The sequence below is a fragment of the Numida meleagris genome, chromosome Z, assembly GCF_002078875.1.
Source record: "Numida meleagris isolate 19003 breed g44 Domestic line chromosome Z, NumMel1.0, whole genome shotgun sequence".
Classification (NCBI taxonomy): Eukaryota; Metazoa; Chordata; class Aves; order Galliformes; family Numididae; genus Numida; species Numida meleagris.
The window spans coordinates 41,104,815-41,176,903 of NC_034438.1; positions in this window are offsets into that span (position 1 = coordinate 41,104,815).

Sequence of the window (72,089 nt, forward strand, 5' to 3'; positions counted from 1 at the left end):
TATGCCACAGCAGAAGGGTTCTCTGATGTTTTCTATTTTTATGTGTCTTTGTTCGTCTTTTTTTTTCCCCAGTAGTTACTTCCATGTGTATGATAGCAATCAATAGCTCACCCAGAGCTGTAATAACTGGTGACCATAGGAATATGGGCTGCTGTGGGATCTGTCAAGGAAAGAAGAATGTGTCCTCCTTACTGTACCACACGGTCTTCCTGATTCACAGTGAAATGAACAGCCAAAGATCAGGGAGATATAACCTTGGTAACACTTGCTGATCCAGTTTATTCTATCTTCCTCTGCATTCAGACTTCATATTTTCCTTAATTCTTCATGTTTTTTTCACACGCTGAGTGGTAATTTCTCCTATCCCAACAAAGTTGGCTTTCCATCTTATGGAACCTTGCTATGGCAAGGTTTATTACATTTCTCTAGTTATTTGCTCCTGTTAGTATTTTCTTTCTACTAACTTCTTATCTTTTATTTTTGAATTATCAGACTGTTTCAGTTTTTCATTTATTTCTTACTTGTGTTACTAGTCATTGAATGGTAACATTCAAAAATTATAAAATAGTAATATTTTGTCTTTTAGAAAATCCCACAGTAGCAAGTCTTGACATTTGGACATCATATTACATGAGAATTGGGACAGTTCCGGCAGATGTTCCGTCAGCCCATAATCCACTCAGTTTTTGTAATACCAAACTTTATATGAAGCCACTGTTAACATTTTAGGGCAAAACAGACATACCAAGAAGCAATTTAGTAGGCAGTGATGTTCTCTGGTAAGAAAAAATTCCTGTGCTAAATCCTGGCATTATCAATGTGTATGAGAATTTTGCTACTGATCTGAATGATGCTGGGATTTACTCTGCTGGGTGTGAAATCTGTTGCTGAGTGCTTTTCTTCGTGTTTTTTTGAAGGACTGGAGCAGAGCTGTGGGCTGGAGGTGGGAAGAGAGGTTGCTGAGATCAAGCATAGTAAGAATTCTAATGATAAACTTCTTGACTGCAACTTCCAGTACATTTGAGTGTTCATGAGTGTGATTTCAAATTTTGGTGAGCAAGAGATGCAGGATGCATGCAGAACTATGCTACATTTGTACCCTTCTCTGAAGACCATTTATCCCAAGGGGTAGTATTCACAATTCTGTGAGCAGTATGAATATTTTCTTTTTTGTGATAGATACCCTCAATGAGTGAATAATTTGCGCAGTTCTATGAGGACTGCTCCTGAAGTAATGCCTCCTACTTTATTATTTTGGCTCGCAATGTCAGAGGCAGATGTTGGTGGTATGGCAGTAGAGGTTGAACCTTCCCACCAATATTCTGTCATGTTTTGTGCCATGTGACAGATGGCAGCAGAGGGGCAGTCTGACACAATGGCATCTGACGTGGATGTCCATATGAAGCAAAGGTGTGTCACTGAATTCCCCCATGCAGAAAAAAATGGCACACACTGACATTCATCGATGCTTACTGGATGTTTATAGAGACCAGTCAGTGGGTGTGAGCCCAGTGTGGCAGTGGATGGTGTGTTTCAGCTGTGACAACAGCAACATGAAAGACAAGCCAGGTTCCGGATGGCAATGCACAGCTGCCACAATATGAAATGAAGAATATCTCAATCAGCTGATCTGTGCAAATTTACAGATTGTGACCAGTGAACTATGCATGGAGCTGAATATGGTAGCAGCATTGAGATAGCGCAGTTTGCACCACGTGGGTCTCATCAATGCTCACAAAGAAACAGAAAGTACGTCGTATGCCAATTTGGCAGGACCTATAGAATCAATACAAGGCTGAAGGTGACAGTTTCCTGGATTGTGTCTTTACTGGTGATGAAGTATGGTGTCACCATTATGAGTCAGATTCAAAACGGCAGCCCATGGAGTGGCAACATGTGAATTCCTCATCACAGCATAAGTTCAAGACACAGGTCTCAGAGGGTAAAGTGATGTGCACTGTCTTTTGGGGTAGGGAAGGGTTGATCCTTCTGGATTTCTGGGAACATGACAAATCATCAGCTCTGACCACTACTTCATGATGCTGACTAAGGTGAAGACTCAAACTTTGAGAGTCAGATCAGAGAAGAAGATAACATTTCTCTTGCAATATGGTAATGCCAGACGCCATACCAATTTGAAGATGGTGAAGCACATCCAATCTTGGCTGGACTGCCCTACCACATAAACCATATAGTTCGGATTTGGTGCCCTCTGACTTCCATCTGTCCGGGTCATTGAAAGGTGGACTGCATGGGCAGCACTTTGCTAGCAACAATGCTGTCATAGCATTGAGGCCCTATCTGGAGCACTGTGTCCAGGTGTGGGGCACCCAGTACAAGAAAGATGCAGAGCCCTTGGAACGGGTCCAGACGAGGGCCACCAAGATGATCAGAGGGCTGGAGCACTTCTCCTTTGAAGAAGGCTTGAGGGAACTGGGCTTGTTTACCTTGCAGAAGAGAAGGCTCCAATTAGGGAGACCTCACTGTGGCCTTTCAGTACTTGAAGGGAGCCTATAAACAGGAGGGGGAATGACTGTTTACAAGGGTGGACAGCAATAGGACAAGGGGGAATGGTTTTAAACTAAGACAGGGGAGCTTTAGGTTAGATTTTAGGAGGAAGTTTTTCACTCAGAGGGTGGTGATGCACTGGAACAGGTTGCCCAAGGAGGTTGTAGATGCCCCATCCCTGGAGGCATTCAAGGCCAGGCTGGATGTGGCTCTGGGCAGCCTGGTCTAGCAGTTGGTGACCCTGCACACAGCAAGGGGCTTGAAACTAGATGATCTTTGAGGCCCTTTTCAACCCAGGCCATTCTATGATTCTATGATTCTATGATATGGCAGTTGTGAAACAATGGGTCAGCTCCTCTGGTGAAGATTTTTACAAGCATGGCATGCAGGATCTTATTCATTGCTAGCAAAAAATGCATAGCTAATGGTGGTGATTATGTTCAAAAATAGTGTTCTATAGCTGAGAATTTTTTCCACGAAATAGTGTTATTGTGCTCTATATCCCTGTTGTACTTTTCAGTGAAATAAATAGAGGCATTACTTTCAGAGCAATCTACATATATAATATGTATCATCTTTATTTAATGAGGAGGTGATTTTGTATGTGTGTTCCTCATATCTGGTAAATTATCCTTTTTGATTTAGCTCTTTCAAACTCCCTCATATTTTACAAAATATGAGTGATGGAAATTGCCTGTGTAAAAGACTTGGACTTCCCTGGAGTAATTTGGGAATATTATATGTTGGGTTGGTTATTGAAGTGTCTGCTGCATGCATGTGTGTTCATACAGTAGGTTAATTTGATAACTGGATTGTCAGGAAATTTGCACAGGAAGAGTGAAAATTGAAACCAGATATATACAATCTAGCAGATACTTCAGACACAATATCAGAGATATTCAATTTGATGCTCTTATTGCAACACCCTGCTGAGCTCAACAAATTTAGATATGGGTACAAACACGTAAAAGAGCACGAAATTTCAGTTCAGCTTAAAGGAAGTCTCATAAAGAAAAAAGGGAAGCTAATAGTGCAAAAAGGTGACCCCAGCATTTAGAAACTAGTTGAGAATTTAGTTCCCATTCAAGCACTAATGACACTGGATAAGATAGATAACGTGCAATTTTTAAAATCTTTAATTTTAAATTTTTTGTCCTGCTGTTAAATATTTGTTTTAAGACAGCTTTTCCTACCATATTCCCCCTTGGTCACAACTTTGTGAAGGAGAGAACTGGTTATCCTGTCAGGTCCCATTCAAGGGTCAAATGTGGCTGTGCCTTAAGAGTCCAGCCATGTGGGGCCACCTGAGAGGGAGTGACTCTACAGAACACAGGCAGAGACACAGACTCTCCAGAGGCCTGGAGAAAAAAAGTCCAGAGATGATATCACAGGTATGACTTTTTCAGGACAGTCAGCTAACAGGAGAAATGATGGTTAAAATGATGAAATGATGAGTATTGTACCAGTTAAACACATTAAATTGGTGAATTTGAGACAGGAAATTGAAGAATTTGAGATAAAAGGAAGATGCTGGAAAGGAAAAAAGTAAATTTGATGAATATGCCAATCACATTTTTCATACAGGCCACTCCAGCTAATATCCAGAAAGATATTATTCATTTCCCACAAGTACATCAGGTTACAAGACAATCAAAATATCTTTCCTGAATCTACAAAAATTCTCAGATGTAAAAAATCACACGCCCATTTTACTAGACCTACAGATATCTTACATTTCTGTTTAGTCAGTTGAAACCTTCAGATATGTGTGTACATGAAAGCTTGTGGGAACCTGGAATTTTTGGCTGAGCATTATATCTATCAAGTGTCTTTTACAATGTGTTAAATGTTGTAAAAAATACCCAGCTGTGAACTCTATAGTAACACATAGTTCTTCATCTGTAGTTTTAGAGTAAGTCTTCCTATTGACTATTCCTATTGGTCAAGCCCAGGGTGACCTCTTCCAATATTCTGATATGTTCTCAGTGTCCTCTAAAAGGCTGAACATTAAAAATGCACAAGGATAATTTTTCACAAATCTTTCTTGTCCTAAACAAAAACGTATTTGTTGTCCATGTTATTTATCATTACTCATACAAAGATCAGAAAAGTCTTGACATAGTGTTAAAAATATAGATGTGAGTTTGCAATGGAAAGCATTTTATGAAATCTATTCACTCTGATCCAATTTCCTATGTCTGTTGTCCTCCCATTAACAATTAGCAGCTTCCTGTGCCCAGAGAAGAATCTTTGTTGGCTTACAGAAGGTCTGTTCCAAGTTCTTTCAGGTCTTCCACCACAGTATCCAAATATTTGGAATCTGCTTCTGCAGGATAAGTTGAGCATAATCATAAGTCTTTATTTTCTCACTTTTAAGGCCACATGATAATAGGGGAGTCTGTATGGGAGTTGGACTTTTAGGTAAATAATAAGAAATCACCCTTACTTTAAGGATTTTAGTATAATAATCTTTGTCACTGTATATCTTCCTTTGTTATTCACAAATTCATTGATCAAATTATATTTCTTCTTTAATATAGACCCTATCATCCATTCCTTTCAGCTCAAGAATTCTGCTCTCAAAGAGAGCTTATATTCAAAAGATTTTTCCATAAGAAGTACAATAAAAATGACTATCAGTGAAATAGGCACAAATACGCATTTAAATATGAAAACATCTACAGTGCGAGTTGTTTTGCTGTAAAATAGTTTTTCTCTTGGGTTCCATGATATTTTTCAAGACTGCATCTTTCTGCACTGCAGTTGTACAAAATACATCCTACAGAAACAAAAGTCTTTCTGAATGTTGCCAATCAGTCTAGTGCAGAACAAAATGCAGGACTGTGCTTATACCACTGACACAACTAAGTGAATCTGTTGGATAAAATCAGCTTGTTGTTTCTTTTAAATGTGCTGTTTCCTGTTGATTTCCTTTCTTGAAGGCAAAAAATCAAAAAGGAACTCAGTATCTTACAGCCTATAGCACCAGATCCTTCAGACCATCAGTATAATTAAGTAGAAAGCAGGTACTTCCAATAAACTTGAAAGTAGTTTGTTCTGAAGATTACAAGTCTGGCTGATAAAGGAAAACTGGTAAGTTCTGTGAGGCTAGACATTCTTTACTATAGTTTTATGCAAGCACAGTGTGTCAGTGTTGCATCTCTTCAATGAACAAATACTTTCTCTTGCTAAGCTCATGGTCTCCAGTTACAAATATTTGTAAGTTCAGGCCCTAGGTGCATGAAGAGGAATCAAGTCACGGTGGATAAAGTCCATAATGACTCATAGGCTGGAGAAATCATAAACATCAGGGGAGATATTACAGAAAGATAAAGAGTGTTGTCAAACTTGTCAATCAAATAGAGTCAAATGAAAATTCTACATACAACAATTAAAAATGTAAGTTTGTATGTACATGACAGAAGCCTATATTCTGGGAAACAGTTATTCTGTGGAGAACTCTGAGGACACTGTAGATAACCTTACAGCAAAACTTCTTTTATTCAAGGATTGGGTATCTGCTTAAAGAGTTTACCTCTACTCATGAATCACTGGGCTTCATACAGGGATTATTGAGTGAAATTTTAGGACAGGAAAAGTAGGTCTAATCGGAGAGTGACTAGTCCCTTCAGACTCTAAAAATTTATGATTCTATAAATAAATGAATGCTCTAGCTTCAAAATAATGTATTTATTTAGAGGAGGCGCAATATGAATATTATTAATTCTTCTAGGAGTCTCCAGCCATGATGTAAACAAAATCACTGCAGTAGACAAAAAGAGTCTTTCCTAACAAAAGCAAACAAACATACAAACAAAAAAATATTCATGCCTCTTGTCTTTTAAGACCACTTTTACTGCAGGCACCATTTTATTCTGCAGTAGCCAAACAGCCAAAGATTAAGCCTTATTCTACAAACTTGAATCGCTCAATTTATTTTAAAAGTCATTTAATCTTTTAATAAATATTAAGTATATTCAGGTTTAACATGGAGAAATCATAATATTTCAGCATTGTGCTCTCCCCTGGATGCACTCAATTGAAAGACTGTAACCAAATATTAAAGAAAAACCCATCACTTTCCTGAAGTCAAATCAAATTGTTTTGTGTTGAAGCAGCACATAATCAAATTGCCATTTATTTCACTGCAGAGTCTATTCTGAATTGATTGGCCAATTAAGCTATCACTTGCTTTTTTTGGCACAAATAACTTACTTTGACTCATCTTGTTTGCTGCTTAGTTCTCAAGACTGCACGAGATGCTGCACATCCGACTCCAGCCTGGATCAAAAAAACTGATGCTTGTCTTAATGGCAAAGCAGAAGCCTTTGAAGTATCTGAGTACAGCTCAGAAGATGACATCCATTCCTTGCTGCATCCTTTGATCACTGGGAGACAACATGTTTGAAAAAAGAATGGACAGTACTCTGAGTGCACTTTCCCAGGATCCCTTGTCTCTTGCCAATCTGCGCACCGCATCCCTGGTTCCACATTGATCAGTCAGTATTCTCCTTCACACATTTTAATTGCTTGCTTTGGAGGGCAGGACCTTGCCAAAAAGTCAATGAGCTTGAGGTTGTTTTTGAGCACTGGTGGTCCTGACAACGTGTGCTTTTAAACAAGACAGCAGCAGTCTGTAGCCACTGTTAAGCCAGAATGGGGATATTTATGGTTTTTAACTTTCTGTACAAGCTAGACTCTCTGCACTGCTAAAGACCAGAATAGTCCAGGTCAAATTCCACTTAAATATCCCTTCTGGTCCTTTCCATTAGCTGAGAGTCTCTGAAGGCATAAGAGCAGCCCATGGGTGAAACCAGACACAAGGATGTAGATGGCTTTCTGATGCAAGTCTGAATAACCATCAGTACTTTATGCTCACTCTGCATTGCTAAGTAGTTAAGTACAAACGCTCAGATAAATGAGACTGCAGGGATTTCTAGGGCTGTATTTTGGACAAGTGGCTTTAATTTTATTTCTTCAGCAAGCAGGTAGAATCATCTTACTTTAGATATATATTTTAGCTGAATTTTATCTCTGTTCCTTTTAAAAATGTAATGTCATACATAGCAATGAGTGGCTATATGGAACCTCTGTAAGGTCAATCTACAGAAAAAAAAACCAAGTAATTGCTTAAATTATAAAATATCAGTGTAATTGTTCCTTCATGTGGATAGCCATAATTGCTGCATTTTAGAAAGGCTGCAGAGTTGTCTGGTTCTCCGAGGTTTTGGCAAGCCAGCCTTTAACAGCCAAAAAGTCACTGAGAGGATGGTACAGAAAAAAACAGCATTATCTAGAAATTAAAGGTAGTTTAACAGTGTATTTTTCTTGGAAAGTGCTCTATCCTCTGGGAAAAAAGAAAAAAAAAGCGACAAAAACAACAAAATAGCCAAGCCAGATGGCTGTAAAATAGGGTTGGAGAAAGCAAATGAGTTTATTTGCACCTTCTTGCTGCTAGAAAACTAGAAAAGCTCTTGATTTGAATTCTTAGTTTGAATTCTGTCCTTCAGCCAAAGCATTATCTTGCAGCAAGGCAGTGGAAAAGGTGGATGTTGTTGCTTGCAGTAATCAGAAGTCAGAGAAAATTTTGTTGCAGCTGGGAGGATGGTAAATGAGCAGCATTAGTTCACCCAGGAATACTGTTTAACAAGTCTTATCAGCCAGTGGACTGATCTAAGATCTTTCGTCCTGATCCATCTAACTGTCATTTAACTGAGATAGCTGATTAGGAAAACATATCTGTTGTGCTCCTGTAAAATTAGAGGAGAGAGATACTTTTGAAATGTACCCTTTTGCAATTCAGCCAAAGATGTGATTTTATGCTCTGAGAGTATGGTATTTCCCTGAGTGTGAAGGTATCTTCAGGCACCACTAATTTAGGGAGTTCAGATTGGTGCTGACACGGGGTAGGAGTAATCTTGACCTTATATCCTGTATCATGCACACTTTGTATCTAGCTGTTAAGGAGCTGTTTTGCCTCCTGACACTGGGTCATTTAACTTCTTCAGTTTCTAAAACTGAAAAATGTTGTTCTAGGATACTGTAAGCACAGAAAATGCCAAAGAAAAGAGAGTTACAGGTAGATATGCCCTCACAACTGCACTAAATTATGAGTTAGCTTTAAAGTAATGATTGCATTTATTTTACGAAGTCTGTTTCTGTTTAAAACAGTGTTGCTTTTTTCTTAAACCACGCCCATTTAAAACAGAAATATTTTGTTGCCATAGCAATGTTTTTCCCTTTGTAATTCTGTTATTTCAGGTTCATTGCAAACTAGACTGCATAGCCAGAATTCAGAGATGGATTCAGCTCATCTCCTTCATCCTTGGGACAGCATATGGTTTATGTCTACAGCGTATATGAGAGCTGATATTCATTCTTGGTGTTATCTAGTGTCATTTGAAGTGACACAAACTGTGGTGAATGTAATAAAATGTCAAATAATACAATTAAATGCATTTGTCACTACTCAAGTTAGTTTTCAAATTTCTAGCTTTTCCTTTCAGCACAGGTCAAAAGTCAAGCAAAAAGAATTCCTTCCCCATGCTATTGTATTGATAAGTAGTCAGTACAGTAAAAATGAAGTGTGTAACATTATGACTCTCTCCATTAACCTACAGAATTTCTGTGACGGCTCTCTGAGAGCATTCCCTGCTATCTATCATCTCTAGACCTGTTTATGTGATTCTTTCCAATGGAAGACCTGATTAAAGATCTGTGCAAAACTTTTTGTATCAGACAACCGTCTTATGCTGAATATATTTTTTATGCTCAATGGCATGGGACTAGTGTTTAAACAGCAGGTCCAAGACAAGCTTATACTTCCATTACCCAGAAAAGAAAGGCTGAGAATTCAGTGAACTAACATACAATCAGCAATGGGTAAGAGTAGAACTAACTGCAGTTATACTGCTTGCAATCATGTTCCATTCTGCAGTGAATAATAGGAGTTGTTTTTAATCAAATGCATTTTCTGCACTTGTATATTCCTACCCAAGGGCGCCTCTTTAATATAACGTGATTTGCAGTGCTGTGAGAAACCTGAAACATAGCATCACTGTCATAATAGGAGATTAAATGCACTAAGAGCTTTCTCCTCAGGGGAACAGGAGAGTGCAGCACACCACTGACAGGCTGACTTGTTTTTCAGACCTCAGGAGCTCCCCTACCCCCTTCTTGCTTCCAGGCTCCCCTTAAATATCCCTCTATGAAACACGCTGTCAAAGGCAGCAGCAGGGCTATTTCTACCTGGACTGGATGTCTGTATTTGAATTTGTTATGGTTTTGTGATTTTTGTTGTCGGTATTCCACATCATTACATCATGTAAGGTACGGGCAGTTAAAGAGTTAATTCCCTGGTTACTGCAAACTACCTTTTTTGGTGTGGCCCTCTGAGGGGGAGGGGAGGAGGTGCACTCCCCGGGGGTCTTTGCGTTGGAGGGGAGGGGGTGAAGCCGCGTGGGAGACGCGGGGGTCTGCTCCTTCCTGCCCAGCGGAGAAAGCACGTGGTCCTCCTGCAGTTTACTGTGTAAGATTTTCAGCCTGTAAACTCTCTAATATAATTCTACTAGCCTCATTTTGATATATTTAGTAAAGTTGGTTGTTCCTCCTCAGATTGGTGCCGCTGGTTTTTTTTTTGTGTGTGTGTTAGATCCGCCTACGAGTCCCTTGCTTTTTTTTTTTTCCCCTCTTCCCTTTGTTTTCCCAGGGTGCGGCTCCGCGGCTTCTCTGCCGCTTTTAGCCGCCAGACCGCCTGGGGGCTGGCCCCTACTCGCTGGCAATTTTTTTTTCTTTCCTTCGTCTTTTCTCGTTTTTTTTTCTTTCGGGCCTGTCCCCCTTGTCACGGACGCAGACCCTTAGATAATACCGTGACAGAATTGTAGACCACAACCAAAAATATTGCTTGAGGCCTTGCAATGTTTACCTCAGCCACTGTTTTCCCTATTTCGGCTTCAGAAGGAGAAAAATCTCTGATAATAACCTTATAAACAACTCAGGCTTTAAATAAGTCATGGAACCAGGCTGGCATAACACTGAGCAGAAATTAGCTTTGTCAACACTGTGGTGCTCAGTTCAGCTCAGGATTAGATTAGAAGGACTGTTTTTATTGCTGGCCACTTAAATCTCTTTGTTCTTTCTGTCACACCATGCATTGAGCTACTCTGTTTAAACTATCAATTAACTGTAATTGTTGGATACAATAAATTATGTTCACTGAAGCAGTGCTCTCCCTGCCATCACAGTCTTGATATTTAACAAAATCTGTAGGGGGGGGAAGGAATTGCAAAGTCCCTACACCCTGGACTCATGGCTGCTGAACTCAAGGAAAAGGATGGGTTTGCAGGACTTAGCTCTCCCAAACTGATCCAAAAAAAGAAACCATGGGAGAACTTGCAGGAAAATATACTTGGTGTGGCCAAAACATGGGACTTTCAGTACTGAGTATATAACGCCCATGTTAAAATATTGTCTCTTCTTGAATCAAAGTCATCTTTGAACAACTAAAATCTGTAAAATAATGGCAGCAGCTTGTCTCTGTAGCTGTGCTCTGGAACATCATTACCATCATGCCTAAGTGACAGCCTCCGCACCCAGTATCCACACAGAAATCAAAGGACTCCTTGTTGGAAATAGCATGACATACTACACCTTCTGCTAGGGCTCTGCAGTCAAAGGTTGCACCAACTTCACAACCTCCATGAATTCAGAGAAGAGCTCAGCCCCATAATTATAAATGGATGCTCCATGAGATCTTCAAATCTCCTACTCATGAACTGAGATTTCATCTCAACCTACTGTTTCCTCTCCATCAAAACCAGGTTTATTTGTTTTCTGTTACCTCATGGACACACACCCATTTCTTATGCAGAATAAGTCTAAAACTTTTATTTTATGTGAGGAATCTATTAAAAGATGATGACTTCTAAGCATGAGTAAACGGTCTGGTTTTGAAAACCCTTCAAATATAAATCACATGCTTGAATTGCATCTTCTCTTTTTACGTGCATGGTGTTTGACTGCAAGTTACAGGTTCTGGCAGAAGCACACTCCCCAAGGGAAGCAAAGGCTTAGCAAACCAAATATTTCCTTGGATTGCTTGTAAATAGTTAAGTATTGCCGAAGAGTTATTTTCAGAAAAAAAAAATGCAGTTGTACAGATTATTAGTATACTCTTAATGAAAACATCATCATGAAAATCAGTGTTATATGCACGATGTACTCTTATTCTGTGTTAACTAAGTCAAATTTCTTTTACAATATACCTTCATTTTCTCACATGTGGGCAAACGGAGAAGGATGGAATTTGGCTATATTCTACCCTGGAAGATGTACATACAATAGCTGCAGTAATCATGCACACTCAACATAAGAACATAATTTGACTTACAGGACAGAAACATTGATTGATTAATTAAAGCTCTTCTGAAATGAGAGAGCAGGAGAGAGAAAATTATTTGATCGGAGCAAGGATGAAGGACAATAACTCTGCAGGTAGTCAAACAACCCCCAAAGACTGGGTACTGAAGAATGGTGCTTCTACAAAGAAAAGCAGGAGCAGATTATATCTTATTCTTGATTATGTCTAAGAAAATGAAAGTGAAAATGCAAATAAAGTATTCCCTAGTGAAACATAGACTCCAGTACAAACATTTTTGGAAGGCAAGCAATAAGATTTTCTCATGCAGGAAGAATTCTCTAGACCTTTTTGTAGTCTCCCTGAAGTCCAGGAGAATGAGTGCAGACTGCTGCCCTTTTGCTTTTGACACAGCCCTTGCAAAAGAGCAGCAAAAATTTCAGTTCAACGGGGTGCTAATTGGTGTGGAAATAAAAAATGTGGCCATTCTCTGACACGGCTTTCTGAGCATCCTTTACAAAACTGATTTGTAAGCATGTATTTTATTTCCAGCCACCACTAAGACAGAGAGGGAGCAAATGTCTGTTGGCTGCTGTGGGTATCTTTGACAAAGCCTGCTGAGACACATGTGCTTTCAAAGACAATTCAGTGTACCTTATACTCCTTGGTGCACACAGCAATACATGGGAGCAGCTGACCCTGCACTCTGCATGGGAATGTGTTGCTCACAGAACCAACCAAATGAGAGCACCTTGATGTATCTCAGAGGGGCCTCAGAAACTGTGCTTGTTTGGGTTACCTGTGTTAACATGCATGAGATTCCAGTCCTGGTGGCTAACTGTCCCTATCTGTGGGAGAGGTCTGTGATCCAAATATTTTGGGGACCTCATATAGAGCAAAAGGCCTACCACTTCTTTCTCTTTTCAGTTTGTTCTTTCACCTCTCTGCTAAATTGATTGTTATTTGAGTGTCTTGTATTATTGTCCACAGGTACTATCCCACTGTTACAGAAATAGCATTCCCACACAAAGAAATTATTATTTCGTTTCCTTCGCATATATAGAAGTTCAGCTTTAAGTCATAAGACACTAGATAGCAGATGAGTACCATGAGCAGATGAGAAGAGCTGAAGGCTCTGGCAAGTCAACTCTGTTGATTACAATAAGCCATGGTTACCCTATGCCAGCTGTTTGCTTAGTCCTTGTCATATGTTTTGCAGAGGTCATGATGGAGAGGAGTTTTAAGGAGGCATCTGTCAGAGGGCAGCAAGGGATTGAGAGGTGTCCCCCTGGGGAGTATACTCCATAAATGAAAGATCTCGGAGAAGATGCAGGAATGCTCCTGTTGATGGCTGTCTTGTGCTCAGCTTCTTCTTAGCATATCAAGGCAGTTTAAGGCATTTTAAAATTGTTTTTTTTGAGAAACAAGAGAACTTTACATGTTAAAGTCCTCATTAAAGAACAACTTTATTTGGCTTTTTTTTCCTGCAGAAACTCCCTGAGTAATTAAATATGCACACACAGGTGTTTACACGTGCCTCCCCTCATCAAGCAATAAGAAAGACAAGAATACATGGACAGTTAAAGCACAAAAGTCAAGAAATGTATCTGTGAAGTGCACACAGGCTTGTTCCCTTGAAAACACATACTGTGCCCTGTGGTAAGAGCAGCCCTCAGAAAACAGACATATCTCCTAAAGGTCATATTACTTTCAGATGTGTTTAACTTCTAACCAAGTAACTAAACCTTTTGAAACTCTTCAGTGTTACTACAAACTTGCCCTCGGTGTTTCGCTGCACAATGTGTACCCATTTCCCTTGTAGTGGAATATGACTGAGATTTTAAGTGCTTGCTTATGAGTTGCGCAAAAGGAGCCTGAGGTCTAATGAATCAACATTAAGCAGTAGTTTCAACATGAATGCTAGAAACTGGAGAAATCCCTCTTAGGTATTTATGTGGTTTAAAGACTAAGTGAACTCCATGTTTCCATTTAGCAAATCTGTGGTCAACTTGATCACTTTAATATGGCAGCTGAGGTGGCAGCATGAGGAAGTAAAGAGATTTGTTGGAAAACCGTCAACTTAAATGTATCAGACCACAGAAAGTTTCCAAATTCCCCAAAGGCCAGTTTTTCTTTTTTGTGGCCAGGCAGGTCTTTTTTTTTAGTTTTTTTTTGTAACATGTCTAGCTTAAATGGTAAATAATAAGTGATAATAACAACCAGCTGGTTCCCATAGAATAGAAAGTGACTGCCAGAGCATCTGCCATTCTGCTTTCTCTCACTTCCCTTGTCAGAGCTTCACAGTGCCTGTTTAACAGCCCTATCATTACTATAAATATTAAACCCCAAATTGTCACAAGGAGCTCTGGAGAGCAAAGAGTTGATTTCTGGGGATATGATTTTCCAACCAAGCTGCCACCAGAACTATAGAGAGTGCTCCTCTGCCAGTAGTGGCGGGGGGGGGGGGGGTGGAGCATGCTCTACCTCTCAGTTGAAAACTGGCCCAAGCTTTGAGGGAGAATCTTCTGGAAGGTGGAAAAGATGGTAGTGGTCTTTATTGCTTTTACTAGCATTGCATTTGGGGATTGCTTTCCCAGTAAAACGCCACCATCTTCTCAGATGTGCAGAATTTAGGCATGCCATTTTCACTCTCTTTCCTGGCAACTCCTTAAAGCATGTGTACTGCTAAAAATACGAGGACAGATGATAATTTTGCTACAGGCCTTTTCCTGCATAGCTGACACTGACTGAGCTTTACAGCTAGCTGAGACATAGCAGCTTTTATTTCCTAGGTAGCAAATTTGTGTGATTTGCCCCATGCTCTGTTCTTAACACTGTTGCATGTGTGTGTTTTTTTTTCCCAAGAATTTTCCAACTGCTTAAAGAAAATCATCACTACGCTTGTCATCACTGCAGGACTCCTTTAGCTCCTCTGGGAGGAAGGGGGCCTGGGAACAGACACAGGAGACCCAAGCTGCCTGGGCTGGTGTGGGAACAGGTGTGGAAGGTGAGCAAGCAAGTGCAGAAGATGGAAAGGCTCCTTGTGGCAGTGGAGGGAGCAGGAATGCAGCCCTGTTTCTGGAATCACACTGGAACGTAGTAGGAGGGGGAGCGAAAGAACAGAAGGGGCTGCAGCACGGAGGGTTAGGATGTCCCACAAGGCTTCCACTGAGAGCAGAGCCAAGAGCCTTCCTTACTTAACAATAAGAACTTACTTATACTTACCTCCCCGGAGTGTTGTGAGGCTTAATTAGTGAATGTTTGCAAAGTGCTTCGCAGATGTGAAGAGCAATATAAGCACTAAGTGTTATTAACTGGTAGAAGAATGCCAGATGAGAAGTCCCTACAGTCTGCTGGAGATAAATTATCCAGCGAGTTCCCCAAAATTAGGCGGCAAAATAGAGAATTCTTCCTGAGAAATACCAGAAGCCCACTTGCACAGCCTGCGGGCCTTTCACCCCACCAAGGCCACAGATCCCTAATTGTTGCTGCTACCCCAGACTTCCCACAAGCACACACCCCAAGAGAAACCAGAAGGGCAGGTCTCAGAGCTGTCCTCCTCCCACTGAACAGGCTGAAGGCACCTGAACCAAGCGTCACCTGCCCTCTGCCAGCCCGAAGACAGGGTTCATGACTGTAGCTTGAGTTATCACCCAGTACCTTTCACACGCTTCTTTTTCCTGTGAGATTCACAGGAGAACTGCCTCCCAGCCCGCCTAGGGCCCACTTTCCTGGAAGTCTTGTGCTACACTCCTGCGCACTGTGGGGCTTGGTGTTCATGGTACAGCAGAAGTTGGAGAGGACATGAAGCTATGGATCCTGCAACCACGATGCAACCTGCAACCTGTCACATGGTCACACCTTTCAAAGGGGAAGCTTTAAGAAGTAGAACTTTAGAAAATGCTGGTAATTGCAGTGCAGGTTGGATGACAGTCCAAACGAACTGCAGACACTTGTTAGTTCACCTATTCCAAAATGACAAGCTTTACCTTCTGCCTACCTTCTCTCTCTGAGAATGCAAGTGCCCTAAGTACCAGTAAAAGGAGCTGAGCCCATATCTGGCAGGATGCTGGGGTTTTTCAGGGGTACCTGGCAGAAGCAGCCTGGGAGGCTCCACAGGAACAGAGGTGGTGGAGAAACGCTGAATTTTTTCCAAGCTTGCCTGCTTGTGGTATATCTTGCCAAGTGGAAAAACTGCTGGGGTTTGCAATCCCACATTTGCTGGACAACTGCAATTGGCAAAACAGAACAATACATTTTTGTGTGACTTACAGAGTGATTGCTATGCTTTTATGCTAATACACAAGCTGAATACTATGCACGCAGCTGACAAGCTGGAAATCTTCAGCTCACAAACAACAACAAACAAAACAACAAAAATTCTTCAGATACAGTTCTCCAGACACTGCAGAGACTAGAAGTCGTATGATGCATTGCTGTTTAGTTTTCCACTTAGTTTCCAGAACAATGAGAATTGCTTGCACAATACCTGGTTACAATTATTTTTTTTTAATATTACTATTACTCCTGCATTTTCCTCATTTTATTTCCTCTGCCCATATTCTTGCTTTTCAGATGGATTGTCCAGTTGACTATATACAATATTATCTCACACCTTTACAATAGAAGGGAAGTAGATTTTTTGGCATTTGAAAAATACGATGATGTAAAAATAAGACTTCTGAATACTTAAGATTACTTTTCTCATCTTGAAGTCATCACAAGCAAAGTATGTATATGTCAGTTCTGGTGTAGCAGTGCAGCTAACCACAGAGGTAACACAGGGACTCACACCAAGACTGCTGGTTTCAGCGTGTGCCACAGCCACCCTGGCAGACACATGTGGGCTCTGGACTTCCTCCTCCCTCAGCCCTTGGTGTCAGCATCCTCCTGAGGCTAACCACCTGAAGCCTAGGAAGAGATCAAGGGTTGAGTTTTGCCTCCAACCAAGGTGTCTGAACCCTTCTTTTCTTTTGGCTCAAAGCTTGCTTTCTGAGGTATGTTTTGTGATAAGACTCTAACTTACTTACCAAGGAGGCAAATGGTGGGTGTCGCCGTGTGGCCATCAACATCACCATGTGAACATTCGAAAGCATTTCCTTCAGGGCTGTTTGCCCCAGGAAGAGAGTGCTCAGGAGTGTTTACTGGCGGAAGATCTGGCCTGTGACCAAGTAGCACCAGCTTGGTATGTGAGACTGGGGAATGCTACCATCGTATCCTGTGAAAAACAGGGTGGGCACCTCCCTGCTCCCTCTTATCTGCTGGCAAGGCCCGGAAGATGGGTTTTCTGCTGGGATCCCAAAGCCGGAAGCTGCCACTCCAGAGAGAGTTGACTCAACCACTAGCTGTCACTCCAAAGAGAGCTGACTCGACCAATTTGGACTTATAAATAAGTTCGTACTGCTGTTGGAGGTTGTCGTCGACCAAAGGGGTTGGTCAACCAAAGCGGTTGGCAACCGAACAACAAGCCCTGATGACCCATCACCCAAGAAGATCATCGTCGGTGTTACAAACAACGCTGGACCCCTGGTGGTGACTATCTCTCTTGCTTTCTACAAAGACTCCTTGCTTTTTTATCTCTTTTCTATCGCCCACCTTCCCTTCCCCATCTCCCTAAGCTACTAGGATTTGTAATAAACTGGTCGGGCTAACATTTGACCCGTTGTGTCTTAATCTCGCCGTCGGGTATACATATATTAAAAGAACCCCTTCTCCCTCCGGTAAATTGGAGCGAGACACAAGGGAGCAACAGAAATATATCTATATATAGATACAGATAGATAGATACCAGCACTCCTTACCTGGCTTCTCTCTAGGCGTGTGTAAAACTAGCATACAGCCAACCTGCTAAGGAAAGCCCCCCAACACTGCAGGTGAACATGCATGTATGAGGGATCTCAGCCTACCACTGCTCTGTTGTTGCATCACTGTACTCTGCACTGAGCATCCAACTCCACCAAGTACCTAGAAATTATGAATAAAATAAAGGCAGGACTTGCAAGGCTTTCCTAAAACTATCCTTTCCACTTCAAAGTTTCTAATACTCATATGCATTGAGAAAATACCATGGGTTTTTACCATATTGTTGGGAATTTCATAATAAAAGATTTGCTTGCTTTGTTTGAATAATTGGCCAGAAACAGAAGGAACAATCCAATAATCACAAACTGGAATCAAAATTTGAAGGAATTTCAGCCATGAGACTATTAAAATCTAGACATGTAATGTTTCATGCTTTTCTTTGCTGTAACAGACACACACATAATAGATACACAACAGTGGGCTACAGATTCCAACAGCGGAATATTTTTCCCTGCCAACAAATACTAACAGAAGCATCCTCTCTCCTTCCCACAGAATCTTTATTAGCAGTGAAGGCAAAGCTGCTTAATACAGACCCAGGAAACGGCATGTACATTATCTTTCAGGGTAAATTTTATATTTCAAATAGCTATCCACAGTTCCTTTGAAAGCCTGTTTGTTTTAATAGGTCACCACAAGCTAAACAGCTGCCACATTTCCTGTCAAAGACAAAGTTGGCTCTTTAGAATCATAGAATCACCAAGGTGGAAAACAAACATCCAAGATCATCTAGTCCAATTCCATCTCACTATAGATCAACTTTGATGAAGGCTCTTTTTTGACCAAAATAAATATAACCAACATGTAAATATTTTCCATGATACTTTAAGATCATCAGTTACTAACAAGGCTTGTGGTTAGAAACCTTTTTATAATGCATTTATTCAAGGTTCATCCTTTCTAAAGAGTGGTGAATTGTTAATTTGTTTTCTATGCCATACTTTGTGCAGCTAAATAATTAATTACATTGATATTCTATCAATGTATCTTTCTTTAATGGTTAAACATGTGTTAATAATTCAAATATCTATGGGTGACCTCTTTGCACTCATGTGATATCCAAAAGCCCCAGCGCTCTTTGAAGGCAGTCTGTCATTATCATGTATAGAACAAGTTAAAAGCTTTCTGTTCCTTCCTTTTTCTCTCCCCTTCCACTGGTATGTCTCTTTACAGGACAGGTCCTATGTGCCAGCCACAACCTAGGACCACAACCTGGGGTTAGTTTTAAGTGGAACAGCAAAGATCAAGGATTTTGAGCTACCGATGCAATTGTGATACTTAAACACAGAGTAATCAAGTGGGCAGGCAGACGCAAGCTGCACTGCATAAACCTCTTTATATTCAGCTGGTGAAGCTTTTTAGTTGTGATTAAATTCATCAACACAGTCCAAAAACCTCAGAATTGGATGCTTGCCCAATTCATGGGTTATGCAGCTATGAGTTATTAGCGTCCAGCAGACTAATGATGTTGCCAAGCCCCAAAAGAAGCTGATTGCTCTAAAATACCATGCATTAAAAATGCAATTATACAGTCTCTTCTCTAAGACTTCTGCATGCACTGCTTGCAGCAACAACAATGACGTTTTCAGGCAAATCATAGCAGAGCTCAGAAATTGTAAATGCAGAGGTCTTCTCTTACATCTGTGAGGAACTAATGGGCAGAACTTTCACTTGGGAATAAGTATTTTCCTGACAAGTTTTCTGCATTTCACAGGTGAAGTACAGGACTAAATTCCAAAATCTTACAGTGGAAGAGTACAGCAGAGAACACAATTTGCAAGGGCTAACTCTTCCTTGTTAAAGCTGAGATGACGTATGACAAGAATTGTTTATCAACCAATGACTACTCGTGTACTGCTGTGGTGGTTTCTCCATAGGACATCTTGTTGATTTAATGTTAGTGATTCACACATTTTGAAAAGAGAAGGTGGTTTCATAGGCAAAGGCTTGGGACAAATTCTGGGAATTCTTCAAGTGTGATCTTGGCCAGCAAAGCTCGACAGCAGTGTTTCCATCTTTTTTTTCCTTGTCATCTCCTGTGTGAAATAACAGCAGTGACTGGCTTAGCATGCACACAGGCAACTGAGTGGCAGCTGGACTGACTTAGCTCTGCTGTGTAGGGAATTAAATAGATGTGTGGAGAAGTAAGCAGAAAGTATGTTCTTAACTAACATGTCTCACCATCTCAAAATCTGCCACATATCTGAAGAACATTGTTTTCTTTCTCCTGAAATACCTCTTACTAAAAGCAAGAGGAGTTGAATAATCTATAAGGTGATTTAAGAACATTTTTTATATTCATTACATCGATACATTTCTCTGGAGGAAGATGAAGTACAGCCTTTTATACAGGGCTCATACTATTGTACACCATTTACTGTACCACACAGCGGCTATATGTTTCTACACACTGCTATACTTTCTATTCCGTCTCTGAGAACTTTGGGCTGCTATTCAGAAACCAGATCAGGAAAACATGCACGATATGTTTGAATGCTATGAAGACAGCATCTCACCCTTGTGCTTCAGCAACCTTGTCTTGCAACTAAGTGCTTAAGATATGTTTGAATACCAGGGCCCCTGTTCCTGAAGCAATCCACAGAGAGCATCCAAAAGAATTTGGCTCATTCTGAAGGGACTTTGGTGAGTACCAGCATGTTTTACTTGTTGGGATATACTCTGTGCAAACCAAGGCTTTGAAATAGCAAGTCAATTTCAGTCAGGGTGAGAAGACCTGCTCAACAGAAAGCTAGACTCACTACAGTAGAAATTCAGGATGAACAGAGGCAAACACAAACCCCATATGTTTTAGTTCTGTTTTTTTCAAGGCAGTCCACACACCTGCTAGCCCAAGACAATGACCATGCGCTCAGCTGTCAGTCAGCTCCTCACTTCTCTGCAACAGAAATCATTCCAGGAATTCCAGGGCTTTGTTTTTCTAAAATAACCGCAGTCTGTGTCAGAGACAAGGGGAGACCTTTTCCAGCGGCATATCATGGGCAACTATTTTAGTAACACACACCATGCTGTGTGGTCAGATGACTTGAGGAAACCACCCTGGTTTTCAGTACCAAGGGAAACTCATATATCTCTGAATCTGCACATGTTGGAGGAATCTATTCCAAAACAAAGCATAATTCAAAGTTCTCTGTTTTGAATGTTTATTATTTTATCTGTGCCTGCTTTTAATATTTACATCTATCCCCATGGCAGAAAAAAAAAAAAAAAACAAACACTTTTTTAAAAAGCTCAATTCTAACACTATGAGAAATGTTACAAAAGGAAACAAAGCCACACACAACAACACTGGAGGTCAACATGAAAACAAAACCAGGCCACTTTCATGCAAAGCTCCGGCCCAACAGCGCAAGCCCTCCCAAAGCGTAGCTGACATTAAAGAAGATTCGTGCCCAGAAGGACAGCAGGAGCCTTTCGTTAGAAATGAGAGAACTCTCTCACCCCTTGCTGAACTTCCCATAACACTGGCCATGAATGACATATCTTCAGCTGAGTTTTTAATTTCTTTTTATCTTTGTAAAACCACTCAGAAAAGCTGGCTGTAGATTAGGTCTCTGGAGTTAGAATCCAATGGACAGATCTCTATCCCTTTATGTTCCACATTACAGTTATCCCACCACTGAAACAGCCTTCAAACATACTCATCAAAGCCAAGATTATTTTACATTATCTTAAGAAATACGAATACGTACTTGTTGGTTATTCCTGATAGCAGTCAATATGCAACCTGATCTTGCAAAGCCAAAGGGAGCTGTAGCCCTTAGCTAGCAGAGATATTTACATAGCTGTTTCAACATAAAAATAATCATATTTTTTTCATTTTACTCATTTTAATTTTTACAATTTTGCACGTCTAGATAGTCAGTATTATTCCCCTGGTCACTCCTGTGTGGACACTGGTGTCACTCTTTGTCACAAATAAACCACCTGAGAGTCTGAAAAATGAATTAGCCAGCTGGAATCTCTGCACAAGGTAGTGAAAGAGCCAAGATTTTAACAAAGCATTTCCTGACCCTCACATCCTTGTATCTTTAAATACAGCAAGTTTTTTTTTAAGTTAAAAATCATGTTACAGGGGCCTGGCTGGCTGAAGAAAAAGACAGAATGAACTAACTGAGGTAGAAGATGAACAATCCAGTCTTTAAACTAATGCTGTAACTGGACTTTCTTTTGCTTTCTGTATGATCGCTGATCCATCCAAGATCAAAAATACTGTCAAATCACAATCACAGAAAATTCTTCTGATATTTTTCACCCAGCCAGAAGCCAGCTCTGCTGGCAGCACCTTTTCTTTAAGGGTTGCAGTGGTCTTCCAGCTCAGCTTAATACATGTTTTGGGTCCTAGCATTGTCTCTTCCCTTCCTGCTTTCCCTTCTGTGACAGAGATCAGCTAAAGCATTTTAGGTGCCTGTCCACAGACCAGGCTGTGCCTGGATTACTCGGTTGGGGAGGGTAGTTTCTCTGGCTTGCATGCTCCCTTTCTGATCTGCAGGATGCATGGCAACCGTCCTCTCATAGCTTGGCAGCTTTCTGTAGGTGAGTGGGGCTTTTAATAAATAAGAAGATGCATAGCTGAGAAGTTCCTTTCTTCAAAGTGCCTGAGACACTCTCTCAGAGACCATCAAACAGCCCACATTGTTGGGCTCTGCTATGGGAGATGACAATTTTCCTTCACTTTATCCTTTGATGATATGATAAATAGTTGATAATCATAGACTACCAATGCCAGGCAAGTTTCCAGGTAGCAGGCCTGCTTGAATTGGCAGCATGTATGACTCACATCCTTGCAATTGCATGGAGGCATGGCCAGACCATGCCTCTGCCACTTGGGCCCATTTTGGAAAAATATTTGGCAGCTTTGGTCCACATCTTTTTTTTGCAGATTGCACTGAAAAAAAAGGAAGAAAAAAAAAATCCATGGTGGAGTTGGGACTGACCTGAAATTACTGTGTGATACATCCATCCCACATACAAAAGGTCATCCTTCCCTGTTGATTTCCAGAACTTCAGCAGAATTTGGAAGCCTTTCCATTTTCAGCTTTCTTTGCACACAATTAGAGTTGAAACTGTGTAGGCGCTACTGTATGATGCAAAATGTAGGAAAACACTTGGACACAGGGTCACCCTGACAGTCAGCAAAGGGAAAAGACAAACCCCCGTCCGCCCGCGTGGGAAGCAGCAACTCAGTGTGAGTTCAAATAGCTTCCTTTATTAGGGCAGCAGCCCTTTCTTATATAGCACACTTGTTTACAAGACAGGTACCCCACAAATATCAGAACAAGATAGGTGCCCCACAAATATCAAAAGTGTCTCAAAAGAAAGTGTCTCAAAACAATATCATTTCCCAGGCTATTTTTGAGCACCACACCTGCTGTTAATTAAAGCACTACAAGCAGTAAATTCCACACATACACAGCTTACTTCTTATCTAAGGTCATACCGTAAATCTTTGAGAAAAGTTAGCTACGGGCTACCAGGCATGCAATGTTTCCCAACACAAAAGATACATAATGCAGAAAAATGATCATCCTGGCAAGTACTGAGAAGTTCAAGTCAGTGGAAAGAATGTTTTTAATGAACTCTGACAGTGACTAGTTCTTTCCATTGAAACATTTTTCCAGTGAGAATGGATCACGTGAACATCTTGAATTTTAGGGGAAAGTTCTGACATTTTTTGACATTACTAGTAGAAGAAATATTTCAGAAAAAAATTGGGTTGAACAAACATATGGAAGAGAAATCTTGCATTTCAAAATTGGTATTTCAGTATTCCAGGGTAATAAAACATGAAAATGCCAAGATTTTAAAACAAGTCTTTTCATTGCAATTTCCACATGGGCTTTCCCAAACAACATATATTCTGAAACTTCTTCTCCATAGAAGAGGAAAGAAAACTGTCTAAGCAAATACATCTGGGCATGTTTTTATTAAAATAACTGTTACAATACCACTGTCTCCTGTGGCAGGAAAATCCCTCCTCCAAAGATCTCAAACATGTATTACATTTGCATAACAATGTCTTTAATAATACTCATCGGGGATTTTCGCTTTTGGCCTGCCAGTGTTCCAGGAAATTCTGCTTCCCCACTGTATCAAAAAAGTCATTTCTTCCATGAAGACCAGTGTTTCTGGTCAACGCTCAACTAATCAATATGAATTATCAAATAAAGACCTACTTATTTTAGAGTTATGTATTATACAACTGGGGCTATAATGTCATTTTACTGTCCTGATTTGTGTTTTACTTCTTTGCCCTATCTGAAAAGGATTCAGCTGAAACAGAGTGTAAGCAGCTGTTCCAAACAAGAATATTTGCAAATTGTGTGTGGTGTTGTTTTTAACTTCACAAAGGTTGTGGACCTGTTAACACTTTTCAAGAATTTGTAGGCATCAGATCCCACTTGCAGAGCAGATACTTATCCATAGTACAAAGTCTACCATGCTGTCTTTCCTCTTGTGGAAGAAAAACGAATTTGCTCCAGGTGTCTCTAAGAAATCTTGGGTGCCTCACAACAAGTTCATGCCCTCCAGAATCATATTCTTCCTTGGCAGGATTGCTCCCAAGAAGCAAAATAGACAAGAGCTTCAGAAAGCATCACTCCTCACAGGTTTCTGTGTGAAGTTATTCCTATTGCTATTGAGGATGTGGTTCTGTTTGAAAACCCGCATGTCGAAAGCAGGCCTCCTTGATATCTTAGTTGTCTTGGTTATATGAGTCCCTGCTTATCTTTTCAAAATGCAACCATTTTCAGTACACCTAGACCAAACTTAGCCCCATTACATTTGGAAATATTTCTGTAAGCTCATCATTGGCTCTGCTATTAATAAGAAGTGTCTGACGCAGTGAAATGCTGTCATTCATCTGGAAGGCACCCTTATACTCCTACACACCTGAGCAGAAAGCAGGAGCCCAAGAAGAAACCAAGTTGCTTTCCTTTGAAAACAGCATACGTACTCTACTGATAGTTGTGCTCTGTCTTTCCTTTACTTAGTTTTGTTGAGTTTACTGTCAACCTGGGATTTGCTGAGCAATAATTCTCTTGCTCTGGTTTAAGCTCAGGATTCCTGCGGAGCACAATGGAACATAAAATATTGTCCTGTGTACTGGGGAAGAGTGTTAGGTTTTCCAGAATTTCAAATACAATCTATGTGTCTAACTTTTCAGGCCAGTAAATATTATCAGATATACTCCCACATGCTACATGCTTTACACAGTAAGGTCTGATCCATGCTCATAGCTGAAGGACCTTTCTGAAGAAGCTGAAGCCCTTTCTAAAGGGCTTGTAAATTTTTACTATTAGTTTGGCATGCTTTCATTTATTCTGAAACTTGCTTAAAAGTGTTTTGAATAGGAAATTCAGTCAAAAGCTCGCATATGAGCAAAGATGTTTTACTTGTTTATGTGAGGTTCCCATCAGCTCTGAAATAGAAGGGCTTCTTCACAGCCCACCCTACCTCTCCAGTGCATCTCAAACTGGCTGAGGCACCACTGGCTATTGCTGCTGGTTTGCTCTGCCTTTGATCACTTCTGTAGTAACAGACAGGGTATGTCTTGATGGTATTTAGTATAAAGCCAGAGAGATTCATGAAATGGGTTTTTCTGCTACAACTGTTTGCTGACTTTTAAAAAACAGTTCTTGTGAGCTGTTCTGGGGCAAGGAATGTGTAAGTATGAGAAGACTCCATCAGAGAGTCCTCGCACAGGAATCTTGAACTCCTTCTGTGTCCCAAGTGAACTGAACAGCCCAGCTAATACTTATGTAAAGTATTCAATATCATGGAGATTCACTGACTTCCACCAGCCGAAGATCCAAGCCTGTATCCATTAGAAATATTTTATTGCATGGCCACAGCCTAAGATCATTCTTCTGTGCAAGTGGACGCACTTCAAAGAGGCACTATAAAAGAGAATGACTGGGTTACACGGAGATTCACTCAAATTTGTATCATGCCAGGAACTGCCCTCAAGACATTAACAGGAAATTTTTCTGTCATGGAATCACAGAAAAATACAATCACAGGATGGCTGAGGTTGGAAGAGACCTTAATGATCACTCAATTTCAACCATCCACCAGATCAGACTGCCCAAGACCCCATTCAACATGGCCTTGAACGCCTCCAGGGACAGGACATCCACAACTTCTCTGGGCAGCCTATGCCAATGCCTCACAACCCTCTGAGTTAAGAATTTCCTCCTAACATCTCACCTAAATTTTCCCTCTTTTAGTTTAAAGCCTTTCCTCCTTGTTCTAGCACTATCTGCTCAGGTAAAAAATTGATTCTCCTCCTGCTTATAAGCTCCCCTCAAGGACTGGAAGGCCACAATGAGATCTCTTCAAAACCTTCTCTTCTCCAAGCTGAAGAAGCCCAACTGTCATCTGTGAGAAGTATTTTTAGCAAACAAATGGTTTTGTCATTAGAGATGGACAATTTTCTTTTTTTTTTATCCTTCAGCAAATTCTCTGGGAAATTCAGTTATTTGGTGGCCAGATTTGTCTGCAGATTCAGGTAGCATTCACTAAGGAGTTTCAGCCAGAGTAAAAGTAAATAAATCATGAGTGCGATAAGGTGCCTGTTTGGGAGGACACTGGAAAGATGCACTCTCAGGTGTTGTGTTTCCAGGCCACTGTAACCAGAAAAGAAGGAGCTGTCTGTCCCTCCTTCACCTGCCAGGAAGGATGTAAGAGACCTGATGCAGGCACCCACCCATGCTGCTCTTCAGCTCTCACTTCCCGCGTGGCTGGGCTCCCTCTCAACCACTGACACTTTTCCATTGGACATGAACATAATCTGTCATCCAGAGGGGTAGAAAATGTGTGAAAGATTTGTACAAGGACCCACATATACCGTGTAGGTAGGGCACTGCACATCAAAGTCCCCTTCCAACATTATTTTAAAAAGTGCCACTGGTGAGGTCCCACAATCTGTGCACTTCCATGAACCATCAAGAAGCAGGGTTATTTCTTCATCTCTCTGAACTAGTGGACTGGAAGGGACTAGTAAGCCCACAGAATTGCTTGTGCTATAATCACGTGTGACAGAAATTGCAGTCTAGTGTTCTTCTGACACCTCAGTGGCAGACACTCCGCAAGCAGGGTATCTATTCCTTGGCTGTTCTTACCTTTGGAAATTTTTTCTCTGAAATTTCTCAGGATGGAGAATTTTTCTCTCTTTACTATAACCTGTTGCCTATCTGGAGTATTTCAGCCCTTTTTGGACTAGTGATTTTCAGTTCAGTCTTTCCATGATGCATAACTGTAACATGTTGATGTTGATGGATAAGACACTGCCCTTGGTGATGCGGTTTTAATGCCTGGGTCACACACCTACTAATGTGTTTTCGGCACGTGGCTTTGGGCTGTTGTTAAAAAGAAAGTACAGGAGCCATGTTATGATATGTAGAAATTCTAGTATGAGATCTATGGTATAATTCCAATTCTGCAGAAAAATCCATTTAGAAAAATTGACATTTTAAATTCAATCACATAACATCTGTACCCCATTCCCTTGCAACTTTTCCTTGCAAAGAAAGCTACGCCTTTGCTTCCTGGGGTAAAAATGAAATGTGCTACTTTGGGTCAATCAGATTTTATGCTCAAGTTCAATCAAAAATGTTTGCAGTATTGTTTCATGATAAAAATTCCTGTGATCAGTCTGACCGACTGGTTTGGGATATTATCATTCAGTAACTCCATGAAAAAATGTAAAACTTCATAGCCCTACTCATCATATTCAGACACATTAGTACCTCTGTAGATTGCATGCACAAAGTCCAAGAAGAAGCTCATTTCAGCTATGAAAGCTGAAATCCTTTCAGTCCTTACTTTACCAGAGGACAAAAATGCTGATGTTACAGCTCATGCCAAAGATATTCTCAATTTATAAAAATTGTTAATGGTACTTCAGAATTTTTCAGGACCTTTCCCATGAGTCAGATTTTTCTGATATATTTTTAAGCCATTATGATACTTTTGTTACATAGCTGACATGTTAAAGTTCTGTCTAAACTGAACTTAGCTTTCTAGGGAAAGATTCAAGATGATGGGCTACATTCTTATTTTAATCAAAGAGATTTCTTTTTCATGGTTATACTTTTCCCATTGCAAGTTTTGGTCTGAGTCCAGGTGACTGTGGTTAGATTCTGTGGGGAATTTCCTCCTGATTCTCTCTGTCCATGCATATTTCATGTGCCCATTACTTTAGGTGCCATAAACACAAATTAAAACCAACATCATTTCTGTCAGAAAGGACCATATTTCTCTATGCATTCATTATTTATGCTGCTTCCTTAAGTGATGTTGCTCTTGCTTGTTTGTCTCTAATAGAAGATACAAGTTATTTCACAGTCTTTGTTACTGAGTTTGGGCTGATCAAGTTCACTGAACTGTAAAAACAGTGAGGCTTATCTCTGCTGATAGATAAATCCATGAACAACATCTGCTGCTGAACAACCAGCCCCAGCTAGCTATAGAAACCACATTAACCTCACTTTTTATTGTGGGTCATCTGAAGAAAAATGATTTCTGTACTTTGGCCCAAACATCTGGACCTAGAATTAACTATGAATTCATGTGATGCATAATATACTCCAAGATGAGTATATAAAGAACTGTCCTATATCACTTAGTCTTGAGAGCAATCTCACCTTCTTCTCAGGAACAAGTCAAACTGTATTTTAAAAACAATTTGTTTTCCGTCTCCTACTGCTTCTGTAATGAAGCTTCCAGATTCTAACTTTTGAAGACATCCTATTTCCATCCCGTACTTACACATGGTCAGCTTGGACTTTCTTTTTTTTCCCAGTGACACCATTAATTGTCCTTTGATTACACAGTTCTTTCCACCATGGTGCAATGTGCAGAGAAGGAGCAGCTGCTCAGTTTCCCACAGTATATTTTGTTAAGCCAAGAACATGACTGCTGTTGCAGCAGAGACAACTCTAGCGCTAATCTTGTCCACACTCATTAATGCTTTACTATGGAGATTCACTCCATGTTGACCATTAAAGGTCAGCAAAAATCTGGTCAAAAGTGCCCTGCATTTTCTTGGACAAATGAAAACTTGTTTTCTGCTGTCAAAATCCTTGTTTTGTTCACATCATCAATTTTTTCCACACCACCAGAAAAACCTCACATTCCTTTCAAAACATGAACAAAAAATGAGGTTCCTGGCATGCCATATGAATTCAGACAGAAGATTTGACAAAAGAAGTTAATGCTATGGAACCATAACAGAACTGAGTTGACAAAACCATGTTCCCTCTATTGTTCTCCAGATAACAATACACCAGACTATGCACTAACTTCTTGCATCTGCAGTAGGACCAGTAGATCTGTGTTGCAACATACTGCAAAGAAATCCTGTAGATGGTGACAGACTTGAGAGGAAAAAAAGAAGCAAGGAAGGAAGAAAGGAGGGAAGAAAGAAGAAGCAAGGAAGGAAGAGAGGAACGAATGAATGAAGGAATGAAGGAACAAAGGAGAATGGTCCACGAAGGGCAGTGCTATGCCAGGCAGAAATGAACTATCAAATATGGTCTCATCCACATCTCCCCCACCATCTATCCTTAACCTCAAGGGACACTAAATAACAAGGCTCCCACTGTCTTGAAATAGAAGCATTTTCAGCCATTTTCATTGCCTCCTTTCTTCTCTTCCTTTTCAAAGGGAACTTTTTATGCAACAATAAAAGCTGTAAAATAGCAGAGCTCCATGAGAGCAGAGGAGTATTTAAAATGAATTAAGAAAATATTAGGCAGAAAATGAGCCCCAGAGCCCACACTTCCCCTCTGTCTTCTGCAGGCAGCAGCAGCATTTGGGGCAGCCAGGGCTGCCAGCAGTGCAGGAGAGCACTGCCACCAAGTGCAAACCCAGCTTCCCCACATCCTCCACGCAAGGAGACTGATTTTTAAAAGCCAATCATCTTAACCTCTCTTCAGTCTTTCATCTTAATGAAACTGCCACAAGTCCAGTAGGTGGTCTGACTGGCTTTTTTGGGCTTCACAAGCTATAATTTCATCATCGCTTCATCATTTTTATACTGTGAATTACTATTTCAGCCTGTTCTTTCACCTTCTTTTTAATCATCAGCTTTTTAAGTAATACCACATAGGTGAAAACTTCTAATATAACAGTCATTTTAACAACTGGTTAAATTAACTCTGTGATGGCAGGGCATGCAGAAATTTGTGAAGTGCATGAGTGAAGAGGTGTTCCAGTGGTGCTGAGAAGACGGGGCATGGCTTCAGGACCTGGAAAACAAAATTAGGTCCTGTCTATGTGGGGATGCTGAGGAAAGCTAAGCTGTGCTAATTGAAGGTGTGAATTTAAATTAGATCAGGTAAACCACATTACATTCCAAAGTGAATTAAAAGAAACAGAATTAAGGCCTATCTCAAATCAAAATAAAAATGTCACCACAGTGAGGTAATGCAATTTAAGCAATGCCTTTTAAAGTGAATTTAATTAACCTTCCTGAAGGTCCTGTCCCTGCACAGACTAAATCCTTATCACAGCATGGGAGCAACCAGTCGTGGTTGGAAGATGGTGATACTCCCTCCAGTGGTGCTCTCTCACACTGCCCCATCGAAATTAATTTTGTCTTGCCCTGTTGCTGTCCCAGAGAAAGCAGCTGTGGCCCCTGCTTTGGTTACCTGAATGCTAGACAAATAAGTACAGTCTCTGTCTTTAGTTTACTTGCCTGCAGAATGGGGCACTACTGTTCTTTGCAATGAGTAGATAATGAAGGAAATGCCCATAGATTACCAGTACGTGATGCAACACCCAGAGAAACAGAATAAAAGATGTCCCAGTGTCTAAGGACAGGTAACTTAGTTCATTTGCTTTTCTTTTTTCATAATACTACTAATGACAATATAAATGTTTGTACTTAGCATGTAAATATTTGTACTATCAATGAAATCAAGGAATTCAAGCAATAAACCCTATAAATATAAACCAGTGGAGGATCACCAGCTACTTCTTTTCAGAATCAGACAAAATCTGGGACAAGAGCTTTACTCCACTCTACCTCAGTCTCCAAAAACAGTCTGTGCCTGTTTCAATCCTCTGGATGCCAGCAAAACCATGCAGAACTGCCATGAATGATATACTTAGCAAAGCTAATAACCAGTTCCTTCCGTCACATTATGGTTAAAGGTAAGGGAAATAAAGGAAATGCTGAAAGCCGTTAGAAGATGTTGCAGTTTATTCCCAGATTCATAACAGCAGAGTGGATTATACAGCAATGTGCTATCATCTGTTTCTTGGCGGTAGGCTGTATGAAGTCATACTGCTACTTACCTTTAATAAATAAGTTCCCACTATGCTTTTCATACATTAATTACTGTACATATCCCATGAATGAAAATAAAAGTTCTACAGATATATATTCTCCCTCCCCACATTAGCAAAAGTTAAATGTTAGGGAAGAAAACTACTGAGAACATAGAGAATGCTAGTGAATCATATGCTTAATTGAGAAAAAGTGGCCTGGTCAAGTGGTTACAAAGCAAAATGAGCAAAAAAAAAAAAAGGTTTGCTATAGTCTAGCCCTTATATGACAACATGAGACTCTGCCACACATGATCTTTCCAGAGCATCTGTATCAAGCTCAGTACATGCAAACCACAGCATTGCCTAGTCCTTTCTGTATAGATACATTATCAGCACAGATCATGACCAAGATATGTCTCATCTGTTTCATGTGAAGAGCCTGGATCAGGAAGGGGAAATGTCAAACAAGGCTCACCAGGCACCCTGTTGAAAGAGGCTTTGCGTAATTTAGGTGCCCAGCCCCAAGGAGAAACTACAACAGCCAAATGGTCCAGGTGGTTTTCAGAGAAAATAAGATGGGATAAGAAACTGAGATATCTGCTTTCAACAGAAGTCTTCAAGATAGCTTTCAAATTCAGGCAAAATCCTCAAGGTCAGAGTTGCAAAGAAAGGCAATAAGAGAAGAACAGTACCTGGCTTTAAAACACTTCCTAAATAAATTTTGGCTGTGCTGTAACATTAAGCCTGTTAGTGCTGGGAATGGAGGGAGCCTGGCCAGGCTGACAAACAGAGGACATAGCACTCGCAAGACAGCAGTGAAGAAAAGCTCTGCGAGAGGGAGCTAGATGCCAAGGACTCACATGCAAAAGGGAGCCGAAAAGCTAAGCCCCAAACAGACAAGCAAGAGGACTCCCAGATACTGTTTTGGCAGAAGAGAGGAAAATACAGTGAAGGATACTGTGCAGCTGTAAGGAAAGACCAAACACCCGCTTTTGTTACAAAATTAATGAAATCATGAGAAAGATCCTGATTAAAACTGATTAAAAAAAAAAAATACTCCAAGCCCCAAAAATAACTTGGTGGTAAAGGAAAGAGAAAAAAAAGGTCACACAGGATGCTTACATTAGGCAGGATAAGCCCTTGTAAATGTGCAGTAGGGATTAATTGCACTTTGGCAGTGATATACTAGATGAACTACCATAACAGTTCTGGAGATAACTAACAGCAAGAATAAGTCATTTTGAAAATACAGCAGGGAAGCATAGTGTTGCAAAGATTCACAGCAGAAATGGCTGTGTTCTTCTGCACAGTAATAAGAAAAAGCACAAAAGGGTGAGTTAAGGATACAGCACTGGTTTTGCATTTTAATTTCCTGTTTTTTGTCAGGTTATGTTATAACTTCAACATTCCTAAGAGGTATGGCAATTTTTATGATTGTGAAATTTGTATCTGAATTCTTTTTTCTTTGCTTTCTTTCCTAAGTGAGAGGGGGAAATATCTTACAGCTGATTATTAAATCCTGAGTGGCTGCAGTAACTTGGCAATAGGTATTTTTACAGACACAAATGTATGTAATCAAGTATGTTTGGTGTGTACACTACATACTTATGCTGCAACTACTTACTCAGGTAGCCACATCTTTTAAGCAAGAAAAAAAAATCTTTATATAAGCATGATTTGTTTACTCTAGAGAGTGAAAAAGCTCTCTCAGGGAAACGTGTATTTAGACATCTCTAAAAAGTGACTTATTTACCCAGTTCAATATATTAAAGCTGGAGATTAGATGATTCACCTGACAGACATCAAGGCCTCCCCTGGAACTGTTTTGTTCAGATAGATAAGCAAATGTATATTTCATGCCTGCTTACTGGGGAAAATTTACTATATTTGCACAGTATCTTGTAATGACTCTAAAGAGGTGTTTAAACATCACTAGCATTTTCTACCCCTACACAAAAAGCAAACAAAAGACAGTCAAAATTTTCTTCATGTATTGTAGTATATGTAGTAGTAGTGTATTTAGTTATGCTGTGGCTTTGATTCAGGGGTGCTGAACATTTACATCTCTGAGACATCTGCTGTCTTCAGACAGGCAGTCATTTTACCTTCAGCCTGGAGCAGGCAGAGGAGAGGAGAGTCTACAAGGAAAATAATACATTTTTTAAAAATGTAATTGAGTCCTTTCTTGTTTAGGGTATTCCGCCTGAGAAGGCATAACTGCTATTCGCATACAGGAAAGCAACCTTCCAACTAAAGACAGAGTTGGTTATATAAATGAAGAGTTGTTTATATAAGAAGAATGCTACTGAAAGCTGCCTTTTCATGGTGGCTAGAAAAAATTATTTGAAGTGTGATAACTAGGAGGAAGGGAAAATCAATGTCTTTGTTTAGCACAGGAAGCTAGATTTCCCCTAAAGCCAATGCTTCTATTTTCCCCTATAGTTATTTCCCCATTGACAAACCTCAAACTGATTTTTTCCCAGTCCCCTGGAATTTAAGTGATAGAAAGGGAAAGGGAAAAGAGAAAAAAAGAAAAAGGAAAAAGAAGAAGAAAGAAAAGGAAAAAAAAAAAGGAAAAAGGAAAAAAAAGGGAAAGGTAAAGGAAGAAAAAGAAAAAAAAATGAAAGAAAAAATGGAAAGGGAAACAAAAAGGGAAGGGGAAAGACAAAAAAAGGAAAAGGAAGGAAAGGAAAAAGGAAAGGGAAAGGAAATGGGAAAGGGAAAGGAAAAAGTGTGACAAGACTTCAGGAAAAGAATCCTTGTTCTCTTTTTTTTCCCTGACACCACTCCATGTGCAAGAAGGAGGGTAGCACAGACATGCTGTAGCTAGTTGATGTTTCACCCTGTAGCTCTAGAGCCACCCACAAAGCACAGACTTCCTTTCATAATCATCACTGAACACCAAACAAATCTTCCTATGGGCTGAACCAGATGGACGTGTCCTGGAATAGGAGGAAGAGTTCAATAAGAAGATGAATCAACAGCTTCAGCCAGCATAAATATGAGTGCTAATGGTTTGCACACTTCCAGAAGGAAGGTCAGGAGTCCAAGGGTGTATCAGTTGAAGGGCTCAGAGCCTGAGTTGTGAGAAATACGAGATACTTTGGCAAGTAGCAAAAAGGAGGCAATCCGCATATGAGACTGATAGTTGCTGTCACTTTCTGGAAATGGTAAACTGGTTTTAAAATTCAAAGTGGAAACTATTCAGAATTTTTGAGCACATCATGGAATATTCAGAGCAGAGGCTAGAAACAGAAAGAAGAATGTGAGGAGTACAAACGGAGGCAAATAAAAAAAAAAAAAGCAAGGATGCAAGGGATTACACTCAACAAAGCTTCTCAACTGGGGCTTCTAATAGGGGGAAGAGAGGAAGCATTGGACATACTGAGAATATAACAGTGATTTGGGACAAATCAGATTTTCAGACGAAGTTAAGACAATGAAAATGAGATTAAAGGAAATGCTATAGTTCCCACTGCATTATGACCATACTAGGTACAAGCTATAGCTCACAAGAAGAGACCTGAATTACTCTCTTGCTCACACAGGCTTGTGTCCTCTTCCTGCACATCTCTTCTCCAAAACTCTTTCTCTTCCTCCTCTGCTTTTATCAGTCCATGCAAATTATTTGCAATGGTATTCTTTCAGTCTTCTGTCTTTCAAACAATGGTTCCTTTTTCAAGCTTTTTGGTGAGCATAGAGGTTGGAGGCTTCGGCTCCAGTCTCACCATCATCACTACTGCCAATGTCCAAACAGCAAATATGAAAGAGAAATAAAATCCCTACACTGAATTATGTTTTCCAGAAGTGTAATCATAGTATTTTGCTCTTATAGAACATAACACTTTTCATTCAAAGACCTCTGAGCTCTAACTGATAATTTAATTAAGTCACAAAATGTTCCTGTGATCTAGCAAAGTACTGAAATGGGTGAGTAAACTAGTACAGATGAGTAAAGTCATTAGTCAAGATGACGAAGACTAAGAGAGATGAGAAATGTGCTAATATAGAGTAGTTTGTAGAAGAGGAAAATGAGCTTCAAATGGGTTAGCAGAGCGATTTTTAGAGAATATTTCTGACCACCTACACTCTTTGGTAGCAAAAAGAGTCTGTGACTGCTTAGGAACATCTAGAAGCCAGTATGAATTGCCTACAGATACTGAAGGGCAAAAATGAGACATTTTTGAAACAAAGATGTGTATGGGGCATGAGAACGCACTGCTGAGAAGATCACCCAGGATACTGAGTCCACTCACTCACCAACATGGACAACCACAACCACAGAAATGATGTCTAGGGTTTCCTACAGATCATTCACTACTCACCGTGCGGACCATTCTCCAGCATTAGCTGTCATTTCAGACACAGTGGCTCAGAAGTCTCTCCTGAAAGGATCTCACCATCACTTGGCTTCAATGGATGATTCTGACATTGCCTTCCTGTGCTGGGTATGGATGTCTTTACCAAGATTAAGTGGGCATTGTGCACTCTGACCAAGCCAACCATGGTGCTATTCGGTCATTCTGTGCTCAGCCTCTCTGCACTCTGTTCCACCACCAACTTCTCCAGAAGTAGCAGGAGAGAGGAACAAGAGACAGCATCACTTGTTTCCCTCATTGAGTAGTGATGGTACCAAAGGGCTGATGGATGTGGAGTAATGCTTGGGTAAGATTGACAACTATTTCCTCCTGCTGCATACACATAACCAGCACCCACCTGTTTTCCTCCCACCCAGAGATATTTTTGAAAGCTTCTTCTAGCAAATTTCTGCACCAAAATTAAACCCATCTAGCAGTCAGCCTTACTGTCGTGTTCCCACGTCAGCTGTGTGTCATGACAACAGATGATAGAAACACTGCTATTCAGGTTTCAGAGTGCGTGTTTCTTTTCTTCTCTATTTATTTTTTTATTATCTTTAAAAAGAGCTCTGAACAAAAGTACTTGCTCCGTGATGCAGTGCTGAGCTAAGGCACACAGGGCAGGTATACCTGCCCACATGCCAGCAGGCAAAAATAGGTAGACTGGGTGAGGTTTCCTGTGGTCCCGCAGGGGCTGATGGAGAAACACTTCAAGGAGAACAAGACATGGCAAGGGGAAGGGAAATCAGAGAGAAAGGAAAGGCAGAAGCAGAGGTATTCCCCTTCCCTGCACTTGTCTGCATGGCTGCCAGGGTCCAGTCTTCTGCAGCAGGGGGACCCCATACCCCGCAAGTGGGTGCCCCCAGCCTGCCCTGAGCTCCATAGCAGGAAAGATCTACTATCAGCTGGGCTAGTACCCTGGGCCTCCAATACCTCCCTGTCTTGGGGCTCTCCCCAACAAACGTCAGCCTGATCTGCCAGCAGCATCCCTTCACCTCCTCCTGACACAAGTGCTGCCCCAAGAGAGCGGGGAATTTTGGCATCTACCAGCTGGCCAGTGGGGATGAATTTTGTCTTCAAGATGGGACTCCATGTCCTCCACTGCATGTTTGAGTTGTGCAACTCAAGTGCCACAAACTATTCAGGGATGTCATGTTAGTTTAGCACCAATAAGGCACAGCTTCCTTTTCACTCCATTCTGTCCTCATACATTTTAGGTGGACTCCAACAGATCAGGTTACCAAAGGATAGATTAAGCTCCCGTTTCTCCAGAACTGTGATTCTGTAAGAAAGGGATATCACAGACAGAAGTGAAACAGGAAAATAGGGTATTTGATGTAGATTAGCAGATTCTTTGTGATAAATGTTTCATTTGCTCCATGCTAGGTAAACAGAAGTATTGATTTCCTTCCTTTGGAATAAAACCTGCTGTGAAAGTTTGATGTCAGCAGTGTAAGTAAGCCTGAGATAGGCAATTTTAAACAGTCTGCCTTAGGGTTCCTCTCCAGTCTTCTGAAGAAAGTGGAAGGGTAGGTATGTGAGTAACATCCCTAAGGTAAAACAACTAACAATGTATGGCCCTCAGAAGTTACAGCCTAAATAGACATTACAGGCAAAACAGCAAGAGTTAAAAAGGGCACTGAGAAGCAAGGTGACTTGCCCAAAGCAATCACAGAAAAGCAGTGGCAGAGCTTATATGGGGAGAAGATTCACAACTCAATTTGACTGTGTGAAATGCTTTCCCACCTCATCAGCTGACAAGAAAGAATTCCTCTTGTAACACAATGTACTCATTTCCAACAGTCAAATTGCTGAAGATGAATTTCATTTGGAGTTCATTTTAAAGGGAATATTTTTAAACCTTCTTCCATACCGAGTTGCTGTGAAATGTAAAAAGCAACCACAAAAAATATCCCACACACCACTTGATAGCACAAGGGACAAAAATTAAAGGACAAAATAATTACAAAAAGAAGATCAGAAACAAAATATCATGAGATACTAGGAGAAATGCTCTTTCAATGAGTGCTACAATAAGTAGAAGTACCTGATCCTATTCACTTGGTATGAATTACTTTGCATGCATGCTGGTTGAAGTATCCTAATGGGTTTTGCTGCTGATTTCAAGGAAGGGGAATTTGGAATTCAAGGCAGGGAAATCTGGCTCTGCAGATGTCAACTGAGTTATTCCATGGGAGCAGAGCACTACTGAATGAAAGTCTCCTGAGAAACAGTGTTATTCCCTCAAGATGTAATTGCTCCCAAGACAGACCTACAGATACTTGCTTTTCTACAATAGCCAATCGAAAAATATGTGTGCATGTTTTTTGCACATTTTTTTCATGCACCCCTGGGTGCATAAGCAAGAAAAAGAAACAAGCCTAGTAAAAGCTGGGTTCCAGTTGCTTTGGGCTCAGGATATGCGAGGGTATTCAGAACCTAAGGGAGAAGGGCATCTCCAGCTAAAATTATGGCAGTTCACAGCTCACACCTCAGTAACAGACACAGTTGTTTTGTCTCACAGCACCAGAAAGGGCTGCAAGCAACCCCAGTGCCAAGCAAGAATTTAAATATGTCTTTGAGGCCTCTCCCATTTAGAAAATCGCTTATGTCTACAGCTGATACTTAGGGCTACTTCTGAATAAACAAATGCTTCCCTGAATCAGGTATATACAAGTATCAGAAGCTTAGATCAAAGAGCAGATCTGTCCAAACGAGACATTAGAGGCATGATGAAATGCTGCAGATCTTCCCTTTAATGAAACTTAGTTTATGAAACCCTTTAATAAAGCTGCAGTGAGTATATTTACATTCCCAACAGAGAAGAGCTCTCTCTTGAAACAGGAAAAAATTACCACAATTAATAATATCCCGATATTTTTCATAATGCCAGTAGATTGCATGTTTTTGTTGAGCTGTTCATCATTTTGAATATCTGTGCATCTCTTTATTCCACATTCATATCTACCCCCCACTGGGGCACTTTAAGGATGAAAATTCATTGCTGTATATTAAAAATAGCAAATGAATCTCATGATTTCTGTTGTATCTCCCCTGTTTATTCAGCATACAAAACACAAAATCAATGGCATCCTGCCTGAGGAATTAGGTTATTTTTATTTTTGCTCTTTTTTTTTTTTTTTTTTTTAATACTGCTGCAGATTTTTGGCTTTACTCTTGAAATTGCGATGTGCTGCACCACTATATTTTCACCCCATGAGTTTTCAAATCATCTGCATTTTCTGTGTGTCATGGTTTTATGATTTTCGGTTATTGGTACTCCACATCATAACATCATGTAGTGAATGTACCTGGTTCTCAGAAGAGAAGGACTACTACATTCCCCACGGTACTTTGCTCCTCTGTTACCATTTTCCAGCCGGAGGGAAAAGATAAAAGCTCGCAGTATAAAAACTTGCGGATCACGAGACCTCGTCCCTTTTTCCGCCGTCTCTCGTCTTGGCAGCACCTCGCTCTCCAGCCGTCTTATCGTCGGTAGTAGAGTAAGGCCTACCTTGATTTTGGGACATTCTCTCTCTCTGTATTGGATTTATCAGCTTAAATTGTAATTATATTGTATTATAGTGTATTGTTTTGCATTCCGATATTTTATTTAGTAAATTAGTTTGTTTCTCCTCAGATTGTTGCCGCTGTTCTTTGCTCTCAGGGCCACCTCCCTACTCTTTTCCCCTTTCCCCTTTTCCTGGGACGTGGGCCCTTGGGTCCCCCATCCCCTTCGTCACAGAATCGGGCCTAACGCCCGTAAACCGCTGACACTGTGCTAATCCTGGGTGTTCAAATCAAGCAAAATAGTATTTATATCCCATTCATCTCTTTCTCCTGTGTATCTGCGTGTTTCTTTTCCATTGCCAAGAGCCTGGGTTGAGATACTCAGAAGTTATTCTCAGCGGGGCAGATCCAAGTAAGCACTTACACCTAAGCTTATGTATCACTGAATGGAAGCTTGGTCTTCAGAGGCAGAGGTGATCCTTCAGTTGAGAAAGACAGATGGCAAAGGAGGGATGTCCCCATGGGCTCCACCATTTGGAGAGCAATGGGACCCAGATATATAGCTTGTATCTCACTAGAATTGGTCTGTTCTCCATTTATAGAAAAGCAGTGTTATAATTCCTTACCTTCCACATTTCAGCACTTCCACAGCTTCCCACAGCTGATTTTCAAACAGTCATCAGAGGGAGAAAATTATTCATGAAAATGTATCTTTAACACCTAAGGCTGTGTGTCATTCAGGTGATCCATGCGCCCAGACTTCCCAGATCTTATTTTACCTCTTCCCTCCCTTTTCTCTCCCTACCCCACATTCGGTAAACTATTCCTTGTTGCATTTACTGCTTTCTCTATCAACTTTGGCTATCATTTTTCTTCAGATAAATGCAAAAGCAAGTTCAATGTTTCAACCATCTCAAGTGTCTGTTAATTGAATTTTCATTCCTATTTCTTAACAGACAGATTTTCTACCAAGTACAGCTATTTCCTCAGTATATTGATAAATACCTATCTACAAGGGATGCTCCAAAAGTATTGCCTCCTATTTTATTATGTTGGCCTACGATGTCAGAGGTGGATGTTGGTGATTTGGCAGTACAGGTTGAACCTTCTCACCAATATTCCCTTACATTTCATTGCCATGCAACAGATAGCAGCAGAGGAGCAGTGTGACACAGAGGCATGTGACATGGGAGTGCACAGGAAGCAAAGGTGTGTCACTGAATTCCTCCATGTGGAAAAAATTGCACCCATCGATACTCATCAATGTTTGCTGAATGTTTATGGGGACCAAACAGTGGACGTGAGCACACTGAGGGGTAGGTGGTGCATTTCAGCAGTGGAGACAGTGATTTGAAAGGCAAGACACATTCCAGATGGCCATGGAGATTTTTACAAGCGTCACATGCAGGCTCTTGCTCATTGCTGGTGAAAATGCATAGCAAATGGTGGTGACTATGCTGAAAAATATTGTTTTGTAGCTGAGAATTTGCTCTATCAAACAGCATTATTGCACTTTTTGTAGCTGCTGTTGTTTCCATGGAAATAAACAGGAGGCATTACTTTCAGAGCAACCTACATACTTGTCCTCATTTATCTGGTGAAGGAAATTCATTTTGCTTTAACTGTCCTCTTCTTTTCCCTTTCTGAAATCATTAGCTGCCAAAGCACCCTGTCTACATGAGTCCCTTCACTTCCCAACTACTGTTCAGGAGTTCACATTATTTGATTTAACTATTCAAAATCCTGAATCTTAAAAATTAAGTGTAATTTCTTGGACATTTTTTAATTATTTGCCTTAGTTTTAAGGCAGAACAGAAAATACAAAGAATGTGTTTTTTCCTTCTTTCATCTCTTTGGTATCATTTCTTCTGGGATTTTTCCTGAAATGTGAGCAGGTTTTTCCAGTAAAGCAAAGCAGATGTTTTGCAATGGATTTCACAGCAGTAAGCCCCTGACAAGCTATAGTACATGTGCCCTGTACTGCAAGCATTGCTTGAATACTTCTACTTACAACTAGTCCAACTGAAATTGACAGGAATATTTTCTCCTTACCTACTTGCTCTGTGGAAGAAAATACTCTTTTCTTTACATTTCCACTCCTTTCAGCAAACAGATCACAAGTAAGCTATATACACACATACTGTATACACCTTGTATGTAATTTCCAAAAGCCTGATCTTTGTTTCTAGGATTTCTACCTCCTGGCGTATGGCTCAGGTAGCTAACAGAAGTGTCTAAACTCTGACTTAGCTAAATACAAAATTTGAGACCAAGTATGAACCTATCCTGAATTTATCTCAAGTGCACTTCAGATCTGGCACCTGATTGGATCCCACCTGGTGTACTTGAAAAGCAGTCATCCTTGAAAGATAAACTCTTCACCTTTTTTCTTCCTTCTGAAAGCACAGAAATGCTCAGTTCCATTCTACTCCTTTTTCTTGCCACTGAAGCAATGTTTGTTGCCTCTATAAAATGGGAGCCAAACAAGATGATTAGATGAGTCATCAAAAAGAAAAACAGCAGTAGATGGTTGCTGATGATGATCATCCTGAATTGCTTACTGGACCCCTGCCAATCCCTCAAAAACTTTGGCACCTGCAGGAAAACTGGGGCTTGTCTGGGGAGCAGCCTTGGTACTCATGGGGCAATATGCATAACCAGTGTAATGTGAAAGCTGCATTTACATTCCCAAAACATCACTAGTCTAATACTGTAGGCTATTGCCATAGCTGATTGCAAAACTCTGAATGCCAAAAACTGAAAGTGGAGGTATTCCTTCCTCAGAACTTTTGCCTACCTAGTCATGAGTATACACCTATGCTGAGAGATGTTGGAAGAGGTGTCACATGACGGTAAATAAAAATACATTCTGTTATCCTCATGTTGACAGCTCAACCAACCTTTCACCAAGTATCAAAAGTGTTCTTCCTGCTTCCATCTGATAACAAAAGAAATAATTGTCCTGTCCTGTGATGATTTTTGTTACAAAGAAGTAGTGTCTTATCAGAGCACAGGTAGACAGGGAGAAGAGGGAAAGTAATTTTTTTTTTAAGAATTCAATATGCAGAAAAGCTTTTCTTGTTTATCTGCAGCACCTCCACATTGCTACCTGAGCTGAAACTTCATGCTGGGGATCTGCTAATACTTGGAATAAAAAAAATATCTTGGCACACATCATCAGTATGTATATAAAAAATATAAGAAAATCTACCAATGCAAAAGAGGGAGATCACTCAAATTAAAAGGGTTCAGGAAGCTGTTTTCTCTCTTTAACCAAATGCAACATATAAGAAAGTCAGCAGATCTCAGCAGGTTAAACTAGATAAAATGCACCACTCCTGCTGCGTGTTTAACTTACTTTCATTCAGGAATAAGGTTCTGTTAGTTCCGAGCTGTGAATCAGGGGCAAGGGGGAAGTGCGGTTTCCCCGTTCCGAAGCGCAAGCTCAACACGAGGCCGAACGCACTCTGACAGCACCCAAGCAGGCAGCGAGGGAGCTCCCTCACAAATGGGCACCGAGCTCAGAAGCGCCCAGCCCGGCCCGCGCGACTCATCGCGCCCCGCCGAAAGGCGGCCCAGGAGCACCCCCTACCGGGCAGCGGGGAAACGCGCCGCGGGCTACGGGGCTTCAGCGAAAGCGGGTCTGGTGCGGGTCATGCTGGGGCGTGGGCTCCGGGCTGTTATCTGCCTCGGGGCGCGGAAGGGGAGCGCAGGGCAGAAGAGTTTGTGAGCGCGCTCGGGTCACCTTGGAGCCCGGGCTCCTCCCGCCGAGGTTGTGGTGTCCGCACGCTCTGTCTCCTGTGCGCTGGTCTCGGGGCATAGCAGCGGCCGTGAGGGCAGAGGCACGAGGACCACGCGCCACAGGGAGACATGGCGGGCACCGAGCGCGTCCCCTGCGGGTTGCACGCACTGTGAGTGCGAGAAGAGGGCGAGGGCCGGCCTGCGCCTCACCTTGCCGGCCTGCGCCACTGTGCGCATGGATGCAGGGTGAAGGAAGGGCACAGGCGGATGCCCTGCTTCCTCGTCCCAGCCCAGCCTCCCCCGCAGTGCGCCCTGTGCGCCAAGGCCCGATGGGCACCGTACTCTGAGAAAAGCAGCTCGCTCCCTTTTGTGGGTGCAGGCGAAGAGCCTGTAGAACAAAGGCTGTTATTAATTCCCATCTGCTGAAAGAAGGCTGCAGCTGTTTGGAGAGGTTTTCCTGCAAGCTATGCAGATCTGCTCAGAATGTTAATGGTTGTTTACCAACCTCAGTGTGCCATTGAAAGAGCAAGATCTTTCCAAGCAAACAAGGTGTGAACGTCATTTCATCCGGGAAATAAACCTCTTTTTGCAAATGCTCTTCTAGGGGAGCAGACATTTTTGTACTTGACTGTTTCAATTTTCGGCAGTTCTGTTTTAACTCATCCTCTCCCATCTCAGAAGCATGCAGAAGAGCGGATTCCTTGAAATATGCAGTGCATTTGTATACAGACAGAAAGACTTTGTAAGGAAAAAATATATCTGTGGATCTCCAAGTGGAAGAAAAAGGTAGCTCTACAAAATACTGGTCCCCAGTTGAAGTAGTCTGGGTATAAAACTGATGTCTGACCAAAGAGCCCAGCAAGCACTGAAGAAAAGCACAGGCACACAAAAGATCAAAGAAAGGAAGAGGCTATGTTGTATTCTGGGGAATTAGAAGACATAAGGTAGGCTTTTTGTGTTATATTTTATGTGTTGGCCTTATTTTTCAAGAAGATTATTATTGCTGAGAAGTTAACATGTCTTCAGCCACACTCTCTAATGTGTGTTATTTATATCATGAATTAAGTCACTGCAACCATGCCTGTGCTTTATGGCCGTGAATAACGATAAGCTCTACTTTGGTGATATTAATATATCAGTTTCTCTGCAACATATGTATCGTAAGTAGCTGAAAGGAGCACTAGAGGGATGCTAATACAAATGCCTCAGGTACAAATAGGCAAAGGTTTTTCATTTCAATATATTTGTAATCCAAGCTCTTTATCCCAATGGACTTTGAACTCTCTGACCTGGAGAGGGTATTTATGGCTGAAATTATTGTCCCTGGATGCAGAGTAGCATTTCCAGCACCACTGCAGCAACAGGGAGATGAGAAAGACCCACTGACATTCACCATCTAGCCAAAAAGTTATGAGCATCCTGCACTTACAGAGGACTATGCCTGAGGAACTGAAAACAGAGTTGAGTGACATAGCAAATGGTGGCCAGGAAATGACCAGGAAATGAATTTAACATTGAGGCAGGGGTAAGGAGAGCGTTGGACAGTCTGCTACTAGTCCATGGGGTCACTCAACTAAAGTATTAGTGAGAAAATTGAACTGTTCATCTTTCACCAAGACAGAAAGGAAAAGTGATCTGGGCAATATGACCTTCTAATGGGAGTTAAGTCAACACATAAACAGTAAAAATGGAGTAGTATTTCAAGGAATTTCTTTTTAACAACTGCAGTGGTTAAAGTTACCATGAGCTATTTTCCTATAATACAACAGAATCCCACTAAATGGTTATTATTTGACTCCTACTACTGGAGACGCCAAGACTCAGTGCCTTATGTGTTCCTATTACAGGAGTCCAGAAGCTAGAATTAGGCTACCAAGATGGCTTTCCCATTTAGACACAAATTTATTATCTCTCAATAAGTGGTAACTTTACGCTTTGTGTAATAGTGGTACAAAGTGAATTTCTACTTTGTATTAGCTAATTCATGGCAACTAACTTCCCAGACGGCATGTTACTTCAAAGAGCTGTGGGCTGTTAGATGTAAGGGACAATTAAATATGTTTTTTAAGACAAGTTATCCCACACTTTCTCATTTCTTACACACACTACTTCTGCCCAGCAATTCAGCCTATAGTACAGCACAAACAATGAGTGAAACAAGTTTAAAAACAAAACAACAAAAACAACAGCAAAAAGACAAGAATGGAAAATCATGGGCATGATAAACATGATTAAGTTAATGGCTAGTCTACAATGGCTGTAGATATCAACCAAGTGAGCCAAGAGGAAAATCACCTCTCACTGCTTAGTATTTTCCTACTTAAGACAGTTGATGTTCTCTCATGTTTTGAAGTAGTAAATTGGATTTAGCTATAACTCCAGCCACTTCCAAATCTTCTCTGAGCATGGTGGCATTTGTGGATATTATCTCAAAGAATCTGGATACTTTGATTTAGTGTGAGACAGTGTGAAGAAAGCACATTACTTGAAAATAACCTGATTTCGTACACCAGATGGATAAACAAATGAATAAATACTCTTGGGTTTGGAATGAAGTCTCCTCTTCAGTCACTGACAGGCAGTGCTGTTAGACTCCCAGTGCTGGGAGAATGGCATGCAGTAGTGAGTTGGCTATACGCATTATCCTGTTGAGAAAGCACTGAGAGCAGTAGGAAGCATCCTTATCTCTCTTATCTTTAGCAGAATGACTGAGCTAATGCCAGCGTACTGGGTTTACATGGCAAGTTTTTAGTAGTGGGGGGCCGAAGGGGCTGCAGCGGTGATATCTTTGAGAAGAAACAAGGACTTGCTGCCATGCTGGATACAACCATTCCAGCCAGCACCAAAATGGACTCACCACTGACTGGTGCTGAGCCCATCAATCCAGCTGGGGACACTTCTGTGATACTATATTTAAGAATAGATGAAACACACTGTGTAGCAGCTGTGAGAGAGGGGCAAGAAAAAGTATGAGAAACAATGCCACAGCCTTCAAAAGCAGTGAAGAAGGAGGGCAGGAGGAGCTCCAGGAGAGGAGCATAAGTTCCCTTCAGCCCAGAAGAGGCCATGGAGGAGCATACTGACCCCTGCAGCCCATAGGCACCACACAGAGCAGATCTCCATGTGCAGCCATGGTGCAGCAGTGGATGAGGCCTGGAGGAGGTGCACCACATAGACAGTCCCCATAGGAGCAGCCCCAGGCCAGAGCTACAGCCCTAGAGAGGAAGGAGCCCACAGTGGGGCAGGAGGGCTGGCGGAGCTGCTGCCCATGGGGAGCCATGTGGAGCAGTGCAGCCCTGAAGGACTGCACCCACACTCAAGCAGTTTTTGACGAACTGCAGCCTGTGGAAAGGGCCCACATTGCAACAACTTGTGAAGGATTGTGTCAACCAAGGTCAACTCACCACAACCAATAATTATTCCTTTCAAAAACCACCAGAAAGGTGCTGCCACTGTTTAGGTATGGGGTTGTTAATGCATCTCTTGATGTGTTTTTTGTTATTCAGAACAGGCCATGGATGTCCTCCAATTCTGTTCTTCAGAAATTCCTCACAAAAGTGACAGCAAAAGAACAAAGATTCATAACTTGGCTGGCTGAACCTTCAGTGTCCTGTACTAGCTTATTACTTTCTTTTACTACACAGAGAGCCAACTAGAATAATTTCTTAATTCTTTCTCCTAACTAATTTCTTGGTCTTTTTTTCACAATAGAAATCCATGATCCTATTTCATTGAAATAGTATTGACTGTATATCATACAACAATGAAAGGTGAAAACTTCTATATTTCTACCACTCGAGTAAACATTAAAATTTAACACAGAAATTCACTTCAGTATAAATTTTATTTTACAAGTAATAATTTATTTCTAAAAATAATAGAAGTCTTCCTTCCTGGAAGCAAGTTATCCTGAACGTTTACTGAAGAAGGAGCCACGGAAATTACTACAGCAATAATCTCAGCAAGTGTACAGCCCTACCTAATCATCATTCAGAAAATGTGACACATTTAGTTCATATTTTGCATTTCTGCTTCCAGTGTTTTTTGCAAGCCTATAGATCACTGTTAGAATGCAGAAACTCTACACACACGCCTTTCTTATTTGAACATATACTCACCCAGAGGCAAATGCAGATTTTACAGGGGTAAACCTGTTGTGTGACTGACAACAAGAGTTTATTAGAAGTTCCCAAAGGCCCTTGTGGGCCATATTACATCTGCCACACCATCCGTGTGGTCATATGGCAATGGGCTGTTCAGCAAGGGGGGAGATGGCGCTGCTTCATGAGAACTGAACAGAGCAGGATTCCCAGGGAGTAGCTTATTGTAGGGAAATCCACCCTAATTTAATTAATAGAGAATACATATTTGGGGTTATTCAAAGAAAATGGAATATTACAAAGTCACATAGGCTGAGCCTGTGTGAAACATGCACATGATAAAACTTAGGAAAACCAAATTATTCCTAATGCAATATTGTGCTTTGTAGAAAATGCACATTCTGTTGTGAAGCCATACAAAAAAACTTGACTAGATTTGGCCAAGAAAAAATGATCAGTTTCTTGTTCATGGCTCTGTATTTAAAATGTTATAAACATCAACTTTGTCTTGGAAAATAATATCACTTTAAAATTCTAATTAGAGCCAACAAGAGCTGCAAGTGCTCAGCGTAGGCCTTTTTATTTTAGATTAGCCAAATCATCAATATGAAACAGGAACAGAACAAGTAAATACAACAAAGTAGAGATGAAAAAATAATCTTTTAGAAATACTCTGCCACTTATTTAAAACAGACCAAGCAGAACACCTGGCTCCTTAATATAGAACAGTAGTTGGGGCAGCTCCATTAGGGGAAATTGATTTCAGCAGAGATGATCTTGTTAAAAAAAGTAATTTCTAAAAAAGTCATATGGAACCACTTGTTATTCCCTCCTCTTCCTTTTCAAATCCGCTTCGGGGAAAACTCTTTCGGCAACAAGAGCTTAAGCATAGCTTCCTTGTGTCTGCTTCCAAAAGAATTTTTCATGCTCTACTTCTGATTAAAGGATCTGTTCTCATCAGGTTTACACAAACACCAAATTTCATGGTTTCCAGATCTTAGTCCTAATTCCTTTGGTTACTCTTCTTATTCTTTACCCTCTGTAAAATAGATGACTGCTTCACATGAACTACTTATTTAATGCCCAAATACAGCTAAAAGAATGAAGTATGAAAATCTCAAAGTCATTGAAAACAGAAGTATTGCTAAAGGCTAGAGCTCTGTTGCTCCTCTGTATGCATAGGTGTATCTGAATCTGAAAATATATTTTTGTTGGTTTTTTTTAAGCATTAAGTCTGGTCTGTGGAGAGCTGGTGAGGACCCTTTTCTCATTCATTAAAATGAGCAACTTTGAATTCTGTTTCAATTTCAGTGGCTGGCAAAGAAGTCCAGCATCTTGTGAAGTCAAATCTTTTCACATTAACAAGGATAAATTTGGGTAGGAAAACAAAAGAACACATGAGAGGAAACATAAATTACCTGTACGAGTTGGCATATACTGTTCTGAAGTACCATACAGATTGTGCATTGCCTCAGAAACATCCGTGTTAGATCTGAGTCTGGTTTAATACCAGAATTCTTTGAAGCCAGGCAGACATCAGCAGGAAGATAGCTGTTAAAAGACCTGAGCTTTGCTTCCATCCACTATGTACAAGTCACTTATTCTTTCTGAGCTTGTTTCCTTCACATTTGCCTATTTGGAGAGCAGGTAACCTAGGACTGAATTTGTCTCACAGAGAATGTAATAGCTTTCAGCAGTAATTTTGGCCATGGTCTCTCCTATTTAATTCCAAAAGGTTTTTGAAATTATCATAAAGCACAAAGCTTTTCTTTCACCACAACAAAAACAATCAATCAAGAAAGCAAACTTCCCTAACTGGATGATCTGGAAAACTGGCACCATCTTAAAGACTGCAGTCATTTAACTAGTTTGGTGTTAACTTGTCACAGATCCCTGCAGCAGTTGGTAATATAGAATCATAGAATCACAGAATCGTTTGAGTGGGAAGGGACTCTTAGAGGCCATCTAGTCCAACTCCCCTGCAGTGAACAGGGACACCCACAGCTCAATCAGGTTGCTCAGAGCCTGATCCAGCCTCACCTTGAATGTCTGCAAGGACAGGGCATCCACAACCTCTCTGGGCAGCCTGTGCCAGTGCCTTACCACCCTTATTGTAAAAATTTCTTCCTTATCTCCAATCTAAATCTCCTCTCTTTTAAATTGAAACCATTCCCCTTCTTTTGTCATCACAGACCCTGCTGAAGGGTCAGTCCTCTTCCTTCTTATCGTCTCACTTTAGATACTGAAAGGCCTCTCTAAGATCTCCCTGCAGCCTTCTCTCCTCCAGGCCGAACAGCCCCAGCTCTCTTAGCCTGTCCATGTAGGAGTCATGTTCCAATTCTTGGGTCATTTTTTTGGCCCTCCTCTGGACGCACAGCGACAGGTTCATGTCTCTCCCGTACTGAGAACTCCACATCTGGGCACAGTACTCCAGGTGAGGCCTCACCAGCACAGAGTAGAGGGGCAGCATCACTTGAATTTGTTGAATCTCATGAAGTTCACCAGGGTCCTCTGCTTGAGCCTCTCTAGGTCTCTCTAGATGACATCCTGTCCCTTGAGCGTGTGAAAAATATGTACATAAACATGTGCACCTGTGTGAGTTTGTGTTTGTGTACCCAGTTGAAGAGCTACAAAGAACCAAACAGTGTCATATTAGACGCTGGTCATTTAATCTGCTCACATTCTGCTGCCAAAGTGATTATTTGGCTTCAGTTCTCGTAAGTAGTCTAATTAGCTCTGCTATTGCACATAGTGGTAAGTTTTGCTAGGCAGTGGATTTTTATTGAGGGTATCAGAACTTCTGAAAACTGGTATTGAAAGAACATTTTGTTTCTTTAAAAATTACAATTTAACAACTTGATCATAATCTGCTGAATATGAAACACGTGTAATAGATCACATAAAATCATGCCCTGTAAACACTTGGGAGGTGCAAAACACTTAGCAGAGCTAGTGTGCTGGCTGATTGACTCAGAAACAAATTCTGTCCCTACAGAGGCTTCTTGGTGTCATCATCGTTTGCTCACCCAGTCAATACGGATGTCTCACGCTTCTGTGGTCTCCCTCCAATGCACTTCTACATTATCTCTGCATTATGAAGCAGGTTTATTCTGTCCACCCAGCCCTCTAACTGCCGTTCACTTTTCTCTTATAATGGGCTTCCTGCCAACTAACCCACCATAAAAAGGATGACTGGAGAGCAGTGATCTCCCCCTCTTCATTTGCTGTATAGGTCAAAATCACAAAGCACTGGTGGGTTTGAACAATCTTGCTTGGCGTAAATTGAGAATTACTCTGAATCTGGTCATCAGTTTCGTACACAAAGTGTAAGTGACTGAAGTATGCTCTTGTGCAATATTCAGTCAGATTTGTATCATTCAAATAAGCCAAATTCTTATTGATCTTCACAAAGAACAAAGCTAATTAAATTTTCATGTTACTAAATTTCAAAATAGGAGTGTGCCCAGCACAATTTATTATTATATTTTTGAGTCAGTGACTCTGAAAATTGAGTGCTTTGCATTCAATATCAAACAACAAAGATTGTTTAAATCATAAAGAATTTTTTAATTCGTGGGAAATCTGCTAGAGGAACTCTTTGGCCAACATGAAGTTGTCAGTTCCAGAACTCCTCCCATGAAACAAACATTCTGTCCCACAGAGTGGCCTTTTGACACCATTTACTCAAAACCCTTCTAATTCTATCCAAGCAACTTCCAGAATGGTGTCACTGCAGTATTTATTGCACAATCTTAGCCTCAGCTAAAGACAAAATACTTAGGAAACTTCTAACTTATTGTAGACCAGTATAAATCCAGAGGAGACTGGAGTCACTTATGCTACAATTTTGTTCTGTCACTAGAGGTTCGGACTAGCCAGATCATGCTACCCATTGCTAGCATATGGGTAATGTGAGTGTTTTTAACAGTATTGTCATGTAACTACAAGGAAAAATACAGAAAATGAACATTGCTCCTGTCAATGGAAGTGGCAATGTTTATTGCACTTCAACTTTATTTCCAATACACATCTACAAAGAAAAATAAAACAGCATAGGGAGCAGAAATCTGATCAGTGAATGTTTTATATCCTTGGAGTTGCATTTTGCAATCACATAAACTGAAGATTCAAAAGGAGGAAGAATTTTTAAGAAGGAAACAACGCTATTGTCATTTCCATTTTAAGTTGGCACAGTTCTTTGGAAGTATTTAACACTTGCCTGTCTTTTTTGGTATAAGCACAGTGAGGAAAGTCTCTTTTTAATATTTTATTTTGTCTTACTTGCTTTTTATCTGAAAAATGCCCTGACACAGGATAGGTGAACATCAATTGATCTGATGTCAGGTATTGATCCAGTTATACAGATGTAAGTTAACACAGAGTATACAAAGTTGACATTGCACAGGACACATGCATAGGCAGAGCAAAAACACTGTCAAAATTAACAGAGATTTTAGACTGTATCATCCGTATCAATATTAAAGCAGTAACTTTCTCTAACCAGAGTATTTCCCATTAAATATTTTATAAGTAGCACAAGATTTGCTTTCCTTCCCCTAAGTTTGATTTAGTAAGTCAAAGTCCATCATACTACTAAAAACACAGCTTTCCATATATATATTTTTCATATAAATTTGGGGTACTGTTTTTCAGCCTCTTGAATCAGTGCTGGGAAATTTGTTCATCAGTGATTTAATGTATAATAATCCCTTCAATGATGGCACAGCAGCATTAAATTTTGACTCAAAGTTGTATTATATTTTTGTTTAAGACCTCACTCTGTACATGTATTCAGGAGGTATGTGTTTGTATCCAAGTGCACATTTTAGCTTTTGTACAAATAAAAGTCTTCCTATTTTCAGTCCAAATCAGATAACACTGGTTTTCTGAGACTTACCCTCAGTGGTCTGGAGAAATAATTATGCCACTAGTTCTGAAATTAGTTTTTTTTTTTTTGCGTGTGTAATAGGTAGAGAACATACTCTCTGTCATTAAGCAAACAACAGTTAACAAATGACTGAATAAGGAATTAAAGATTTAAATCTTCTTCTTGTAAACGTGTTAAAAGCTCCTAAGCTTTATTTGAGTAATTGTAATTAAAATGACCTTGTGTTTATGCTTCAGTAAGGTCAGGGCCAAAATTAAAGCCGTAGAAGGAAGCTCTTTGGACCGAAGGGCAACTGTTTTAACAATGTATTTTTAGTAAGGAAACTAATTAGCCATCCAGACAAGCCCAAAGCATCTCAACAGGAAAGCTGGTGAAGCATGATTAAACATTTATGTGTCTGGAACTACTGAAACAATGCCTTTCAAAGGTTCATTTTTTCCTAAATCTCAGCCATCTTTCAACAAGACAAACAGTAGTGCTTATTAAACTTAGTAATTCCTTTCTTATAATCGGATACTCAGACTTTGGCCCTGTGTGGTTTGGCACTACCAGATGTTCACATAAAATCCCAGGGACTCACTCGCTCATTTTTGTTTATTTAGGGCTCTTCCTCTTTCCTCTTATCTTACATTTCAAAATGGTGTAGCTGTACGCTTTTCTTCTGAAGTTTTCAAAAACAATTCAGTCTCATGCAAAGCCCACGCACACAGCTTCAGGCTGACAGAAGAAGGTTGGGTGTGAGTCACGTCAGAGGCACGTGGACGACTGACTGAAGGGCTCTGGCTGGGGTTATTCATCCAGCTTCCCAAGTGCTTTGTACATCTCACAAAAGTTCAAAGATGTTAAAAACTGCTGGTCACGGCGAAGGGCTTGACACGTATTATGTACACATTAAATGTCTTTCCCAAAACCTCATAGTTAGCAGCAGATTTACAAAGAGTTGAAGCCTGACCACATGACTTCCAGGGCCGGGCATTTTATGTCCAGCATGTCCCTGTCCTTTAATATTCTTCTGATGATTGTTTTTGTGTAGCATAAATATTGTGTAGCGTACAAAGAGTGTGACAGTCAGAACTCCTGCAGTCAGCCTGTGCTGTCTGTTAAGCACATCTTAATGCTAAGCTTACGTAAACAGCTGCGTGCTCCAGCAGGCAAAAGCTGCTACTGGTGTCAGTGCAGAAGCCTTCCTACTCTCTTTTAGTTAAAGCAATATTAAAAAAAAAAAAAAAAGCAAGCTACTTTCTCTAAGTAAAACTCTTTTCCTTTCTCCAGTCACCCCTATTCCTGCACTGCATGTTTTGTGCTTCTTATGCTTTCCTCCAGCACCTTTACTAGCAAAGAGGACCTTGCAGCCTCAGTGGTTGTACTTTGCCCTCACATTTTGAAAGGCACCAGTCTAGAATGCCTTGTTCCTAGCTGCAGCGACCTCTCTGTTTCTCTCCATCTGTCCCATGTTTTGAATACTCATGCTAAACCATGTTTCTCTTAAACTGAACAAGAAGAATGTGACCAATATCGTAGAATCATAGAATCATTAAGGTTGAAGAAGACCTCTGAGATCATCTAGTCCAACCACAAAACCACCACTACCATGTCCCCTAAACCATGTCCCTCAGTGCCGCATCTACGTGTTCCTTGAACATCTCCAGGGACAGTGACTCAACCACCTCCCTGGGCAGCTTATTCCAGTACCTCACTGTCATTTCTGAGAAGAAATGTCATCATATATCCAAACTGAACCTCCCCTGGCACATCTTAAAGCTATTCTTTCTCTTCCTATCACTGCTACCTGGAAGAAGAGGCCAATTCCCACCTTGCCACAACCTCCTTTCAGGTAGTTGTAGAGAGCAATAAGGTCTCCCCTGAGCCTCCTCTTCTCCAGACTGAACAATCCCAGCTCCCTCAGCCACTTCCTCTGTGATGTGTGCTCCAGACTCTTCATCAGCTTCATTGTCCTTCTCTGGACATGCTCCAGGGCCTCAATGTCTTTCTTGTAGCAAGGGGCCCTGAATGTGCTCCTGAAACTCTGTTGATATGCTTATGCCTTCCTTGGGGCAAGATACAAAGCAGTTATTAATGGAGTAGAAACTCCAGGCTGAATGGCTGCTCTTCTCTTCAAACCTGAAGTCACTTGTCTTTTCTCCCTTTCTTCCTGCTGGTTTTCATATAACCAAATTTCCAGGAAAGATTCATACTAAGTGCTGTCTGTGAGCAGCATCTACATGGTCTCCACCTCTACCTTACTGCAAGTAACTGCAAACCACTGGAAACAGTTAACTTCCCATAGAGCTGCAGACACAAGGACATGGGAGAGAAGGGCAGCTCTGAGTCACTGCTGCAGGTACTTACAGCTGGGTCAGATATCCTCTAACTGGATCCATTGCTCTACCTCTAACAATTACATTTACAAAAGGTCTGTGACAGCTCTGCCAAAAGTACACTTTGGTGTATAATAACACAGACACAGTGAGGATGAGATAGTACAGAGCCCCTTACAGATGTTCTTCCTATTGGCAGCTCCTTCCATGAGAGCAGTTTGCCCAGCCATTGCTTCCTGCAGATTATCATTTTCACAACCCTATTCCCTCAGAAGGAAAAAAGAAAAAGATAGAAAGAAAAAAAAAAAAAAAGCATATTCTCATGTTATTTTCTTACTTATTCAGTACCGGATCCAAACTGTCCCCTGTGCTAAAGGAAAGGTTAAAATAACAAACACTCACTGTGCTTTTAGTTGTCATTAAGGCATACAGGGGGATGTGTCAGCTTCAGAGCAGGCATGGAAGATGTAAACACAACACAGCATTGTTTTGTATTTATATCTACACATGCAGGTTTTCCTGAAGGGTTTGGATGTCTCTCTCATATACCAAGACAGACTATTAGTTACAAATATTAACCTCACAAATATAAGTTTTCTGTATGGCTTTTCACACAAATCTAAAGCAGACTATTGCTTTCCATAGCAACATCTGAAACGAAAAAGAAAGTGGAAAGAGCTCACTCTTTCCTATTTTCAGTAATATTTGTAAGATCTTGTCTCCTTTGTAAGCATCCTTTATTGAATTAGATGTAATAATAACAACTAGAAAACCAAACAAACAAAACAAAATGAAACAAACACAATAAAACAAAATTAAACAAAATGACAACAATGAAGAGAAAAGCAACCCACAAACAAAAAAGAAAAAGACAATTTTTTTGTAAAAAAACATTAAGATCAGCTTTCAGCCACTAAGGTATCAACCTCCAGCATCTTTTCTCCAAAGCTAGAGTATCACATTTATTCATGTATCCCTACTTAGAATCAGATGTGTATTTAGACTAATGTTTTGTCTAAGGATTCATGCATAGAGAGGATAGTCAGACGACACCATTTCATTGCCCTGATAACTTTTACAGATGTAAAGATGAAATACAAAGTCCCCCACTTCATTCCTTAGCGTTAGCCAGAGGAAGTGCCCCAAGGAGGAGGGCAGAAGAGAAACAGGGGAAAATAGAAATATTATCTTGGAAATTAGAGATCTAGTGGATCTTTATCCTACACAAGAAAAAATTAAAGATACTGTAATATGGCAGTAAATATTCTGTGCTTTGCAAGTATTGTTTTACTATCAGAAGTGCTCAGCAGAGGCTTCCCCCCCCCCCCCCCCCCCCCTTGGTCAGCTGAAGACATTTACGTTATTAGGAAAGAGTGTCAGGAAACAAGTATAAATGTTATTGTGAGAGGAAACCTGTTTCAGCTCCCATGATTACAGTTTAATACAGCTGCACCTCAGGAGAACAATAGAGGGATTTATTTCCTTTATAAGTCTAAATTTTATAAAAAAAATAAAGAAGTCCTGTTAAAAAAATCTGTGAGTACAAGAACTATCTGGGAGAGAAAGAGAGAGCACAAGAGAGCAGGAATGCACATGTTCTTATGAAAGGGGAAATAAACATGCTTCAATTTAATATTTAACTCAATTCTTTTGGGTACGTTACTTGCCTGTTACAGGCACCTATGGGGGTGCGTGCAGTGCACAAAAACTGAGCATCCAGACAGAGGGTCTGCGTGTGTTTGCTGAGCACCTCATGGACGCTTAGGAAAATCAGGTACCATGGGGTGATTTTCACATGTCCCAAGTGACCCCCACACCTTACATTTTATCTTTGTGTTTTGCTTGAGCTAGTTTGAACCTCTGTCTTCTCACATTCTGCCACCTGCAGGGACACAAGGTGGGCATCTACCCTCACCTCGAAGGTAGAGGCGTGTGTTCAGCTCAGTGACCAAGAATGCAGCAGTAGGGCTCAGGGGCACTGAGACATGTTCTGTGCTTTGCCAGCAAGCAGCTGGGAAAGGCTCAGCAATCATCTTCATCTCCTCCACTTCTTGTAGGTTCCATGCAAGGCTGCTGTGAACCTGTGGAATTTCTCTTACTACAGATGCCTACCCAAATGGATCTGCCACCTATTTGGCACTGCTCATGCTGTCAGGCTGCTTGCAAATGGCTTCTCTTGCCTTTCCATGAACCAACACTTAGACCCACAACTCAGGCCCACATGTTGCCTGTGCAGCCAGCCTGGGAAGGTTACCATGCCTGGGGAGAGGATTAGCGGACGGGAAGTCAGGTTCAATGCCATGACCACACAGGGTCTTCAAGAACAGTCCTGCAGCCTATTTGCTGTTTAGCAGCTGTGACAAGTAGATCTGCTTCTCAGCTGAGAAAACACAGGAAGAGCAACCACATGTGCACTGTGGAAAAATAAAAGATGAGGAAACAGAAAAGCTGAGAAGCATAGCCCAACCATCAGAAACATCACTAAGCAGACAGTACAGCATGCCAAGAGAGATCCTTCTTGTATTTATTTCCCTGATACATAATTAAGTACTGTACATTTAAGCCATTCCCACTGTTCTGTCAAGTTCTTGTTTCAGGTGTGCAGGGGAGAGAAGTGATGCGACTTTATGAGAAATACACCAAAAGAACTGCTCAGCTACCTTCTCAGATACGGCATTAAACTACCAGTGTTACAGTTTTCTCTGTCAGTGGTTTCTGCCTTTCAGTTCAGAAATATCAGCATTCAAATTTGGGATAATTTATACATTTGGGTTACAACAGAGTGCTCACTCAGGAAACCCAGATTTTACTTCCAGATCTTCTGTGGATATAAATCCCTCTGACAAATCCTTCATCTCTTCTGTATTTCAGTTTCCCTGTCTGTAAACAGAGACCATCTATTTTTAAATTGCTGTGAGAAGCCAAGATGTACTTTTCTGTGTACAAAACCAAGATATTATTTGAAACGGGATCAGCTATCACTGTCTGTTTTATAGACTATATATTATAACTTGAAAGACACAAGTGTCTGTGTGCTACTGCTTTTACTGTAAAATTAGAAGTATCATAAATCAGTACATTATTTTTTATGTTGGTCGTCTGAAAAGAAATTCAGAAGGAAAGTAGAGCTTTTGTAAACACATGGCTGCCATCTTGCAACTCCATACAGTTCCCCATTCCTCCTACGAGTACATCAAAAATGTTGAGGAAAAAGAAAGGAAAAGAAGCAAAAAAAGGTGAGAAGTGTTATGAAGTCAATTGCTGTTCTCCCAGAATGAAGAAAGACTCTCTGATTTCAACAGATTCCACTTTTGACTTTCTAGGTTTAATGAGAACCATTTTGCTCTACAACCTGGAAGACAAACACAGTTAAAAATTCAGAACCAGTTTTACTTTCTCAAGCAAAAGAGTGATCATGGACTTATTATAAAGATGCAATCCTATTTAGATAGCAATTTTGGAAAAAAAGAAAAAAGTCTGACTTAGACTGTATCATTTTAATTGGCATCTCTTCCTTTTACATAGGCAGGCTACATTCCACTCTATGTCCTTACATACAGACACCTATCAATGTTAAAGTCAGTAAAGTCAGAGAAGTATATCTCAAAACTTTATGTTTTCATGCCCATTTTTCTTTCACCAACTTTCAAATAATGAAGAAAAAAGATGATCACAATGATGACTTTATTAAGTCCATTTTCAAATACTTGTACCCTCAATGCTTTAACACCTGCCATTTAGAGGCACTTCTCCCAAAAAGCTGGAAAGTGTTGCAGATCTCTGAGAACTTGTCACTAAGAATAGTATCATAAAGCAACTGCAGAATAAATATGTTTCTGTTGTAATTCAAAGAAAAAAAAATATCAAACAACAAAAAATAGATCATACAAATGAAATTAAACTAAGAATGAGTTTGGTTCCAGAACTTAGACCAGTCTGTTCCTATTGGGTCCTGCAATTAACTCAACATCCAGACATTCTCGTCCAGAGCAGATGTTTTCCATTCTTTTGCATTCAGGGACACACACACACACACACACACACACACACAAAGACACATTTTTTTAGACAATCCACATTAACAACCCTTACTATGAGCTAAGGATGCATCATCAGCCTTGGCTACTAAATGCTTACATCTTTTATTAGTACATCAGAGTCACAATCTGCCACAGTTAAAGCAATGAGCTCTATTTTTTCCAAAAGAATATCTTTATCCTTTTCCTAGGCCAAGACTGTCCCTCAGAGTTTAGGCTGAAGGGAGGAAGGAGACACAGGTTTCCTCTACTACTGTCACATCATGTGGGGTCAAGTGGAGTCCCCTTCTACACACACCATGTGGAGCTCTACAAATGTAGAACATAAAATTGCTTCATTTTCTACTCTTGGAGCACTGCTAGCAGCTCCAAGGGCAGGACTGCTGGTGGTAACAAGTACTTCTTGGCTGCCTGTGGCCAGCCTTTGGGAGGACAGGTAAGCATAGGAAGGATTACTCTAGTCCTCTGCTGTCAGAGGAAAAACAGACCTGATACCACATGAGCCATCCTCTTCCTTCCTACCACGAAGAATTACTGTCACTATATGATGTTACAGCAAATGTAATTTTATTAATCCCACTGAAAAAGAAAGGTAAAGTGGAGGAACCAGTAGACCAAGCCTATCAAGCGCAACAGCTCAGCTGCACAAAATAGAAAGCAAAAAGATGAAGATATACTGGCACCATTGCTAAAGAAGGAGAGAAAAAACTATGGTTGAAGCCACTGATAACAAATGGAGTGCAGAAAGCACCCGAACTTTTGAAGCTGGCAATGCCAACAATAAAAGTGGGACTGAGAAACTATTTGTTGCCTAGATGTGTTTTTTCAGCCTTGATCCGTGTAAGAGGGGGACCTGAAGCTATTTCAGCTTGCTGCTGTGTAACTCCAAAGCTCTGCCACTGATGCAAGGTACTCTGCAGACAGAGAAAGGCAGAGCACCAAAATGCACTCTCCCTCCATTTGAACTGTAGGACACTTGTCTTTTTAATTTTGTGCCAAAAAGTATTGCTCTAAGAGGTCCAATAGATCCAGTTTCATAGTGACATGCATCAAAGAGATGATGGCCAAAGAATTTGTGTTTTTGGTTTTTTTTTAAGCTCTTTCTCAAACTTCCTGGATAAAGCCAACTATCCTATTCTACCTGACTTTCCCAAGTCATGAACTCTGACACAGATTTTGCATTAAAAGACGGTAGGATGAGGGTCCAAGAGGTTTCAACTATGAACTTCTTTTCAAAAGAAAGGATGCCTGATGCCTCTTGAGCATTTGGTGTTTTTGCATAACCATGCATGATTAGTTTTCTTGTTAAAAAGTTATTAACAAGTTTATCATGAGGCATTCCTTACCCAAGAATATAAGAGTATCAGAGTTTGCCATGGTGCCCTCTGGGAGGTGAGGCATGTAGAAGACAGATACCCTGCTGGCAGAGAGGTGAAGTACTGCAGGGGAAGGAAGTGTAGGAGCAAAAGGAGCAGAACTGGAAAGTGGGCAATGATAAGGCTGATGAGGAAGGAGGAAAATCATGACCCTCTCTAACCAAAAATTCCACAGGGCCAAATGGAAGATTCCCCCAGGGGAACCGAGCAGAGTTAAATTCTGATTTTATCTAGGGAGGACTGCTTGTGAACTGTTGCCAGCTGGCTCATAGCTGTGCTGCTCTACACATCACAAATGACTCAGAGTCATGATAGCTTGAACAAATAAACAAGTAACAGTTGAGGAGAGAAATCAAAGCCATAATGGAATAATGAAAGCCTATTTCATATTATTTTTCACACAAATCATCAGATGCTGAATCCATCAGCCTAAGAAGGGGAGAAAAACTATTTGCTCTCCAGGGCTTGGATTGACTTTTGTGTGTTTTTTAAATTATGTTTATTTTGGTGTTCCCTTGGTTTTTTTTAATTTTTTGTTATAAGCCATAAAAAAAGAGAAAACACAATGATTTTGCAAGTTATTTTCCTTTGATGGCAAAAGAGATTGTGGTTCTTTGCAGTAGTTTCTTACATTCTCTTTTCTTTCTGGGACCTTTCTCTCCAGTTCAGCACTGCTTGCTTTCACAATGATTTTATTTCTGCCCTTGAGTAGCTTTGACATTACAACTGTTAAAAATACAGTCCTATAAACCTTTTCACCAAAAAAATAATTTTGACAAGAAACACGTGTATATGTTCCTTCTGCATACTAGTTTGGGAATGCTCCTCTTGAATTTGAGGTACAAGAAAATAAAGTGAAGGTCATTTTAAAGAAATTCTCTTTTTAAAGCAGGTCCAGCCTGCTCAGGTGGCCTTGAAAAATATCAAATCACTCCAAATGTGGTGTCAACAGAGTAAAAAGTGATCACAACTTTCCCAAATTCTTTCTTCCAACACGTACAGAAGTATTTTTTACTTCAATACCACTGACAGAGAAACAAAAATTGAGGATGAGCTACAGTTGTTGCTGCATTTCTCATACAAATTAGTCACACAATTAGCATTTACACAGAATAGAAATTTCCCACATGGGCAGCACTGTAAAAAAATAGCTCAAATTATGAGGCTGCAGTTAACAATTTTTCATTAAATCCAGACATACACCTATTAGGGAATTTGGGCCCATTTATGCCTCATTACAAAATCAGCTACAGAGTGAATACCTGGTACGTTGCTTACAGAGCATATCCTCAGTGAAGGATCCTAAATTCTCCTCCAAAATCACAGAATCATAGAATGGCCTGGGTTGAAAAGGACCATAATGATCATCTAGTATCAACCCCCTTGCTGTGTGCAGGGTTGCCAGCCACTAGACCAGGCTGCCGGAGCCACATCCAGCCTGGCCTTGAATGCCTCCAGGGATGGAGCAGACACAACCTCCTCAGGCAACCTGTTTCAGTGCGTCACCACCCTCTGAGTGAAAAAATTCCTCCTAATATCTAACTGTTATGGTTTTGTGATTTTCGGTTATTGGTATTCCACATCATAACATCATGTAGTGGATATACCTGGTTCTCGGAAGAGAAGGACTACTACATTCCCCACAGCACTTTGCTCCTCTGTTGCCATTTTCCAGCCGGAGGGAAAAGATAAAAGCTCGCAGTATAAAAACTTGCAGATCACAAGACCTCATCCCTTTTCCGCCCGTCTCTCATCTTGGCAGCACCTCGCTCTCCAGCCGTCTTATCGTCGGTAGTAGAGTAAGGCCTACTTTGATTTTGGGACATTCTCTCTCTCTGTATTGGATTTATCAGCTTAAATTGTAATTATATTGTATTATAGTATATTGTTTTACATTCCGATATTTTATTTAGTAAATTAGTTTGTTTCTCCTCAGATTGTTGCCACTGTTCTTTGCTCTCAGGGCCATCTCCTTACCCTTTTTCCCTTTTCCCTTTTTCCCGGGGCGTGGACCCGTGGATCCCCCGTCCCCTTCGTCACGGAACCGGGCCGAACGCCCGTAAACCTTTGACACTAACCTAAACCTCCCCTGTCTTATTTTAACATGCTACATTTGAACCCAATAATGTTGTTTACTGACACATATCTAGTGCGAGAATCAGAAAATTAACAACACTTTCAATACCATATTTTTCTTACAAGTGAGGATGCAGGATTTGCTTTGAGGACATTCTTCAACACTTTCTTTGAAAGGTTTTATTGTCACCATTTCCATTCATGTCTGGAGCAATTTAAAAAATATTTCAGTGACAGAAGGAAGGAGTCAAACATTTGGGAAATAAAAGTCATTTTATTCTGCATTTTGGTGAGAAGCAGCCACAGAATTCGCTGAAAATTCATCACTCAGATCTAGGCTAGTAAAGGTTAGAAACAGAGCTGCAGTGACCAGTTCATCAGAGTTATTACCATTAGGTGGGCCAAGAAATTTATTGCCTATTTTGTGATGCCTAGTTCATTGAGTATGCTGTTGAAAATGGTGTTATAGCTTGAACTTATACACCATATAGTTTTGCCTGGTAACAAGATCATTAAAATGTGTTTTTCCTGAATGGCTGCTTCGGATTCAAACCCCAAGCTTCCTCCTTGAAGCGTTTGAAACTGGACTGCAACTTCTCTTCAGCAGCTAGCTGAGTCTTTAAATCAGAGGGGTCACCTGCAGGCTTCTCTGGCAGACTTTGTCTTCCCAGGACGTGAAAGTAACATAAATACATCACTCACGGTGGGTGATCACATCACCTGTGATCAGAAACGGGATAACATACATGCTTTAGGACACAGAACTTCCAGCAGAGGTGGAGGCAAGAACTAATTTCCTCGTTAAATTCCTGGTCATATTCCAAAAGATTCCTTTGTGGTCATTCTAAATAAGATGTGCAGATGTCTATAATCTTATAATTTCTTCTGTTAGTTCCCAAGGAATTTGGTGTATCACAGAATGAGGACAGCATTATTGAAGTTGCAGTTAACAAAAAATTGCAGATGCAACTCTGAGAACGGCTCCATTGGTAGCAGCTTACCAGAAAACTGTTTGCTGACCAGCTCATTCTTACACTGGTAAGAATGAGGTAAGGTTCCTCATTCAACAGGTGGGTTTTCTGGCCCACTTGCAGCTCTTCTGGCTGATGGTTCTCGGATGCTGCAGCTCTCCAGGCAGGTTTTGTGACTGCAGCCCTTCTCAGTGGTGTTTGGCTTGAGACTACCAGCTTGCTTCCCAGCAAGGCATTACTAACAAGCCAGTGGATGATGTCAACTTTTCATAATTGCTGAAGAAGTCCAGCTGTCCAAACCAATGAACAACATAAGAAGAGCTTTTAGTCCTTTACCAATTCCCTGAACTACCCAGCTTCTTTTGTCTTTCCTGAGCTAATGGAAAGGAGGCACAGCTCACTTAACAGAGGGATACTGTTGGTTTGTAATGAAGGACATTATAATTCTGCCCAGCATAGACACACACAGCACATTCACACTAGCCAATTTACTGCATCGACAAACGAAGTGCTTCTTGGCCTATAGATCTACTCAGTATTACATTGGAGAAGGCTATCAGAGAGACAATAGACATGAACGAACTAAAAATTAGATAAAATAATTTGAAAAATAAGAGCTAGAACAAATCTTATTGAACATGGTTCAAACTTTTTACTTCAGATGAGAAATAATTATGTGGAATTCTACAAGTTACCACTTCTTGTTTGCAGATCCTGCTGTTCAGAGGTTATTGTTAATTTACCAGCAGAAATTATCAGTTGCTTGAAATTACAACATTTTATAAAAATATGCAGTTCTGACACTACTTCACCTAAGGTAAAGTCTAAGAATTTCCATTAGCCTTCTGTTTGGACAACTGAAACATGGCAGGATTGTTCCCACGACTGGAGTGCTGCAATGGATGGCTATAAGCTTTTTAGAAGGGATAGGCAAGGAAGAAGGGGCAGTGGGGTGGCTCTCTGTGTTAGGGAGAGTTTTGATGTTGTTGAGCTCAGGGCTGGGAATGTTAAAATTTAATCTCTGTGGGTAAGGATCGGGGGGAGCCAACAAGGCGGACATCTTGGTGGGCATCTGTTATAGAAAATTAGAGAGGCAAAAGCCAAGCTTAAACTTAACCTGGCCACTGTAGTAGAAGAGAACAAAACCCTTTTTTACAAATATATTAAGAGCGAGGCTAAGGAGAATCTCCAGCCTTTACTAGATGAGGTGAAGTACTTGACCACTGAGGATAAGAAAAAGGCTAAAGTTCTCAATGCCTTATTTATACTCATCTTTTATAGTCAAACCAGTTATCCTCAGGGTACTCTAACCCCTGATCTGGAAGTCTGGGATGGGGAGTAAAATAAACCACCCACGATTCAGACAGAGACAGTCAGAAACTTTCTGCTTCATGTAAACTGTCACAGGTGCATGGGGCCAGATGGGATCTGCCCAAGGGTACTGTGGGAGCTGGCAGAGGTGATTGCCAAGCTACTTTCCACCATCTATCAGCATTCCTGCCCAGCTGCAGAGGTCCCAGATGACTGAAGCCTTGCCAGTGTGACTCCCAACTACAAGAAGGGTCGTTAAGGAGGATCCAGGGAACTACAGGCCTGTGAGCCCGACCTCAGTGCCAGGGAAGGTTATAGAATAGAACATCTTGAGCGAGATCACGTGGCCTGTGAGAGACCACCAGGGGATCAGGCCCAGCCAGCATAGGTTCATGAAAGGTAGGTCCTGTTTGATCGACCTCTTATCTTTCTATGATCAGGTGACCTGCCTAGTGGATGAGGGAAAGGCTGTTCACGTAGACTACCTAGACTACAGCAGAAGCCTTTGACACTGTTTCCCACAGTATGTTCCTGCAGATGCTGGCACCCCGTGTCTTGGACAAATACACTCTGTTGGGTAAGGAGCTGGCTGGAGGGCCAGGCCACAAGAGTGGCAGTGAATGGAGTTAAATCCAGCTGGCAACCAGTCACAAGTGGTGTTCCCCAGGGGTCATGACTGGGGCCCGTCCTGTTAAATATCTTTATTGATTATCTGGATGAGGGGATTGAGTGCATCCTCAGTAAGTTTGCAGGTGACACCAAGTTAGGAGGAAGTGTCAGTCTGTCTGTAGGAATTGAATGTTGTTTCTGCATTAGATATCGAAAAAGGGGAATTGATCAAAACTAGTAGAGCACAATGTATTTTATAACTTGCCCTTAGAAACAGCTCATTTGAAAAAGTAGAAATACCATATGTTTCAGTAACTTATTCTAGAAAAATAGTTGTTGAATTATGTGATTAATTCTCACTTCTACAACTGTAATAGTTGTGAATAGTATGGGAATAGTATTATGGACTAGAAAGCATGCTGTAAGGCTATCCTGTTTGGATAAGTGACCCTCAGCAAAAGAAAAGCTGGCTTGTCAAACATCAAAGAAGCCAGGGCCTGCACACAATGCCAAACTGCCTCACTCTGTGGGTAGGCTGGGATACAACAGGCAGCCATCAGGATGCCCCCCTCTGTCTTCCCTCCACACTTATCTCTATCCAAGGATGAACAGGTGTCCAGAAATAATGACCGGGTGCTGAGTAAGCCAGAGTTAGAAGTTAATTAATTAGCAATATACATGCTTAGCTAGCAACAATTTATGTTCAACCAGTATCTTTATGTTTAGTTGAGCGTCGGGAAGATTGTGAACCTGAAGTATTCAGCCAGTAAGGAACCAGGGGAGAAAAAGATAAGCGTCGGTTAATAGGGCATAAAAGATATAACACTGCTTTCTGCAGGCGCTCCAGCTTGTAGGACACCCACCACTGCAATTGCGAATAAAATCTGTTTATATCAGAGATACTGTCCTGATAAATTATTTGGATATTTCCAATATGTCCAAGGGTAGGAAGGCCCTTCAGAGTGATCTGGACAGGCTGGATCACTGGGCTGAGGCCAGTGGGATGAAGTCCCATAAGACAAAGTGCTGGGTGATACACTCTGGTTACAACAATCCCATGCTATAAGCTTGTAGGGGCAGAGTGGCTGGAAGACTGTGAGAAGGGAAAGGGCCTGTGGGTGTTGGTTGACGCTTGGCTGAACATGAGCCAGCAGTGTGCCCAGGTGGACAAGAAGCGTAGCATCCTGGCTTGTATCAGAAATAGTGTGGTCAGCAGGAGCAGGGAAGTGATCATCCCTCTGTACTCAGCTCTGGTGAGGCCACACCTCGAGTACGGGGTTCAGTTTTGGGACCCTCACTACAAGTCAGACATCAAGGCCCTGGAGCATGTCCAGAGAAGGGCAGCGAAGCTGGTGAGGGGTCTGGAGCACAAGTCTTATGGGAGGCAGCTGAGGGAACTGGGATTGTTTAGTCTGGAGAAAAAGAGGCTCAGGGGAGACCTTATCGCTCCCTACAACTACCTGAAAGGAGGTTGTGGCAAGGCTGGGGTGGGCCTCTTCTCCCAGATAGGATGAGAAGGAACAGCCTCAAGTTGCAGCAGGGGAGGTTCAGATAGGGTATTAGGAAAATATTCTCTGAAAGAGTGGTCAGGCTCTGGAATGGACTGCCAAGGGAGATGGATGAGTCACTGTTCCTGGAAATGTTCGAGAAAGCTTTAGATGTTGTACTAAGGGACATGGTTTAGTGGGGAACATTGGTGGTAGATGGACAGTTGGACCGGATGGTCTTAGAGGTCCTTTCAAACCTTAATGATTCTATGATTCTATTCTAACTCCAGAATGGAATTACTTGGTTTTTCATTTTGAAAAGAATTTTTATATTAGTTTCACTTCAAAAATTTATTTGCAGAGTGTTGACATCTTGTTATAATTATCACAAAGAAGGTTTTCAGTAGAGTTATTTTCAGGAGAATTTCAAATCTTCCTCTGTTAAGCTTGTGAAATTTGCCACCCAACAGAAAGTCTGGTTCCTGTACGGTTACTGACACTGTGTCTATTTTCTGTTGTACAAGGAATCTATCTCCTGAAGGACTGAACACTGGGAAACTTAAAGATTAATATAAATATTCTCCAAATGTTGTATGAATGTGATAACAAGGGATTATGGAGACTAGAGACAATCCCGGGTTTTGGCAAGAGAATTTCATGTGAAATGTCTCCAAAGAGCAAACAGGTTGCATCCTGTGCTCTGGCCACTCTGTTGTACTGGCTTCACTATGTCCCTCCTATACCTTCAGTTTTGTCACCTTACATACAGCTTCCCCTGGGACAAGGGCTGTGCTTTCCATTGAGTGCATGCAGCACTCAGAATATGTGACTTTCCAACCATCTGAGCATTATTAAAGCAAAGCCAGTAAATCAGTGAATAGATAAAACCCTAGGAGACCAAACCATCAGATTAATGTATGGCACCATGACACTAGCCAAGGTGCAAGCACATTTTTGAAGCTCATCGTGATTGTTTCGATAGTCATGGATCTAGTATGGGGAATGGGTAGTATGAGAGAGAAATCAGCACACGTGTGGGCTATTACACAATAAATAATTTGTGGTACGAAAGAAATAAATCAGTCAATATCCAGGGAAAATCTGTAATGAATAAATTACCTTTTCACCAAGGAAACATTCCTCACAGGTCTATTGGGTGCAAAACTTCACATTTGATATAGTATTTTTTTTCTTGTCACTTCCTCGCTGGTTACATTCTCTGTATTCCTTATCAAGACTGTTTTCCTACTAAGTACATTTGAAAACAGCCAAAGACTTAGCACTTCCATTAAGACCTGAAATTAACGCCGGGAGTTTTCTATTAATTTACCACACCTTTCTTAAATTATACCATACAATCTTTCTACAATTTGTGAGAGATATTTTAACCTCTGTGTAAGACTGGGACCCATCATCAGTCATGTGCTCAGATGGTATCAGACAACATTATAGACAAGTAAATTGTCATATGCAGCAGCTCAGCCATTTATTCATAATAGATTTGTAAGTCACAGAGAGACTAAATAAACTTCCTTTTTTTAAATCCCTCTCCCTGATGCAGTGAGTTTAATCCAACTTTTTGAACCAGTGCTGCAATCTGCCAAAATTATGATACTAGAGAACAAGACAGAATAATATTCTTAGAACCGTAGCATTTTTTTTTTTCTAAAGGCCATGAAAGTATGGTATAATTATGATTAAATATAAATTAACCCTCACTAAATTCTTCTCTATTTTATTAGATTCTTTCATATTTATCCAAACACAGGTCATACGCAAATTTACGTGCTTCATTAAGCAAATTATGCTTATGAGAAGACAGAGAAAGCAGAAAGAAAGAAGATGATCGCAAAACACTAATACAATTAAATCAATGTTGACACATACTATCTAAAGTTTTATCACATAAAAATAAACAAATCTTGTTAATTCTGTTTCACAAGTCCTATCACAAAGTGATAATTTTGCCAGGAAGCTAAAGATAGAATTCACTGCCAGGTCTATGAAAAGAAAAAAGAGAATAATTTCATCACAGAACTAGCCAATGCAATTACACTTTAAAAAGCTCGGTAAAGCCAAAAGTGTTTGTGAAGCTCTCAGTTTGCCCATGCTAAGACTATAAGTGTGCACTACTATTTCTACTATGCCTTCTTCCTAAGGGGAAAGGAAAATAAAAACTAGAGCTTAGACTTTGGGGCCATGATGAATTTGAGATTAATGTTTTCCGATTTTAAAAACTATATTAAACATTATGCATTACAGAAATAATTCTCCTCATTATGCTCAACCTCAGGTTTTCCCACTGACTTCTATCCAGTGAGGCATATTTAAAAACATCTGTACTTTTCCACAATTGAAACTATGCTAACATACACATATCATATTGTATTTCAGAAACAGTGCTAATAACACATTCCTGTATCAACAACTGGAAAGCTATCAGAAAAAGTATATAGGAAACATTTTTTCAACTCTGAGCATCTAGTGATTGCACTAAATATAAAGCCTCAAGAAAGCACAAGCTATCAACATTTTCCCAGTACACAGTATTCTGACAGTAATATTTTTATAATTGCTTAGATCAAAGTGAAAGGTGCAACTCGCTCTGTGCTGTAGTTAAAGCCAAGTCTGCATCCATGAGAGGAGAGTATGTTCATCATCAACCATTTTGTATGTTCATCTTTAAATGTTTTGTAGGGAAAGAAAGGGACTGTGGATTATCTTTATGTTTTTGTAAGTGTATAACATAAGTCTCTAAAGCATAACATTTTCAATTCTGAACTGGCTTTCAGTAAAGTTTATGTTTAGGGTTGGAAATCAGGAAGGAAGGGAAAGATAAATGTATACAGAATTCTCCAATGACATATTTTGTACTTCAGATAGAAATATTCCCTGGCTGGAAAAGTGGCCTACGACTGCTTGTTCTTTGCATTAGAAATACCTAATTAATTAACACTGTCTTGTGAACAGATTTTCTTTTCTAAGATATAACCAACTGAAGTTAAAAACAGGAAGGTTACTTAGATCAACTTCAGCCTTATGAAACTGATCAATGATTCCACTGAAATGCTAACTATAATTTTATTTATGTTTGTTTGTATGTTTGGTTTATTGGGTCATTATCTCAAAACAGGAAGATATTTACATAGTTCCTGTGATACAATGGCTATAGAATTATCTAGGTTGGAAAAGACCTTCAAGATCACCAAGTCCAACAATCAACCTGACCTAGTGAGTTCAAGCCTGTATTTACAATAGAATGAGTCTAGATTCACAGCCAAAATACTTCCGGTCTCTGTTAATAGTCACTGGTCCGCAAAACTGCCTTCCTTTTCTTCCTACCCTCCCTGCGTTATTTCTTTGGTACTTCTTTCTTTAGAGCACTTACATTTTTGACAGAAACTAAATGAGGGAGAAAATGAAACCATGAAAATTCCCAGACCTAATCCAGTGTGAAAGGATGACATAAATCTCTTGGTTTAGATATTATGCAGATTTAACTCTAAACAAGTTCTGAACTTGCATCTTAGTTTCTAGTGGGCCTTTTCCTTTGCTTGCAAGTCTATTTCTTCTATTGAATTACCTAAGTTCAAGGTCACAATTCAAAGTCTCTCCAGGAGAAATGGCAGCAAGAAGCCAGAAGAGACATTTTTCCAAAGCACACTTAAGACAACAGTGTTCTGGTGGATTTCTCCTCGCTTGCCAGAAGACATTTCTTTCTGCATATACTAGCCGCTGCCGCACTCTCCATAACATCGCGTTTGAGCAGAGACTTTGAGGCTGAATTGCAGGATTTTGGGGTGGACTATAGCAGGAATGTAGGACATGAACAGTGGGCACAGAGTGACCACGGGCACTGGTACTTCCATCAGCAGTAGTCCAGAGCCTGAAATGCTGGACCAAAGGTCACACCACACTGTTCAGCATATCACAGGCTCCTTATATACCAATAGGGGCAGCATTCACAAGACTGCTGGCAGAAACCAAATGGGAACAGGCAGGATCCTGTGAATGATAGGAGGTTGTTGTGTTGGCCACATGCTCTCCACATTCCCCCTTGTAGTGCTATTTGCCTGTCTATCCCTCCTTCAACTTCTACAGACCTTCCCATTACTCACCCTTCCCCTGCTAGTGATAGCTATGCAGTAATTTTCTTGCCCTTACTATATAGAGTTTCTTATTAAAAAAACAAAGTGATATCTTCTCTGATGGTTTTCCAAAAATATCTTCTGTGTTATTTGTCTGTACATTTTCTTTTTCTTCTGTTAACTTCCAAAAACCCAATACTAAGTACCTACCCTCCACTTCAAAACGTGATTATCAGTTCCTCATTTCCGTCATCAGAGCTGGTTTACTCTGGAATCCCCTGTCCCAGAGGCAACATTGAAATAGCTGTGAAGTGAGGGACAGATCCTCTTTCCATCCACTCATGTTATCCATCACTAATAATTACAGTGCTATCTGTAAATAAATTAGTTTTTTTCTCTTTTACATTGCGCTTCCAAGTGCTTAGAGCTGCAGTGTCACAACCAGCATCTCTGACTTTCCGACTTACTATAAAATTAGAGCAGCAATCCTGCCATCAGTCAGTCAGGAGAAGAAACACTATAAAAAAGAATTTTAAACACATACACCAGCAGGGATAAGAAAGAAAAGACAGCAAGACTAATGAGGACATACATGTCCCCAGTGTTTGAACACATACACGCATTGTTTACGGAGCTGTGTAAAATGGAGAAAATCAGGTTCCACAGATCCACAAAAGCTGTGGTAACCTTGCTAGTCCTTTTCAAAATACAAGCACTTTAATCAAGTCCTGAAAAGGATTTTCTTAGTGAGCAAACTGAAGCAATTCTTACTTTACAGTTCTTTGCAAATAGCCATTTTCCTTGATGCACATAGTTGTTTTATGAATTAAGAATCAGATGGTACAATAGCTGCTAATTCATAGTAAAATAAATTCTGCTCTCATGAAAAAGCTTAATGTAACACTGTAGGGCTAGAGGACATTGCTCATATTTAGGGCATATTCCATAATGCAATATAATCATCCCCAAATTTCCCGAATTTCTGCTTGTAGATCATTATCAAACGTTTGCAATCAGATTTGTTTCCCTAAGAGTGGATCTGGCAGTTTACTACATTAGCCAAAGTCTGTCTCTGCAGTGTCCTTTCCAGCCCATCACTGACACTGCAATTCTTAACATCTGTACAACATATCAGTTGTGCACGCTTCACTGTGGTATTGTCCCCATTAGAAAGCTAAATCCAGAAAACAGCAAAGAAGGAAGTGTTTAATGAAGTGATGAACAAAACAGTTAACAGGGTGTAATCTGAAAAGTAGTTACAGGCTACTATAAGCAGAAAAGATACAGTCCAGAAAAAAAAGTGTTGAGAATGCATGGCTCTGACACAAAAATGTAAAAATCTGTGAAGCTGGTGGGTTTTATAGAGAGATAATATAGCATTTGAACAGAAAACCCAAATCTGTAAAGACATGCTTTACAGTGTAGAAGCAGACTGACTGACTGTGGTCTCCTGCAAAGACAGCTGACTTTAAAATACTCCATACTGGCAAGAGAAATGTACAGCTGTTTCAGAGACTTCTGTAAGTGGTGAGGATTTTTCAGCTGTATATCCCAAAACAGACTAGCAGGTTTAGCACTCTTCCTGCTACTATGAAACAACTGGTATTTGCCTCTCAGCATTTTGTGCAACATAAGGAAACCACTTTTCCAGGAAGCAAGAGAAACTTCAGGAAGTGTAGGGCTGGCTGTAGACCTTGGTTTCCTCTGGACACGCAGTTTTTTTGGAGACAAGGAGCAACTGGGGCCTGAGGCTGGCCTCCATGTGACTTGCTCATGCACAAAAAGGGAGAGATCATCCAAGCAGATCGCCAGGAGAGATTCCCCCAACTTACAAGAATACTTTCCAAAGAAGAAATGAACAGAAATTAAATGTCGCTCTCTTGAAAGTGCATCATCTCTAAGTATGATCAGCTAATGCAATGGTGTCCAACCGGTGGGCTTTCCTGGGCTGCATTAAGAGGAATTATCTTGGTCTGTTAATAAAACATATGATATTGTTAATGTATGTGAGTAACAAAACTTATATATTCTTTTAATTAAATGATAAAAAAAAAAACGGAGAGTAGAAAAAACGTAAAACTAATGGGATTTTTGACCTTGTTTTCATGAAATGAATGTGTCTGGTTGAATGGAAGGGGTTGCAATTCTTAATGAGCTCTCAAGCTGTTTGTAAAAGATTCTTGATGAACCCTGTGCTTCAT